At 43.6% G+C, this 72,089-nt stretch overlaps 1 protein-coding gene and 1 pseudogene across 1 annotated transcript; one reads left to right on the top strand and one right to left on the bottom strand.

Moving 5' to 3' along the window:
- Positions 1–35,900: 35,900 nt before the first annotated feature.
- WDR1 (WD repeat domain 1) lies at positions 35,901–63,941 on the top strand. The gene is made up of 15 exons (XM_074992498.1): positions 35,901–36,068; positions 36,489–36,610; positions 40,473–40,563; positions 44,457–44,604; positions 47,286–47,466; positions 49,124–49,201; positions 50,072–50,152; positions 50,270–50,503; positions 51,345–51,434; positions 52,630–52,784; positions 53,595–53,682; positions 56,626–56,736; positions 57,394–57,564; positions 62,537–62,681; positions 63,020–63,941. The coding sequence occupies exons 1-15, from the start codon at positions 36,053–36,055 to the stop codon at positions 63,127–63,129; spliced, it is 1,821 nt and encodes a 606-aa protein (XP_074848599.1). The 5' UTR covers positions 35,901–36,052; the 3' UTR covers positions 63,130–63,941.
- Positions 63,942–69,997: 6,056 nt separating this feature from the next.
- LOC142011981 (large ribosomal subunit protein eL37 pseudogene) lies at positions 69,998–70,291 on the bottom strand (annotated as a pseudogene).
- Between the last annotated feature and the right edge of the window lie 1,798 nt (positions 70,292–72,089).

The following is a 72,089-nucleotide window of genomic DNA, read 5'->3' as shown; positions in this document are numbered from 1 at the left end:
GCTTGGGGAACTTGGCTAAAGCAAGCCGCAGTTCATAATTTTGCTTTTGGGACTTAGACTTAGGAAAGCCAGAAAGTGTTTTATGTTTTATCTGTTCGAGGGCAAGGCACTTCTCTTTGCTGTTCAGTAAATGATGCCCCACTGGGCTCTAAACTCTCCTGCAGGTGCATATATGGTCCCCTGCAGTTGTGCAGTTCTGCTTTATATATGTTCTTCTTCACATAAACAAAGCACTTGAGAATATAGTTTAGGAAACTATCTACTTTCCCTGAGGGTGGATGGATGAAGTGACCTAAAAGGTGCTGTTCTTCTCTGTGATTCTCAAATTTTGGTATCTCTTTGCGCTGGGGCATATTCCTCACACTAGCTCTGCAGGTGCTGAGCTATGCCAGCTAGACCCAATTAGCCAATTATACTGCAAAACAGAGAGATTTCAACAGGAGGAAGCTTATCAAAAAGTGACTCACTTCTGAGGCAAAACACCAACAGAAGGGTTTGAACCCCTGACCATAGAAGCTAAAACCTTGTATTCTACCATATGAGAGAAAGCTCAGCTGACTCTAAACCAAGGCTGTAGAGCAGAGACTTCACTCTCCCTAGTAAGTGGTTTCAGTACCTCTGGGATTACAGAGGGAATTGTGAGGAGGGATTTCTATAAATCCAGGTGGCTAAAAATAGTGTGGAACGCTGCAAGAAAGTTGTCTGCAGTGATTTGCAGTCACTCCCTAGGACAAGAGATGGGGAAACTTTGTCAGGTCGGGGGCCACACAAGTAAGAATCTTAAAAAAAAAATCCCTCACTGATGTGGTACCCAACTACATAGGGGCCTGGGCAGGAGGAAGGGTACAGGAGCAGGCTAGGGACAGATATCTGGGTGGGAGTGGAGTACAGGAACAGGCTGTGGGAGGGGGATCTGGGCAAGAGTGAGGTGTAGGAAAGGGGTACGGGGCTGGCTGGGAGGGGATGTAGTAGATGGCTGGGGAGTGGGGTCTGGGTGGGAGGAACCATGCAAGAGGATTTGGGAGTGCAGGGTCTGGAAGGGAGAGGTCAGGGAGGGGCCAAGCGGTCTAGAAGGAAGGAGACAGGAGCAGGGTGGGGTGGAAGGAAGTGGGCAGGAAGTGGGTGGGAGTGGAGGTCTGGGGGGGAGGGGGAACATGAGTGATCGAGGGGTGCAGGCTCTGGGCAACGAGGGTGCAGCTGACCCGGACAACATCCATGGGTGCATATGGCCCTGTGCCCTTTCCATCTGTTACAGAATTACAGCTAATCAGAGCAGTGGGATGAAGCCTGCAGGTAGTACTGCCAAGGCCACTGCTGCACCTCTCCCCTTAACCCAGTGGATCAGCAGCAGCAGTGCTGCGCCAAGGTGCTTCCTGTTCCTCCACCCACCAGCAGAACCTGCATTCTGAATCTGGCCCCGGCTTGTCTGATCTGGTCTGTGAGTCTTGGGGTTCCACAACCTCAACCCTGCTGTTGTCCAGATGCTGTGGAGGGGAGCAAAACATCCTGGGAGAAGGGGATGAGATCCAGTCTTACAAAAGTTGCTGGCTGTCAACAAGATCGGTTCTCCATTCACCTGCTGGCCGTTGTCATCCTCCTCTCTTCCTCATCCATGTCCTCCTCGCATTGCCAGAGGATTCCTGAGGATTTCTTTGGAAGTATCCACACACTGTTTGGGACAGCGGTTGGGTCACTCCCTAGAATCTCATGCAGCTGATCATAGAACTGGCATGTCTGTGGTCATGACCCAGAACAACCATTTGCTTCCTTTGTTTTATGGTACACCTGCCTGAGCTCCTTTACTTTTATGGACCTCTGCTGGGCATCCCTGGTGTAGCCTTTCTCCTCCATGTCCTGTGAGATCTTCACATATATGTCTGCATTTCTTTTGCTGTTTTGTAGTTCATGTGCGTTTTTCTGCAATGAAGTGGATCCTAAAAGGGAAGTTAAATTGTCTTATGGTACGGAAACGGCTGCTGACAGCACAGTCTTTGATGCCCTCATTGAGGCCCAGATATGCTGGCTTATCGTGACCCTGAGAAGCAGAAAGTACAGCTAGAAGGCTAACAGGCCAGACTGTCAACATGAGGGGCGGGGGGGACCCTCAGAAATCACCCCAGCTGGCATTGATCAATATGATGCACACACACAATCACCCAGAAGGGGACGTGCCCCGCCCGCACAAAAGAATGTCCTGTACTCCTAAATTGCTTATCTCTTGTCTTACAAGTGCAAACTAAGTAAGAAATGCCCTTGTAACAAATTGGTGTCACAAAGACAGACCAGTATGATCTGGCACCATAGATAAGAAAGAGAATACATAACCCAAAAGGGGTATAAAAGATGGGTCCAGCAGAACTCTAACTTTGAGTGCATCTCCACCAACTACCTGCTGGTCGGGTCAGGTGATTGCCTCCCGAGGTCCACAGCTGGGGACGCCCAACCTCGTATTCGTCTTTCCGCGGAATTGAGTGACCAATCCGGCTTGGCTACGCTGGTATCGAGAGACGCAGAGAGGGTAAGATACACCCATGCTAGGTCTCTGACTTTTTTTGTGCACGGCTAAAGAATTAGAGCTCTGTAACTAGTATCAAGATATCATTGTATTAGATGGTAACAGATATCTTTGTATTGGATTGTAACGTAACTTGTTAACACCTGTACTTTGCTAGCATATAAGAAGTAAACAATAGCCTTTTGTAACCGCACGCTTATAACTGTAGCTTAATAAACTTGTAACTAGTTAAGATCCAAGCCTAACTATTTTGTTAACCCTTTTGTCACTGCAACACAGTCGGCACAACAAAAGAACTTTAACCATTTGGTTACAACAGCCTGGCCGTAGGTGAGAGTGCTAGGAGCTGCCTGCTCTAACAGTAAAAAACTGGGTTGCTTAGGACCCAGGGGAATCCGTCAGCCTGTCTTGGCTGCTTGCAGCGACGAGCTCTCTGCTCTTGTAGTTTTAAACTTGGATGATAACAAGGGCATAGTTGGTACCTCACCGCACATTACCCGGCCACCGGCTAACAAACCCCAGGTAGGAGGGTGAGTCTGGATTGCACCTGGGAAGAAAATAGAGACTGCCTGAGCTTATTCTGTTCACAGGAAGGGACTTTGATACGCTGGAAGTGGGGATCTCCAAGTCACCTGGCCAAGTCACTTCTGATTTATAAAGAGGTAGCAATAGTGCCTAGTGAGAAAGGAGCTGAAGACCAAGAAATAGAAACCCAGAGGGAGTGTGAATGTCAATCATGCAAAGATAATCCCCAGAACCCATAGGTGCTGCAACAGGGGAGGTGTTGCTGCACACCCTGACTTGAAAGGGTTTAGATTCTATACAGGGTTTACAGTGTCTTTCAATGGGCCAGATGCCCACCCCCCCACACATAAAAATTATTCAATTACCGCAGCCAAAATGCCAGGAGGCAAAGCGTAATAGAAATCTCAAAGGTCCTTCTACAGCGATCATAAATCAAAGTACATTGTAATATGCATTCTTTAGTGTGTGGAATATGTATGCATAGGTGCCTGTATTACAATCAGCAGAATTGTGTGTAGCAGCATTGAGTATGCACAGCAATTAGTTCTGATACCAGGAAGACACACTGTAATATCAAAAGCTATAGACTTAAATATCTACTACCGTCTCTGATGATTTCCTGCTTTTTCAACTGCTGTGAGCAAGATGTTAAAAACAGTCTGATCGAAAACCATTAGGATGTATTTTGGAATTACTATAAGACATGACAATAGCAAATATGTAAAACAGGAAAACAAAAGAAGAAATAACAAATCTTTGGAAGATGGGAAGACAAAAACCCATTCTTGCATTAACTAATGTCTTTTTTTATGTAGAACTCTTTGCTGCCTGCAACCCAGGAGGTCCTGAGGTGCTCCCTGATTTCCGGGCTCCAGCTCTATATTCCAGAAGATTTTCTTCCCAAAATATATTTGTGTTTTTTTAATTGTATGCCCTTCAGAATTAATGTCACACACATACCTTGGTCTTTCCAAGGCTGCTGCCCACCTGGGCTCCTAATACAGCCAAAGAAATCTTGCCAACATTCCTAACCATCTTTTGATTATTTTTGGAGCCAGTGCAAGCAAATGAGAAGGAAAGTAGGCTATATGTCAGCATGAAACACTGCAAAGCAAGAATAGGGAAAGAGACTTCTAGGGCCCCATCCAAACCCCATCAAAGTCCACTGAAAGACTTGCCATTAATTTAAAGAGCAGGCAGAACAGTCCCTTAGGAGGAAAAAACCAGTTCTTGTGTTGAACACTGACACCAAGAAACCTGGTTCTTGCTTTCAAAGAGCATGTCTACAATGTGCTTGGGAATGAGCTTCCCAGCTGCAGACCACAGATCTGTGCTTGAGGAGCTTGCCATAGTGCACTAAAAATAGCTGTGCAGATGTTGCATCTTAGGATCTGACATCTGGTGGAGGGGTGGGCTTCCTTGTTTTTGCTAAAGCAGACCAACAGCTCTGAAACTCTGAAACTTAACTCTGAAACTTAACCTTTATATAGTTAAGGTTGCAACCAGGTACCATTATAAAGCTCTGCATAATTTTCCTATAATTTTGCTTTGATAAATTAATTTGACCTGAAAATTACAGAATAAAATCTGAATGAGCAAAAGAATATTTTTGCGAAGTTTGCAACAAAAATCTTGTATCATAAGTCACTAAAACATAACCCTGATCTGATATTTTGACCAAATTTCTACATAGTTTATTCTCCTTGAAATATTTTTACATAGATTGTAATCAAGCAAATTAACATTTTTGTTGTGGATCATAAGTGTCTATCCTACTTCCACTATGTTAATTGACTTTGATAGGAATAGAACTGGGGAAAATATATGTAACGTGTGTGTGTGAGTATGTTGTTCTGTATTGACTGGTTACAACATAGGCAGAACCATCCCCTGGTAGCTAACAGTTATGAGATTTTCCTGTAGCTCAAATGATAGAGGCCTACATTTTTTGGATTCACAGGACCAGAATGTCAGTCCTGGCTCTGTAGCTATGGTGTCCGTTGTTTTGTTTGTTTTTATGATTGGTGAAGAGGATATAGCTTCTCTGCAAATAACAATAGCCACACTGAAAGGCTGATCTTGCAAAATCTCTAGTGCTGCAAACAATAAGAAGCAGCAAAATAACATTTTCTATGCATCTTTTCAAAAACTTTCACTTTTGTTAAACCAACAAGTGGGATTCTTAGCTGTCTCAATCAGGGGACTGATTCAAAATCCAATGCAGTCTGCTTCTCACCTATTATGTTCCCGCCACATAAGTCATGTTTGTGACTGGCTGCTCTGTGTCACATGATGAGCGCAAAGCAACTGGTGTGCAGAGGATCTGAATCTATGTCTCATTTTTGTGCAATACACACATTCACTTGTCCCTTGCACTGAATACAGAGGTGGTCCTCATGGGTGTTGTGTGATCCTGTCTGTGTGAGCTGGTTATATGTGGCTTGATAGAGGATAACTACAGGTTAAGTCAGTTGCATGTAGTTAGACATATCTGCAGGAACCAATGTCAATGACTTTAGATAGTCCAATTACAGGTGCTTAACTGATATAAAAATCATCATGGCCATTGAACATTTGTCTGTCAAAGCTGGCCGCAACATTCCCATACGGTGGAAGATGACAAAGGCCCTTCAGATGAGCAACACTAAACAAAGCTCTGTAGAACTGCCAAAAGGGCACTAATGAAGAAAGGCAGGGTCTGCAGAGAAGCCACCTTTCAATCTGGTCCCAAGAAGCTGGGGTACCTACAATAGGAAGTTAGGCCTCACTAAAATGGGTGGTGAGCTTCCACAGCTTTCAGTCCTTCCAGGCTAATGCTGTTGTTTCTGTGAAGCTCTAGTGTTCCATTCCTCTGGATAAGAATCACTGGACTCACTGCTACTTAAACCAACAGGCCTTCAAGGTTAATCCTTTGTTCAAATAAGGAGAGTAGAATTGGCCCCTCATTCCTCTAGACAGTCTTGAAGATTCCACCATGGTCATCACAGTGCTTCTAAAAGCAACAAAACATGCAGCAGTTTCCTGTAGAAGAGGACCTTATGCATTCTCTCCTGCTGTCTCTTATATTTTAGCTAGTAAGTCTCCAAGAAAGCCACCACTTATTTGGTTTTCTATATGCCACCAGTGACAGAACTCTCCAGAATCTTCTTGGCCAGGACCAGCTGGAAGATAACACGTATGCCCAAACAGTTTCCTTAAGCCTCCTAGTAACAGCTCCTTCACTTGACTCTGTTCTGATAGCCCCAGTGGTAGGGTTTCTTACTTCTCCCTTTCCAACTATTATAGTACAGAACTTTCCAGAACCTTCCCTGTCCTGGAACATTATGTTTAATGGGATTTTAATTAACTCAGTATAATTTCAGAAGAAAATAATGGCAAGTGTGGTCATTAAATACTCCAGAGCACAAAGCTACCTTTTTTCTGGAAGGGAAAGTGTTAGATCCATTAGCAGGCAGGAAGGATAATCTTGTGCTTAAAATTCTAATCTAAGTCTTCATTGATCTATTTGAGTTTCCAGTTGTGCTTCAGACTTCCTGTGTATATTGTCGGGGAAGCCAATTAATTTTTTTTGTGCCCCAGTTCTCCGTATTTTTAAAAGATATCATAATTCCCTACCTCACACTGTGTTTTGAAGATAAATCCATTAATACCTGTCAGGCACTCAGACATTACTGTGATTGGGACACATAAGTACCTCGATAGATAAGCCCATGCTTTTTAACCACATAATTTATTGGTTAGAGGAGCCATGAACTAATGTATAAAGCTCAGTTCTTTTCCCCGCTCTCTTATTGACTTGCATTGTGGTCTTGTGTAAAGTTACTTACCCTCTGTATCTGCTTTCCCCATTTGTAAAATGGGGATTGTAGCTTATGACACAAAAGTTGCCATGAGGTTTAGCTAATATTTGTGAATGGAGCTGAGATACCAATATATTGCAATATGCAAGGAATTATACATAAGGTAGCATGTTAGGTTGCAGTAGGTGTCCTTAGCTTCATTAATTCCTGCATGGATGTGACCATGGATACCTTCTCAATAAAAGAGCAGATAATTTTAGACCAAAATAAAGGTCCATTAGCTGACTTTTATATCATTAATTTCTGTATCTGCTAAGTTCCTGATTAAAAGTTTATGAAAGTCAACCATACACTTTCCATTGATTTCAGTAAGGTTTGGATCCTGCCCTAAATGTTGATAAAGAATCATTTTTGTAGCAAGAAATGTTTATGGAGTTTTGTATTTTTGTAACTGAGGAACAGTAGGGAGGAGCAGCTTACAAGCCTTTCTGAGATGATTGGGTGCTACTAGTTACAGCTCTAGTTTAAATTAAGCAAATAATATTCAAGCACTCATGACTATTCTTATACCTGAAATATTAATGTCTACCCATGCTGCCTTTTTGACCACTCAGGGTTTCTAAAAATACAACAGTTGTGTCTGCCTGTTTTCTCTTCAGTTCCTTTACAAATACTTAATTGGGGATGGTATCCCACTTGCCTTTAGCTAGCAATTAAAGGCTAAAAGCAAATTCACTGCAGGAAACTTTTGATTTCTGTCTTTCCCCACGCCTCTGCACAAAAACATTAATAAGTCTCAGGATGTCATCCTTCAGTTAAAGTACAACCTCTTACAAGAGTTATCTTTTGTTTTAAAAGTCTAGGCAGAATTTTAAAAAAAAAATTCTAAAAACATATAAATAAATTATAAACTAAATTATAATATTAATGTAAAAATGCTCTTTTATAGACAAGATGTACCTGTTATGAATTTTGGAGGAAATTAGCAAAAAGACTTTGGCATTAAAATACAAGGTCTATTATGGAATTCCACAATAAATTGTGAACTCATAATTGAAGTAAATTTCAGAGGATTTTCAAAAGAACTCACCATTGAGTTAACTCTCCTAAACTCCCACTGACATTTTAAGATACTGCTGTGCTCTTTTGGAAAGTATCTTTAAGTTTGTTCTGAATTACAATCAGAGTCATCCTGTCCATTAGACAGTTTATGGCAGCTGCCCTGGACCCTGCACTTTTGGGGGGTTGGGAGAGGGGGCGCTGAGCCCAGGGTAACCGAGGTGACTAATAGGGGGCCTGGCACCAGTAACAAGGGTTGTCCCTCTCCTTGCAGACACTGCGGTGGCAACAAGCAAAGCTGCTCTGTACCCCCAAGCAATGTGGCTGGGAGCTGGTTGAGTGGAGCAGGTTGGGTCCAGGTTGTTCCACTTTCCACTGCCATGGTGAATGGGCGGGGCAACCCTCCTGCCAGCACCAGGTAATCTCCTAGGATGGATCACTTGCAGGAGAGGAGCTTGGGGTAAAGGATGCAATGGGGGGTGGAGCAGAGGCAGAAAGAGGTGAGGTGGGGTGGGGTTGGGTGGAGTAGGGCACTGCAGGGATGGGAACGGGCTGGGCCTGGAGCAGAGGAGAGTTTTTCTGGGCCCAGCTCTCCCCCAGGAATAACAATATGTTAAATCAGAATATGGAGCCAGAATTTGGTGTCACACTAGCTATCTGCTAGTCATTTAGTATGGAAGCAGAGGTAAAGGATGGATTACAAACCGCAATTAGTACTTCTGCAATTTCACATTTGAGTTCCTTCAGAATGCCTGGGTGACTATTTTCTGGTCCTGGTGACTTACTACTGTTTTGTAACAGGTCTATACACTCTAACCAACATAAGTTTCATCAGCTAAAGTGCCAGTCATAGGCATGAGACCTAGGAGTGTGTGGGGCTGGTGTGGGGAGGAGGTACTGCAGAACTCGCAGGGCTCTGCTCCTGGTAGGGATGTTTAACAGTTAACAGGTGTGGAAGTATAACATTGTATAAGTATAACGTTGTATAAGGGCACATGCTGGATACATTGTATATGAGAGGGCATGCCAGAACATGTCACAAAGTATCTGAGGGAGCACACGTAGGGACAGTTAGCTTTTGAATGGAGAAGCAATTAAGATAGAGCCAGCACGTCTAAGAAGCAGGCATCAGAATGGAAGGTGTGAAGGGCAATTAGTTAAGTTAACTGGAAGCTGTTAAAGGAGATTGTTAAGGGTGGCAGGTAATTGAAGATACCTGACTGGTCTCAGGGATCTCGAAGGGTGGTGACTAAAATCTTTTTCTTCTTTTGTCTGTAACTTCTCTGTAACTTGTTCTCCAAAAAACTGTATAAATTAAGAGACACAAGCCCCACTCGGGGGGGGGGGGGCTCACTTCTAAATGTATTAGCAGAGCGGCTTTGCTAATAAAACAGAGTGGTCTGATAAATTGTGAGTCTGAGTCAAACTTTGACAATTTGGAGGTCCCACCGAGATGGCAAGCGGCTTCGCTGAGGCTGTGTGATCCCTGACTGCCTTGCAGGACGATCGTGGCAGCCGGCGCCTGGACGCTTAGTCCAAGCGATCCTCCACAAGACAGAAAGGTACACAGCAGCAGCGCAGTCTACGCCATTGAACTTGTTGGTTCCCACTCTGTTCTGGTAGGGGTCTTTGGATCCAGCTTCTGGAATCAGACGTCTCAGGTAATTATTATTTTTGTGCTTTAACCGGTTTGAGGACTGTCTTGTCTTTGTGTCTATCCGTCTTCCCTGTGGTGTGTGTGTGAATCTGGGAGCCATCTCTGTCCGGAGACTGGCTGACCAAGGGGTCCCCGTCCCCACGGTCTGAATAAGTGGAATCTGCACAGCTGCAGCCGCACCACGCCTTGGGTATAACCCCTGGTGTGAAAGCAAGGGCAGTTGAGGCAGTAGCCTGTGGGCTCCTTTCTGTGTGTTGCACCGGGTACCGCTCTGCCGAGCCCGAATTTCCTTCTTGTGTGAGTGCTGTGTGAAGTCCTCCTGGATGGGTAATCAGAAGTCTAAGGTAGAACAGTTCCCTAAGGGAACTCTGGCTTATTTTATGTATTTTAGGAGGGGTCCGGACTCTTGTAGGTTTCTTAAAAAAATGGTCCAAATTAGCTCTAGAGAACCCCAAATTACAGTGGCCACTGTTAGGTTCTTGGGACAAGGATCGAGTGGACGCTTTAAAAAGCAAACTCGTCCTCCCAAAAACCAAATTGGAGAGAGGAGAAGTAGACTGCTTCATGCAGTGGTGGGAAGAGGCAAATCGTAGATGGGCTGAGTCAAAACTCACCTCTCTTAAAAATTCTATCAAAAAAAACTAAAAGTTCAATTGGATGCAGTCTCTCCCACCACTAGTCCGAGCGCTCCCCTTTGCCCAGTCCTGTGCAAATGATCCGGATCAAACCCGACCCCCACCATACTCCTGCGCAAATAAGAAATCAGAAAAAGAAAAATCTTCAGTGACTACAGATAATGAAAGTGAAGAAGATACCCTCATTGGCCTCGCAGCTCTGCAAAATATTATGAAGAAGAAATCCAAAGCAGACTGCAAAGATTCTCTTGACATCTCTTCTTGGAAAAGAGAACCTGATGGGAGGTTAATGAGAGACTCTGATCAAACTGTTGTGGCACCCTTACGAGTCCTTAAGATGGGAGAAAGTGAGTCCATATGGGATTATAAGCCCTGGACTCGTACGGAACTTTTATCTATAGTTAAAGGTTTTCCCAAACCACAGGAAAACTCTGTCAAATTTGCTGAGGAGTTTCTGTTAATCTGTGAAACCTATGAACCCTCTGAGACAGATCTCCTCCAACTGTGTAAATTGTTAGCTCCTGCCAGTTATTATGAAAAATGGTTGGCTGCCGCAGACTGGCCAGCTGAGGCACACCAGTCAACCATAAAAAGTACTGGCCCAGATTCGGCATACAGAGACCGGTGTATGGCTCTTTGGAAGCGCCTGCATTAAGCCATTCCCAAAGTGTGGTCTCCTAAAACAAACTGGACAGCAATACGTTGCTGTAAGCAAGGGCAAGGAGAAAGCCCAGGCGACTATAGGTCCCGGCTAACTGATATTTTCCTACAACATTCAGGAATACAAGAGCCCGATCTAAATGGGCAGGGGGCCTTGGCACATGCATTTGTTGATGGTCTTCTCCCTGCCACAGGCAGCATGTTAAAACGAATAAGTGTGGGATGGGAGACTGAAACCATGGACAAATTGCTGGCAGTAGCAGAGCATTGCCACCGCACTTTAAAAGGAAAGGAGGAACAGTCCTCCCAAAAGTTAATGGCTCTGCAGATACAGCATTATTCAGGACTAAGCAGACCACACTGGGGGCAGGGACGGGGTTGCGGAAGGGGGCGGGGTGCTGGATTAACTGGGGTTTGTAACTACTGTAAACAGCCTGGACACTGGAAAAAAGAGTGTCCAAGACGACCTAATAATTGTATGGGAAATCAAGTGAACCCCCCGCTGGTTCCTCCAGCTGATCCCCAACCCTATTTTTCACCCCAACAATGACGGGATGCTGGGGAACCTCAGAAAGTTTTAGCGCCCTTATTACCTCTGTCCCCTACTGGAGAATGTGTCCTGACTGTAAATTATCTCTCTCTCCCTTTCCTTGTTGATACTGGAGCTTCTCTTTCTACAATCCGCACCACTGAGTTGCCTGTGGTTCCCCGATCTGGAAAATCTGTGTCTGCTGTTGGCATTACAGGGATCACTACCTCTTTTCCCCTCTCAAAACCTTTGTCTGTTCAGGTCGGTCCCCTCTCTGAGGAGCATGCACTCCTCCTCTCTGATTCCACCCCTGCAAACCTTCTGGGACGGGACTTGCTATGCAAACTTGGCTGTTCTATTTACTGCTCCCCAGATGGTGTCTATCTGCAAATCCCTCAGTCTTCCTTATGTGATTCTGTAGCCTCCCTGCTGTATGAAACTTCCCTCTCCACTCCGGTCCCTTGCTGTCCCTTAACTCCGTCCCTAGAGCACCTAATCTCTCAGGTTCCTTCCTCCCTATGGCCATCTCACCCATCTGAAGTGGGCCGATTAAATACTGACCCAGTTCGGATTACTGTAGACAATTCCAAACCTCTGCCTCGCCTGTCTCAGTATCCTTTGAATCCTGAGGCAGAGGCTGGGATTGCTCCAGTTATATCTGCATTAAAACAACAAGGAATTATTGTCCCTTGTTCCAGCCCCTGTAACACCCCTATCCTCCCAGTTCAAAAGGCTGATGGCAAATCGTGGCGATTTGTTCAAGACCTTCGAGCTATTAACCGTATTGTCATACCTTCTTTTCCAGTGGTTCCTAACCCCGCTACAATACTAGCATCTATTCCTCCAAATGCAACCCACTTTACTGTTGTAGATTTGTGCTCCGCTTTCTTCTCTGTCCCAGTTCACTCTGAATCCCAGTATCTCTTTGCCTTCTCCTACAAGGGTCAGCAATATACATGGACTACCCTTCCCCAGGGGTATACAGAGAGTCCATCCTATTTTTCTCAAGCCCTAGCCAGGGATCTCGCTGATCTGGTTTTCCCATCAGGATCCACACTGATCCAATATGTGGACGACTTACTCCTGTGCTCCCCCTCTCTGTCTGCCTCAGAAACTGATTCACTAACACTTCTCACAGCTTTAGCGAACAAGGGTCATAAGGCTTCTCGCACAAAATTGCAGCTCTGCCAAACCTCTGTCACATACCTAGGCTTCCTTCTCTCCCAGGACTCCCGTACACTCTCTCCAGCCCGGGTAGAAGCCATTCTTAGCTTTCCCCAGCCTTGCTCTCCACGCCAGGTCAGAAAATTCTTAGGCATGACAGGGTTCTGTAGGCAATGGATTCCCCAATATGCTTCTCTGGCTAAACCACTCCAAGAACTCACTCGATCCTCTGTACCTAACCCCATGCCATGGCCACTTGAAGCAAATGCTGCTTTCATCTCCCTTAAGCAGAATTTAGCCTCTGCCCCTGCCTTAGGGTTACCTATGACAAACCTTTTACCCTTTTCTGTCACGAACAATCTGCTTGTGCCCTCGGGGTTCTTACTCAGGAGCACGGTGACAGAAATCGCCCGGTGGCTTATTTTTCTGCAACCTTGGACCCTGTAGCCCAGGGTTTACCCCCTTGCCTACGCGCTGTAGCTGCTGCAGCGCGCCTGGTCGAGATGTCTGAGTCCCTTGTCCTCCGCTCTCCTCTCACTCTCATGGTTCCCCATTCTGTGGAAACTCTCCTTCTGCAACGCAACACTGCTCACCTCTCCTCTGCTTGCCTCACTAGGTATGAACTTTTGCTGCTTTCAGCCTCACATATCACTATTAAGCGCTGCTCCCGGTTAAACCCTGCTACCCTCCTTCCTTTACCTAGTGATGGTGAACCCCATGACTGCCTTGCAACTGTCTCTGCTATCACTGTCCCGCGCCCCGACCTTTCAGATGTACCTCTCCCTAACTCTGACTTGGTATTATTCACTGATGGGTCCTGTTATAGAAATGACCAAGGCCACCTTCTTGCAGGGTACGCTGTGGTCTCTCTCTCTGAAACCATAGAAGCTGCGCCTTTACCCTCTGTGACCTCTGCCCAGGTGGCTGAACTGATTGCCCTAACCCGTGCCTGCTTTCTAGCCGAGGGGCTCTCTGCCACTATTTTTACTGATTCTCGGTATGCCTTTGGGGTTGTGCATGACTTTGGCACCCTCTGGCAGGCTCGAGGTTTTCTTACCTCTAGTGGTACCCCTATCAAGAATGGCCCCTACATTGCCGCCCTCCTGTATGCAGTTTTACTACCGTCTGCCTTGGCAATTGTTAAGTGTACTGGCCACTCAGCGGCAGACACCGAGGTGGCAAAAGGTAATGCACTTGCTGATGCTGCTGCAAAACATGCTGCCACTATAAAACCTTCACCAGAAGCGTTTCTTGGTCCCCTCTCTGTCTCTGTAATGCCACCGTCCCTGTCTCATCTCGCTCAGCTCCAGGATTCAGCCCCAGAAACAGAGAAAGACTCCTGGAGTGCTTTGGGTTGCTCTTTGCATTCTGATTCCCTTTGGCGATCGCCCACCGGTACCTTTGTAGCCCCCCTCTCACTCTACCCGTCTCTAGCCGCCCTGCTACATGGTGTTTCGCATGTCGGCAAGGAGGGGATGGTCTCTGCTATGAGTAAGGTGGGGTGGTGGGCTCCCCATTTCAGCTCCTTTGCAACCCGCCACTGTGCCGCTTGTGTTACTTGTCAAAGCCACAATGTAGGCAAATCTGTAAAAGTAACACAAGGGTTCCGGGGTTTGCCTCAAGCACCTTTCCTACACTGGCAACTTGATTTTGTACAAATGCCAAAGTGTCAGAAATATGAATTCATTTTAGTTATAATATGTCTATTTTCGGGTTGGATTGAAGCCTTTCCCTGTCGCAAAGCTGATTCATTGTCTGTTGCAAAATGTCTGTTAAACCACATTATCCCTACCAAGGGAATTCCTGCCACTTTGTCTAGTGACCGGGGAACACATTTTACTGGAAAAATTGTTCAACATCTAAACCAGGTATTACATGTCACCCACCTGTTGCACTGCCCTTACCATCCACAGAGTGCAGGGGCAGTTGAAAGGCGAAATGGTGTGCTTAAAAATAAGCTGGCAAAAATCTGTAGTTCCACAGGGTTAAACTGGCCAGCTGCTTTACCACTGGCCCTTATGGAAATTCGGTCATCCCCATCCCAGAGACACAAATTGAGTCCATTTGAAATCATCATGGGATGCCCTATGCAAACAATGGCTACTATTACCCCAGTCCCAGACCTAAACCTAACTCACAGCACGCTCCTCCAGTACTGCAAAGGGTTAATGCAAGCTGTGAGCTCCTTCCATTCGCAGGTGCGAGCAGCCTGGCCGACGGAACCCACCTCTGCTGCCTGTCACACTCTTGAGCCTGGTGATTGGGTCTACCTGCGGCACCACCTTCGGAAGCACGCCTTGGAACCCCGGTGGAAGGGTCCATACCAGGTACTGCTCACCACCCAGACAGCAGTGAAATTATCCGGCATCGCTGCATGGATCCATGCCTCACAGTGTAAGCCAGCGCCACCTCCAGGGGACCAAGCACCTCTGCAAGACCACGCAGAACCAGCTTCAACCCCAGAAGACAAAGAGGAACAGCCTGCAATACCTTACAATCTGCGCTCTCGTAAGGGTTGCCAGAAGCAGAGGGTAAGCAGACAGCAGGACCCAACAAACAAGAAGCAGTAGTGAGCCTAGCGCCTGCTGCCTGGTGGACGTAAAACCGTGACTGCGGTTCCCTCGAAAGGGGTTGTCGGAACCAGAAAGGGTCCTGCTTCCAACATGTGTCCTTTGAGAAGCTTAATCCTCAGCTACTGTGTCCTGAGGGTCTGGGGAATCCAGAGTGACAGTGACAATTCTTTCATCCAACAACAGGTGCAAATAGCCCAGATCCTGAATATTTCTAATTGCTGGGTCTGCAGCCACATCCCAGCTCACTCACAAGCTAGTATCCCCAACATGGCAATCCCTTTGAATTCCTCAGAGCTTGCTGGAGAACCCTATCCACTTAAAAGGACATGGAAGGAAAATGACACTTGGGGGCTGGGAAAAACATATGTTCCTAAACTTATAAGTGTGGTGAAAGGAAAGGGCCACTGGTGCTGGGTGTGTAATGGGACAGGGCTGAATCTAGGGAGGAGCAGCTGTCTCCAATACATCGTGTCCCATGGTGTATGGGACTATTCAAACAAGGTTGGAGAATGGCGAACCGGGTATGGAAAGATAAACTTCCTCTCAACCTGGGAAACTGGTTGTTTCAAGGAATCCTGACTATCCTATTTGGAATTCTAATAATCTTTGTGTGTTTTCAATTGATTTCTTGTTGTATCCAAAACTGCACAAGACACACCATCCATCAGGTTACCCCTAACCAGAGTGCTAATCTAATGTTGTTAAATGTCACCAGTGAAAGTAATGAAAAAGAACGATTGATGTATGGAATCTAGTAAGTCGTTGGTCATGGGCGTAGCCTTGACCAAAAGGGGGGATTGTGGAAGTATAACATTGTATAAGTATAACGTTGTATAAGGGGACATGCTGGATACATTGTATATGAGAGGGCATGCCAGAACACGTTACAAAGTATCTGAGGGAGCACACGTAGGGACAGTTAGCTTTTGAATGGAGAAGCAATTAAGATAGAGCCAGCACGTCTAAGAAGCAGGCATCAGAATGGAAGGTGTGAAGGGCAATTAGTTAAGTTAACTGGAAGCTGTTAAAGGAGATTGTTAAGGGTGGCAGGTAATTGAAGATACCTGACTGGTCTCAGGGATCTCGAAGGGTGGTGACTAAAATCTTTTTCTTCTTTTGTCTGTAACTTCTCTGTAACTTGTTCTCCAAAAAACTGTATAAATTAAGAGACACAAGCCCCACTCGGGGGGGGGCTCACTTCTAAATGTATTAGCAGAGCGGCTTTGCTAATAAAACAGAGTGGTCTGATAAATTGTGAGTCTGAGTCAAACTTTGACACAGGTATGCTACAATACCCATCTAAGGAAGTGAAGAAACAGATTGACAGAGCCAGATGCCACCTGCTACAAGACAAGTCCAACAAGAAAAACAACAGAATACCACTAGCCATCACCTAGAGCACCCAGCTAAAACCTCTCCAGCGCATCATCAGTGATCTACAACCCATCCTGGACAATGATCCTTCACTCTCACAAACCTTGGGAGGTAGGCCAGTCCTCGCTTCCAGACAGCCTGCCAACCTGAAACAAATTGTCACCAGCAGCTATAGACCACACCACAGTAACTCTAAACCTGAAACCAATCCCTGCAACAAACCTTGGTGCCAACTCTGCTCAAATATGTACACCAGTGACACCATCACAGGACCTAACACATCAACCCCACCATCAGGTGCTCATTCTTCAGCACATCTGTTAATGTAATATATGCCATCATGTGCCAGCAAAGCCCCTCTGCAATATACATTGGCCAGATTGGACAGTCTCTCCATAAGAGAATAAATGGACACAAATCAGGAATCAGGAATGGTAACATACAAAAACCTGTAGGCGAACACTTCAATCTCCCTGGACACTCTAACAGATTTAAAAGCAGCCATCCTGTAACAAAAACACTTCAAAAACAGACTCCAAAGAGAAACTGCAGAGCTGCAATTCATTTGCAAATTTGACACCATCAACCAAGGATTGAACAGAGAATGGGAGTGGCTGGCCAATTACAAAAGCAGTTTCTCCTCTCTTGGTGTTCACACCTCCACATTAGCTGCTGATAATGGGCCACATCCTTCGTGACTGAATTGACCTTGGTAAGTCTGGTCCTCCTCTTGACTGGGACTCCCTTCTTTTCATGAGCCTATAAATTTAGACCCTCCTCTGGAACCCCCACTTATGCATCTGACAAAGCAGGTCTTTGCCCACAAAAGCTTATGCTCCAAAAATATCTATTTGTCTATAAGGTGCCACAGAACTTCTTATTGTTTGAGGTAAGCATGAGTCTTCCTGGTGTGCTTACTGGTTCACCAGTTAACAGGCCATTAATAGTGAACTCCAGTGATAGCCAGCCACACTGGGCCACAGCAGCCCTAGTCATGGAGAGGCTGGTGGGCTGGGCAGTGGGACCTCATGACTACAGCTGGTCATGTGGCAGACCCTAATTTAAAATAGTTAGCCATTTTAACATCCCTAGCTCCTGGCCCTGTGGCTGGGGTCTCGGCCTCAGCCCCCTTACCCCATCCGCTTTCCCCCTCAGACCTCCCCCAGCCATGAGCTGGTCCTTGCCTAGCTCTGGGGTGAAAGGGCACAGACTGTGAGTAAGGGGCTGTGAGGTAAAAAGATGCGGACCGCTGGCTTTCAGCAACCCAACTGCAAAAAGTGTTCTAGTGCCATTGGTGCCAATATGGATAGCACTATGTTGATGGGACACACTCCAGTCATTGGAATGGTTTAATTATGCCAGCAAGAGAGCTGTCCTCCATTTGCATGGAGTGGCTACAAGGAGGAGCTTACAGTGGCACAGCTGCAGTGGTACAACTGTTCCCTGTTCCAGGCCAATGGGAGGAGAGAGGACAGTGTCTGCAAAGAGGGGCAGTGGACACCCCACCACTGCACCATCTACTGCCAGAGCCACTGGAGCACGTTGGTCCCTTCCAAGAAAGGGGTGGAACTGAGGCAGGCAGGTAGTCTGCCTAAGCCTCACTGGGCCACCAACTGGGACCCACCAGAGTGCTGCCTGGAAGTGCTGCCTGGAAGGAGGCCTCACATCATCCTCCAGCCCCCTCCCACAATCAGCACCCTATACCTCCTCCTGCTTTCTGAGCTTCCTCCTACCTCTGAACCCTAAACCCTCTGCCTCTGCCAATGTTCCCCCTCAATCATTTCCATTGAAGCACAGATTTTTTCCATCTGTGTGCGGAACAAAATGTTTATGTGCAGCCGGGCATGTGTGAAGGTGCACCACCAGTAGAAACATAAAACTCTCTGCTAATCACCTTGGCCACATTTGAATCTCACCTGAGTGGCTGCACAAGCACTCAGCTTACAGGAAACACTGACCCTGCACCCTTTTCCAGCATCTGCCTTCCATCCTCCTTCCAGACCTACCACCCCTTCTAAACTCCAAGCTCAAACCCTGACCCATCTCCCAGAGACAGCACTGCATACCACTCCCTCCACCCAAACCTCTTGCCCCAGTATTGAGCACCGTCTCAGACTCCACACACCCTCCTGCGTCCCAACCCCCTGCCCGGACCCTCTCCTGGAGCTTACACCTCTCCTGATTCCCAGCTCTCTGCCCTGACCCTTCTCCCAGAACGAGCAGTCCATAACCCCTCCTGCACCCCAATGCCCTGCCCCAGTCTGGTGAAAGTGAGTGAGGGAGAGCGGAGGGATGCAGCAAGTGGGGCAGGGCCTCAGGGAACAGACAGAGTAGATCTTGGGTTGCCCTCAAATTTATAAAGAGATCCTGAGCATAAAAAGGCAGGAGATGACTGCATTAGAGAGTTGACTACCTGCAGGAGTGCCTTGGGCCTACGTGCTGTCCACGCAGATGCTTATGTCAGTGTCAATTACATTGCTCTGTGGGGTGACTTTTATTAACACCCCTCAGCAACATAAATTATGCTGATCTAAGCTGTAGTGTAGACACAGCCTCTGTATAAATTCGAAAGCTTGTGTCTCTCCCCAGCATAAGTTGGGCCAATAAAAGATATTGCTTCTTTCATCATCTGCAAAACAGCATTTAGTCTTTTGGACCTCTTCTGTCAACAATGGCAAGCTTTAAACAAATGTGACATTTACATTTGAGTGAGCATATGAATATGTTTTGTGCAGATGTGTGAATTTGTGAAGGAAAAAGATTTACTTTCTGAATATGTTGAATTTGTAAGGACACACACACACATACACACTCGCTGGTACACTATGGCCTCTTTCTGTAAATCAGGTTTACCTGATCTTGGGGGATTTATCCACCATGCCATGGAAAATCCTCCCGTGGCTCTGATGTCCCAAAGACACTCCTATGTCACCTCTTTTACTAATGCAAATAAGACAGAGGGGGAAATCTTTGTCTTTGACTGCTCAGGGTTGAAAAAGTGGCCAGCATAAATTACAGCAGCCATCGGCTCTGACTTTCCTATTTCCTTGTTAATTGCATGTACTTTAAAAAGTGTAATAAACATATTTTCAAAAAGAAAAGAGGGAGACAATCTGGAACAGGAACCTGTGTTTGTGTGTTAAAAATAGAATAGAAAGTGAAGCTAGACTGCTTCTCCAAAAATATGGAACTAGAAGCCTTTGTACAGAGTCTCACTCTCCTGTATACAGAACCATCAGACATATCAGTGCACTATGAGGAAAGGGAACGGGCAAATTCAGAAGAAATTGAATGTCACATTTTGCCCCAAGCCTCTTTAAAGCAGTGCCTTTCGAGCAATAGCTGAAGCAAGTCAATAAGAGCCTCCGAATGACATGTCACATCCCATGATCTTTAACAGGATGCCTGTGATCTCTCTTGCATGACAATTTTTCTTGACAGCTTATTCCACGCTATAATTCTTTGCATTTAAGTAGGGTCTTTCATGTGGTGAGCTCACACCTCTCACAAAGGTCTGCGTCTCTAGTCTATTATATAGCAGTGTCATGAAGAGAACCTGTGCTTCCTGGCTGACTGTCTACCGCTTTCATCACTAAACTAAACTACAGTGCATCTTTGCAATAGGTGTGTACTACTTAACTCTTTCGTTAAGTTAGTAAAGCCTAGCTATACTTGAATATCAAGAATCTGCTGTTTCCCCAGTTAGTAGTGGAAGTGGTCAGAATTGCATGTGGTATATTCACAGTTTTAACTTCTGTTCTGGGTGTTAAATAAGATTGAAAGTGTTTGTAAGCCTTTTGCTGACTCTGACTCTCTCTGCACAAGGTGAATTTTACCCATAGGTGGCTCATGAATTTCTGGCACTCCTTCCCCTCATAATGCTGCCCCTTTTACACACCCCACAGACCTTCCATCAAGACCATCAGCCTTGATCCCTGCTGCGTCCCTCCCACCCACAGCACTGGAGCGCGGGGAGGGAGAGTGACCAGCACCGCTATAGTCTCCCTCCTCCCCACACACACGCCAGCCCCATAGCGTCAGTAGGGAGCACACATGGCAACACTGCTGCAATCCTCCTCCTCCAGCCTTGGAGTGCTGTGAGAGAGCTTCCCCAGCCCCAGAAAGGTGGGCAGCCTGACCCCAGCCCCTGCAGCCCAGCAGCACTGCCAAAGCAGAGCCCTGGAGATGGAGTAGGAGTGGGAAGTGGGGGGCCCACTCCTGACATTTTAGGGAGGCTCAGCGTCCCCTACCCACAGCCCACGACTTTACCCTCAGTGATGACTACGATGAGGTATATAGCTCATTTTACAGTATAACTTAACAAGGCATATCAGAGGTACTCATAGGTAGAAAGGCATTACTGGACTAAACAGTGAAGTCCTCCTAAGATATAGCTATAAAGGAAAACAAAAATGGCAGTGACTCTCAGCCTGGGTCAATGGGCACATGCTATAAGTTTAAAAACAGCAGGGGAGCGTTCAGTCTCGGGCTGAAAATTGGGCTCTAGGACTTCCCTGCCCCACCCCCAGTTCCAGATTTCAGAGCCCAAGCTGGAATGTCTATGTGCCTTTTTTTATTTTGCCTATAGCTTGAGTCTTTGGAGCTTGACTCACATGACCTGGGCTCTTGAGAGTCTTTACCATAGATTGGAAGGCAGGGTTGTGTTTGTTTGTTAAGTACTCATGGTCCTTCTCACACTTCATGTGATTCCCCTAATTCTGTTAAAAAACTAACTCCTGAAGCTGGTAGACAAACTCAGTGAAGCTATTTTATTCTTTATTTTTGGCTGAAAATTCATTCTGGCTTTAAGGTAGTTAAATTACAACAAAAGATCCTGTTATGACTCTTTTTTGCAATCTTTTTGTAATGATGAAAGTGAAACCATTACCATCTACCGTATGTGTCACAATTATAATTATTTCTCAAATCTTCCCTCTTTCAGTGAGATAACATCTCACATACTACTTGCCTGCATAACAAACTGGTACACGTGTCAGTGAAGGCTGATATGCCTTTTCTCTAATGCCAAGCCATTCATCCAGATAACATACTATCATTAAGAGATGTACCAAAGCCCTCAGTAACATAATTGGGCTTTCTTTCAGCTACACCATTCAAATGGCATTACTTTCCCCTACGTGTCAACATTTTCTTAGGTTTTGTCTACACTCAGAACATTAAAGCACTTTAATGCAGCAGTGTGGTTACAGTACATGTGCTGGGAGAGAGCTCTACCAGTGCTCTAAGTAAACCTTCCTTCTTGGTGGTCACTCCATAATGAGTAGGACGTCTTCATGTCACCATCCTATTTGTGAGTCCATTGAAGGCTGATCAGCCCAATGCTGGAGCTGCAGATCTTATCCCAGAAGAGGCAGGTGTTAGCTGTTGGGGGGGTGCGGGGCAGTTTTTGACACTCTTTTCTTCTTCTCTGCCTCTCCTCGTCTGTGCTGCAGCAGGACCTCTCAAATTGCACTGCCCCCTCATGGATTACCACCCTCCACTGGGGATGGTCTTGGGCAAGGTTCTACCAAGTGTCGACACCAACGCTGCACTTTTTCATGTGTGCCCTCAGCATGTCCCTATATCGCTTCTGCTGGTCCCCAGTGCTCCTCTGTCCTTCCTCCAATTCAGAAAACAGAATCTGTTTTGGGAGGTGCTGATCAGATGTCCAAACCATATGACCAGTCCAACCAAGTTGTTGATGAATGATAATGGCTTCAATGCTGGTCATGTTCAGCTCCTTCAGGACACTTGTGTTCATGCACTTATCCTCCCAAGAAATATTTAGGATTCTCCTGAGGCACCATTGATGATATTGTTCAAGTGCCTTCAAATGATGCTTGCTTTGTGCCCAGGTTTCACTTGCATACAGTAGCATTGGAACAACCACTGTATGGTATACAAGGAGCTTTGTCTTGGGATACATGTCGCAGTTCTCAAAGACCCTTTGTCTCAGGCAGGCAAAAGCAGAGCTTGCACAGCTCAGACACTGCTGGATTTCTGCATCAATGTCAACTTTAGTGGAAAGATGACTTCCAAGGTATGGGAAATGCTCAACATTTTCCAGCAGTTCTCCATTGATTTCAGTAGAAGGTGCATGAGATTGTCCAGTCATTGAATGCTGGTGGAGCACCTTGGTCTTTTTGATGTTCAGTGTGAGGCAAAGATTCTCATATGCTTCAGCGAAGCTAAACTACCTCCATGAGGGAGTAGTTAACTTTGCTGGGAGCCTGTTTACGGTGGCCCTTTACAACATTGTAACTTGCTGTGCTCAGGTGCATGTGTATGCGGGAGGGTATTTTCACGAGCAAGAAAGTTACAGTGCAGTAACTTGTCTATACCGGCAAGCCCTTAGTTTCAGTAAACAGCATTCACTTGCTATTACTGGAAAAAGAGGGGCATTTGCTATTTTTTCACATGCTATCATATCCCCTCAAAAGCCATTACTCCTCCATCCCTACCTATTGTATACCCCAAAAGAACTTTAAATTGTAGTTGTTTTACTTCCTATATATCCATGATACTTTACATAGCATTCAGTAGATCTTTTGATAAGACAAATGGTAAAGCCAAGTCACTAAATAGCCATGTTAGACCTGTACCACTTCCCGCAGCTCCTATTGGCCTGGGACAGAGAAACAGTGCCCCTGGAAGCTGCAGAGGGCCATACCTGGATAGCTATCATAAACAGAATGTCTCACAGCCCACCAGCAGCTTATCCTGATGGGGTGTTTACTAACGGTTGCCAAAACCTGTGCTAGACTGTAGGCCTCCTGCATTTCCTTTGCACACTTTGTAAAGCCCTGTGCATTTCTAACAATGTTAATTTTATTTAACCTTGAAAATACTGTCTTTTATCAATCATGCTGCGAAGCTAGTCAGCTACAAGTGTTCTAAAAACCTCAGGGAGAGTTTGGATTGCTGACAACCATGTATAGAGCTTATCCTATCTCCCCTTGGAAGTGTTAGGATGTCTTTGATATCCATATTGTTACGGTAAATTCTTAACACAGATTAATGGACCTAACAACTGTGTTAAATTTCACCATTTCATTCATTTCACTTTCATTTTTGTTTTATGCTCCACCTCTACATCTATTTGTGTAACTATAACCGTGAATTAGGGAGCCTGACTCCTCCTTAGCCTGGTAAGTAATGAATGCAGCTTGAGTTCTGCAGGACTGATCCAAAGCCTAAGGCAAAGGGAAGTTTCCAATTGACTATAATGAACTTTGGATCAGAGCCTATAAAATAAACAATATAATGACACTTACAACTAATAATTTGCATGATGGAAGTGAGAACACTGTAGGGGTCGCTGCCCCTCTTACAACCATATTTGCATACCCTACCGCTTCCAACTCAGAGTGCCCTGCTTCTAGCCTATACAATCTGCTCAGTCTAGAATAAGCCAAATATAGGCTTATAAATTATTCTGGTACATGATTTCTGATAGGAGACTAGTTACTAGAATTGGAGAACTATCCTTAGAAATACATCTCTGTGACCCAGGATTTCTTTGGGACAATTGGCAGAATACACAAGGGGTGCATAGAGTTTTACAGGGAGCCCCATGTAGCAAGAGATTTCTTTGCCTTAAATGTTGTGAACAAAGGCTTACAGAAAAATGGGAGTTTAAAGTTTGTAAAATTCTATTTCTCTTAATTGGGCATAAAGGCTACGTCTACACGTGAAGCCTACTTCGAAGTAGCTTATTTCGATGTAGCGACATCGAAATAGCCTATTTCGATGAATAACGTCTACACGTCCTCCAGGGCTGGCAACGTCGATGTTCAACTTCGACGTTGCGCAGCACCACATCGAAATAGGCGCAGCGAGGGAACGTCTACACACCAAAGTAGCACACATCGAAATAAGGGTGCCAGGCACAGCTGCAGACAGGGTCACAGGGCGGACTCAACAGCAAGCCGCTCCCTTAAAGGGCCCCTCCCAGACACAGTTGCACTAAACAACACAAGATCCACAGAGCCGACAACTGGTTGCAGACCCTGTGCATGCAGCATGGATCCCCAGCTGTGGCAGCAGCAGCCAGAAGCCCTGGGCTAAGGGCTGCTGCACACGATGACCATAGAGCCCCGCAAGGGCTGGAGAGAGAGCGTCTCTCAACCCCTCAGCTGATGGCCGCCATGGCGGACCCCGCAATTTCGATGTTGCGGGACGCGCAACGACTACACGGTCCCTACTTCGAGGTTGAACGTCGAAGTAGGGCGCTATTCCCATCCCCTCATGGGGTTAGCGGCTTCGACGTCTCACCGCCTAATGTCGATGTTAACTTCGAAATAGCGACCGACACGTGTAGCCGTGATGGGCGCTGTGTCGAAGTTAGTGCCGCTACTTCGAAGTAGCGTGCACGTGTAGACACGGCTAAAGAGTGGTAATGGTATCAGGACACTTTAATTTGCATAATTTGTTCTGGAAGGGACCTTGAGAGTTCATCAAGTCCAGCCCCCTGCCCTAATGGCAGGACCAAGTACTGTCTAGACCATCCCTGATAGACATTTATCTAACTTGTTCTCAATTATCTCCAGAGATGGAGATTCCACAACCTCCCTAGGCAATTTATTCCAGTGTTTGACCACCCTGACAATTAGGAACTTTTTCCTAATGCCCAACTTAAACTTCCCTTGCTGCAGTTTAAGACCATTGCCTCTTAGAGGCCAAGAAGAACAAGTTTTCTCCCTCCTCCTTATGACACCCTTTTAGATACCTGAAAACCACTATCATGTCTCCCGTTAATCTTCTTTTTTCCCAAACTAAACAAGCCCAATTCTTTCAGCCTTTCTTCATAAGTCATGTTCTCTAGACCTTTAACCATAATTAATTTTAAAATTAAGAGATTAAGTAGAAATTAATAGTTTAAGTTTAGAAAAGCCAATATGGTGAACTAAAATGGTTGTCATAGGGATGATGCAGTAATGGGTAGTAATCTACGATTTTCTAGAACCTGTCGGAAACTCCTAAAATCAAAGATGGTGTCATTGGAGGAGTAGGGAGAGTCACATGTAGGTGCATCTAAGCTAGAAAACTGTCATCTGATTGGCAGAGAGGCTATCACCCCATTGAAAGAGCAAAAAATAAGAGACAAGAGAATGTCAAGCCTCTGAAAGTGACAAATCAGAGATGAGCTAAGTAGGCTGGAAAGTTTACGTAAGAGTAACAGCCAGCAGGATGAACTGGTAGTCGGTTCCAGATCATAAGGAAGAACAGAAGCTTCAAGACAACTCTATGGAACAAAAGAGCCCCACTACAGGGGAAGAATAGGGTTTTAGACAGGTGATGGGTGAAGTATTGTGAAATTGTGAGAGAGGATTGCCTTAGGGTACTGGGAAGCTACTGACTGCAAGAAATATGAAGAAACAACAGTCGCAGCAAGAAGAGACCTTGAGGTTGCCATGGCAAAAGCTGCTCTAGCATCCAACCCAGTGGTCTCTGCCAGCAGCAGCTCTGCAACTACAGCTGGAGGGCTGTGTGCCTGGATCAGCTTTGGCAATGCGCACCACCTGAGAGGGACAATGCCGGGACACTGTTCTTAGCTTCAACAAAGCCAGAGCAGAGGATATTTGAGGGTTCTAGAGATAATTTAGTGTAAGAACAACAGGAGTGTAATTTTTCCATCTTGTATTAAGGAACAGGTGGGTTTTGCCTGTAAATAAAGCTGGATGCCAGTGGTCTGAGTGAGATTACCACCTGCCCATCTAGCAGCCAATTGACCAGTGCATAATGCATGTTAAGGGAATGACTACATGATTATAGGTTATATAGTTCATGTCTGTTATCTGTCATTTTATTTTAATTGTATTTTCTTCATTTCTTCTTGCTTTTTCGTAACTAATTCCTTTCATAAATAATTATTTCGGTTTTTCAAGAATTCCTGCTTCTGCATTAATCCTTAAGTAGAAGGCTGTATCCATGTCCTTTCAATGGCAAGCAAGACTAACTTTCTCTGGGGAACCCTCTATGTGTGTAGCCAGACATGAACCCCCCCATTTGGCCTTTTCTTCCTCTCCCCCGCACTGGGAGAGACAGAGAGAGAAATAAGCAGGGGAGACAGGCGGCCTTTGATGTCCTGGGAATACAGGTGTGCTGTCTCGCCCAGCCTCTCTACTATACACAAAAACCACACAGTGGATGGGCTAGCTAATGGACGCCCTTCTGGCTGATCTCAGTAATTGGCACACCTTGTTCACTTCCCCAGCCTTGATCACTTCCCCAGGAAGATTGGGGAACCCCGCCCATCACCTCCAAAGGTGCCCAATTGTCCACAATTCACAGATGCAAATTGAGCCTTGCATCTTCCCTGGGAAACCTGGGATTCAAAATATTCCTCCCAATTGGCCACTTGAGACCAGGAAGAAGCGTACGTGACAAAAGCAGTATAAAGGGGCTTGGCAGACTACCCCCACCTTTGAGTTTCAATCACCTACACCTGCTGGCCAGGTCTGGAATTAACTCCCGAGGCTGGGGACGCCTGGTTCGTATCTACTTCTTCCCGAGGGATTGAGAGAATCTGGGTCACACTGGATCTAGGAGGCAGGGGTAAGAATTACACCTGTATTAAACTTCTTTCCTATAGAAATTGAGGGAAAGACTCTGGTTCCACCAGGTCTAAGAGGCAGGGGTAAAAATCACACCTGCAACAGGCCTTTCTTGTGTACACATTAATTGTATTAGTTTAAGCTAGCTTGTTTGTCTAAAACTTTTCTTAAGTTAAATTGTGTTGTTTCCCCTTTAAGAACCATGAGTACTAACTTGTACTTTAATCATTTGTCTTAGTTAAATTGTTTCTATCTTTGTATAAATAAAAAGTAACTGTTAAAGCCTCTCTAAGTGTAATTTTCCTCTTGCTGCTGTACCCGAACTAAACACAAACCAAAGAACCCATCCTGCCCTGGCTGCTTAGCGTAGCTGCTGGTGTGGCATCACCCCCCCGCCCCGTTTTGCCCCACCAGACCTTTAGCTGGCACCTGGGCATCGGCTCACAATGTGACAGAAACAAACCCCCTGGAAAAGCCCTAGAAATTCCTTTGGTGCAATCCATAGCCTTGTTTACCCTAAAAATCTTAAAAAGTAATACCTGCATCAAGTATATTCACCAAGGGTGGCACATGAAGTCTCTACTGAGCACCAATTGCCCACAGGTCATCATAACTTCAGTATTATCTGTAAATATGCTTTGAAACAATTGTCAGTATAGATACATAATCATGTTCTTATAAGGCAGGTCACTAGGCAGTCCATTGTCCACTTCACAGTACAGTCTACCTGCATGTGGAGTCAAAATGCTAACCAAGAGATAGGAAATTTACAGGAAGAAATAAAACAGCAGGAGGGGATACTTCGTGTGATATGATTGTGGCTTGGTGGTGTGTATCTGTGGGATGGAGTAGCCCTTGCATCTTTCACGAAGGAAGCAAGCTGTTAGGGTGACATTTCTCATGAATGATGGTCACTGTTGAGCCTGGCCATTAAATGCTACAAGAACTCTGGGGGTGATCATTTGTTCTAAGGTATGAAATAAGTCTACAGCTTAGAACGCAAGTTATGATTTTATTTTATGTGTAATCCCCTATTTCCAATTTATCTGAATTTCTTCTTTGTTAAGTAAACTCTTGCTTGATTTTAACTCAAAGCACATCTTAGAGTTCTGGGTTAAGTAGAGCTGTGATCTGGGCAGTGTTAAGGCCAGGTGACACTATTCCTTGAGGAGAGGCAAATAAGAGTACTGCAAGTGTCCAGTAGGACAGAAGGCAGATGCTCCAGAGAAACGCTTAGAGAGCTCCTTGGTTGCGTGTTCCTATTGCTATACAGGACTGCGGAGCAGGAGCAGGCAGAGGGGAAAGTGCTTCTGTTGCGCTTGGCTGGTGGAGTCAAGGAGCTGTATTCTGGCAGACACAATGTTTCCTCAAAATAAGGGCCTGTGGTAGCAACATGTGTCACCATCCCTCCCCAACCCCCAAAATAAAAATGTGTAAGATATAAATCAACCAAAGAGGGCTTGTGGGACACTTAATATGAAAAGGACAGAAGCAATAATCCATTCAAAAGGCAGATTATAAACAGAATGAATCGAATCTTACTCATGGAGTGTTGCTTTCTTTTGAGTGGCATCATTCTGGAAGACAACTTGATTACTGAGTTTGGATAATAATGGAAAACAATAATTCCTAAATATCCAGGTAGGTACTTCAAAATCAAATCCTCACTAGATGGAAAAGCGATAGCATCCAGGATGTTGTCACTGCAGCATTGGTGTTTCCTCTGTTGAATTTTACCCATGGGTGGCTCATGAACCTCTGGCACCCCTTCCCCTCACAACACTGCCCCTTTTACATAATTCAGAGACCCTCCCCTATGACCACCAGCCTTGCCTCCTGCTGGCTAGTACCTGCATCCACCCCAACCCCATCCCTGGAGTGCTGGGAGGGAAAGTTGGGGCTGCCACCATGAGGGTCTCCAAACACACAGAGCCTGGAGTGGCCACCGCAGTTCATCATGTGGACTGGACACCTCTGCCTGGCATACTTGAAATAAAATGCAGCTTTCTGTTTCAGAGTTCTCATTGAAAATCTCTGCATGAAGCATGGCCTTGCTCACCTATAACTTTCCTACCCCTCTTGAAACATCAGAAGTAACATTCTGCAACACAAGTTTTACCTCACTACATTTGCTGGTGTAGCTTGCTTCTGTCTCCGTTTTGCTAATCAGGTCTCCCCTGTACTCCAGGATTTCAGTGTTGCTGTCATGGGCAGAAAGTATACTATGCCAGGGAGGCTAAGGTTCCCTAAACCAAGCTGTAGCCCTGCATAAGCTCTGCTGGCTTGTCCCAGGCAGGCACCCAAAGCATCAGGAGTTTAGCTCTGCTGCTGGTTGGAACCCAGCAGGCTGGTGCTGGGGGGCAGCCCAGCACTAGAGTCAGCCATCAGCACAGCACAGGGGGATTGACACTGAAACTGGCTGGCAACTGAGCAGACTGGTGCTGGCTAAACCACCCTGGGCACTCAGCCAGGGCTCATCTGGCCAGGCATGGGGAGATGGGTATTCAGCACTTTGGTGAACAGGGGCAGAGTGGGCACTCAGACACGCCCTCAAGGTTCCAACAGAAAGGGAGGCAGTTGGTCTGGGGCCTTCGATGCAAGGCACAGGGTTGCATGGGTAGCCTACTCAGAATGGGGGTTACGCATCACCCATAGGTGTTTTGTAAATTCAGTGGGTATTGCAGGTGATCATTCCTTCTGAAAATCAGGCCACTTTCTTAAGGTGGATTTAAGTGCATAGATCTAGGCTCCCAACTTTAGCTTTGGATTCCAGTTGCATAAATGAAAACAAGAGTGCCAGTGAAAGTACATTGAATTGCAGGGAGAACTTACATCAAGCAGTGGGCACATCACATTGTATTAAAAATTAAGTTTGTTCTTACCAGTGGTATGTTAGTGAGAGCAGAGGATACATCAGACACCAGTACAAAATGTGACACATGCTAACAATGTGTGGCATATTACCAGGCACAAAGCCAACATGCAAAAGAGCAGGATTCAAAATAAAATGCTGGTGTGAAAGTCTACTGTAAAGGCTACTGCCTATCCTACTACTTCTGAACATTTACTATGCAATATTAGGTCTTCCTTGTCTCTATAATATTCGTTTCTTCATACTGTTTGCATTATTCTCAGATAGTGCACCTTTACCCCTCAGGCCATATCAAGAATATCCAGTTAGAATGTGATATGTTTTATTCAGTTTTTGCTTTATCTCATTACGAAAGTGTTTGGGCTAATGCCATTTTTTCACTAGTTCAGGAAGCATTAAGTCACATTCCCAGTTCTTTCAGGCCTTTCACTCAGGGCATGGTTTATTTATTCAATTTTTTTAAAGAATTTAAAATTTTAAAAATCAGATAACACCAAACATAATTATTTCCCCAGAAAACACGGGCACCCAAAGAGTTAGCACTATGTCTCCAGTTTGTCCAGATCATTTTGAATGTCAGTCCTTTCACTTGCAACCCCTCCCCCTTTGATATCATCTGCAAATTATAAGCATCTCTGCCACTATCTAAATCATTGATGAAAAATTTGAGTAGAACTAACCTCACACCCTCTCTCTGTGGCTGCGTCTACACTACAGAGATCCTTCGAAAGAAGCTCTTCTGGAAGAGATCTTCCAAAAAACCTTCTTTCAGATTGAAAGATCGATCTGCTCTTTCGATAGAGAGCAACCACACAGCCCCTTCTCTTTTGAAAGAACAGGCCAGGGATTAAAAATCCAGTGCCATAAGGACTGCTCTTTCAAAAGAAGGACCTGTGGAGTGTCTACATGGTTTTTTTTACTAAAGAATCTTTTGGAAAAAGGCGCTCTTCCTCATCTGGGAGAGGAAGAGGGCCACTGGAAAAAGGGCTGCATTCTTTCGATTTCAGATTGAAAGAGCACGTTTTGTCTGTAGAAGCTCCATGGGTTTTTCAAAAAAAGCCCGACTTCTCCGAAAAAACTTGCTAGTGTACATGCAGCCTGTGGGACTCCTCTCTATTTGCCCTTCCAGATTGAGTGAACCAATGATAGCTGTTTTCTAGGAATAGTTTTCCACACAACTGTGCACCCACCTTTTTGATCACTTTGTTACTTCTGCTCATTGCTTCAGACCCACAGTGAGCCTCAAGAAGACAGAAGTTATGCCTCAGCCTGTTTGGAAAGAGCCCAGCACTTCTGTGATCATGCTGCTGGTACAGTCCATAAGGCTGTTGATAAGTTCTCCTACCTTGGAAGTGCACTGTCCTCTAGCATAAATGTGGATCACGACGTATCTGCTTGGTTAGCAAAAGCCAGAGCTTCCTTTGGAAATTTGACCAAATGCCTACGGAATGACCATGGTACTAAACTCCATACTAAGGTAGCAGTTTATCAGGCAGTTGTCCTGAATATCTTGATGTATGGCCCGGAGTCATGGGCAATATATCACTGACGTGGTGCTGTTTGAGAAAGACTCCCCACGTGAATTGGTGGGACAAAATTCATAACACAGAGGTTCTTAAGCTGTGTGGTGTCATAGGCATAGAAGCAATACTTATGAATAAACAGTCTTGCTGGGTTGGTCACATTATGAGGATGGGTGATACAAGGATACCAAAGATGGTCTTCTAAGACCAGCTTGCTCATGGAAAGTGCTCTATTGGTGGTCAGCATAGGCACTATAAAGACATCTTTCTTGCCAACATGAAGTCATGTGGCATATCTCCCAATGATCTGGAAACTCTAATTCAGCACAGTTTGTCCCTGCGGCAATTGGGCAGGCTCTTAGTTGCTTTGAGAGTCAGTGTATCCAGGCACTACAAGAAAAGCGTAGGATTCCTGAAGAGAACATACAACACGCGCAGTTTGTGGGGTTTTATGTGACATCTGTGATTGGCTGGGCCAATCAAGGATTGGTTTAGTCGCTCACCGACAGCATCATAGAAAATGAGATTTGTCGATTGATGGCTCAGTCCAAGAAGCAGCATCATAGTTTTCCACACAATTGCGGGCCCACCTTATTGTAGCTCCATCTAAGCTATATTTTCCTGGTTTTATGAGATGGTCATGTAAGACAACAATATCAAAAGCCTTACTAAAGTCAAGGTATACCATGTCCTCCACTCTTCCCCCCACCCCACCCAACTCTGCAAGGCTTGTTACACTGGCAAATAAACACCCAAATTCTATGGCGAATGTAAAACATGACCCAAAATGCAACAAAAAGCCCTTTATTGATGGTAGCTAGGAGGAGAGGTTCTATAATTCTCAATATTATTGACAACTGTAACTGTTCTACATAATTCAGAGTAAATCTATATGACCATTTGGACCACCACAGAAATAAGGCCTATTTCATAAGCCAGGGATAACACAGTAAAGGTGAGATTCAAAAGTTACACCACTTTTCACCTAACCATGCTTCTTGAGCCAAGGGCTAGAAGAGCGGTGGCATAGGTTCCAACTTTGTGGCTCTTTGCCACTTGAATATTCTCCTAGTCATGGATAGGGATGTTAACTGGCCCTTGTCAGTGAATTCCAGCAGTGGCCAGCCATGCTGCAGCAGCCCCAGTCACAGAAGGGCTATCGAGCTGGACAGTGGGACCTCACAGTGGCAGCCGGGCCCTGTGGTCACTTCATGGTGGGACTAGGCAACAGGCCAGGCAGTGGGCCCTAGTTCAAAAGAATTAACCAGTTAAACAGTACCACTTAATCAGTTAACTGTTTTAACGTGTCTAGTCAGGGAGAATCCACAATATTTAGATTTGTCACATCTGTTTTCCAATAATATTTATGATACTTTTGTACCAGCTGAGTTGTGCTAAGGAGACACAGCAAGGTTAAAAATCTGGAGTGACACTGTGTTCTACTGAATTCCAATCCAATGGAAATTTTGCTTTTGATATCAGTATATTCAGGAATTCACACTTGATCTTCACTAGAAAATTAGGTCAATTTAGTTTAACTATGTAGGTCAGAGATGTAAAAAAAAATCCACCCCCAAGCTGCCTTGTTAAACCAACCTATGTCCCCACATAAATGTCACTAGGTAACAGAAGAATTCTTCCATCAGTTAGCTCCTCTTAAGATATGTCTCCACTATAGCATGGATTGATTTGCTGTGGTGATCAATCCACCTAGGCCAATTTATGGGCCTATGACCCCCTAATTTGTTGATCACTCTCCTGTACCCAACCCGAATGAGTAAGGGGAAATCAACAACACAGTTTCTTCTGTCAACCCAGCAGTGTGGACTCTGCAATAAATACATCAATTTGAGCTATGCTACTAGTATAACTTAAATTGCATAATGTAGATGGACCTGTTCCCATAGGATAGACCTGCCTTTAGGAATGTGGTTTACTACAGGGGTGTGAGCTCTCATATCTACACAGAGGTGCTACAGCAGTGCAGTTGAATAGACATCTATGTAACTAATTTCATGTTGCAAAACCTTGTGTTTAAAGTTTGCATTATGTAAACAATACATATTGCAAACGTATAATCATTGTGCATGGAGCCACTAGAGGAAACAAGCCATTCTATGTTTCTGTGTTTTAGACTCCAACATCAGGAACATATTTATGATACTAACCACTGGTTTTTTTTAAATGGAACCTAAAATCCACATTCCCATTTTGTCCTCTTAGACATTGATCTAAGAATCTAATCTAATTAATCTAATTAGAATTAATTAGAATTTAATTAATTAAATCTTATTAATTACAAGGAATAATACAATTTTTATGTTGTATTATTTGCATTTAAAGTGCATATCTTTCATTGCATTAGCCATTTTCAGAGATTAGAGTTACCAAGATATGAAAGACACAAGGTAGATGAGGTAGTACCTATTTTGGGACCAACTGGTATTGTAAATTAGCCCCATACATATACAGTAAACTTTATTTCAAGTTTCCTGCACCGTTTTGTTTGCTGGGAGCTGCTTTCCAGATTGTCAGAAAGAGGAAATAAACAGGCCCCACCATCACTCCCCTGAAGCCAAAATGCATGAGAAGCACTGATCACCACTCTACAAAAACTCATTGTTTAAATGTAACATTTTGTTAAGTGGTGTGGAAATGTAAAAAGACAGTGGACTACATTCTAAGGACCTGCTAACTTGTACTCAGTGCCCTATTGCTGACCTGCAACTGTATTACTATTTTTAAGTACTTTTATTATTACAAGAAGAGCTTTTTTACATTAGTGTCAAAGTCACAGTGTTTGTAGGGGGTGGAACATGACTAAATCTGATTCTTTAATTCCCGCTGTATTTTTTTTTTAAAAATTGCAATATAAATTAGACAAACTGTGAAATGATATTTTTATTGTCCCAATTTTGGTTGGGGTGAGAGATAAGCTTTCAGATTTACATAGACCCCTTGTTCAGGTTGGGAAATGCTAGGTAGTTCACATCCTAATCTTAGTAACAGAGAGGTAGCCATGTTAGTCTGTATCCTAACAAAACAAAAAAGAAGTCATGTAGCACTTTAAAAACTAAAAATAATGTATTAGCTGATGAGCTTTCGTAGGGCAGACCTACTTCTTCAGATCTGGAGATAATGTTCATTCTAGACTTAACCTATTCCTAGATTTGTCTTCCATGATCTCCCCCCAAAAAAAATCACCAAATGCTGTAAAGTTTTAGCTAAACCTTCCTCGTGCAGACACAGGCAGGGCTGTTTATCTTTATGCAAGTAGTTCATTAGGCATTACAAGCTTAAAGGTAAGCATATTTGCAGAATTAGGATTTTTATAAGGTAAGCCTTCTCTTACAGTGAAGGTATCATTATCTGTTTAGCAAAGCACCATGCACATTTGTAGTCAGTAAAGGAAATTAATCATTCAGTTAAATCTTTTTAGAGAAGAAAATCTAAAATGATTTCATCACCTAATAAATAATTTTTATAGTCTTGCAACTGCCACGACTGCTGGTTTGGTTTGAAAGATTTAACTGTTAAAATTGTTACTGTATAATCATGCTTTCAAAGCCGAAGAAAATGTTACAGCTGGTCAGAGTAGATTCTTCTTTCCTTCATCTCTGTCTCCATTCTCACATTCCCTCTGATCTGCTTCCCCAACTCTTCCTTCGTCAAGCCATTCTCACCCCACCCCAGTCTGCCCTACTGCTTCCCTGCCACCACCTGAGATCCGTTCTTCTCTCCTTGTACCCATCAGAGATCTGCTCCTATGCTCACCCACCCCGATCCGATCTTTCCACACCCAGGCCAAAGCAGCTCCACCCCCTCTCTACTACCACCTCCCGACCAGTGCCACTGGCTCCCAGCAACCTCTTCTAATCAGCTCAGCCAGCCCGACGTTCACTCTGTGCACTGCCTACCGCACTCTGCCCTATCCCAGTGCTCACGCCTGACCTGCGCTACCTGCCGCCCCCTCCCACACGTGCTCGTCCTCGCCTCCTTTAACTACTCCTCCCCCACGCTCTCCTGTGTGCCCCCCACTCAGCCCACCCGTACGCCCCCGGTCTTACCTCCACCGCTCAGCCCCACTACCCTGCCCCTCCTCCGCCGCCCACTGCTCACCGCCCTTCCCCCCACTACCCGCGCCCTAACCGGCTCGGGTAAGCAGGGGGAGGGCGGGGCTACCGAAGGGCAAACATCCCCGCCCGTATGACCTCACCTGACTTTCGCGCATGCGCCGGAGGAGCGCTAGACGAGACCGAGCATGCGTAGAAGCTGAGCGCGTTCCCGAGCCCGTAGCCGAGCCCGAGCGAAGTCCCCCTCCCGCTGTCCTCTGCGTGTCTCTCGCGCGCGCCCAGGCTGGGGCGGGGCAGCCGCGGCTGGCGAGCCGGCTACGGCACTTCCGGGGCGGGGCGTGGGGCGCGGGCTCGCGGCGGAGGGGAGCTGCTGGTGCTGCTGGGCGAGCGTGGAGTTGACTATATATGGTCAAAGCAGGGGAGTAGTGGCGAGCTCGGCGGGCGCTTCCTGCTTTGCAGCTTGGGACTGAGGTTGGGCTGCCGCTACTGCCCGGGCACCGCGCGTGTCGCCTTCCCTGTGGCAGCGAGTGGGCGAAGATGCCGTTCGAGAGCAGTGAGTCCGCAGGGCGCCCGCCGCTTCCTGGGAGCCGCCTTAGGGCGGCTGCCTGCCTAGAGCCCGCCCGGGAGGGGTCTTGCGGCCGGGGCAGAGAGCGCTGCCTCTAACCTGGGGCAGCCCGGCGGGGAGCGGCACGGCCGGAGCAGCGCCAGAGGCTCTGGCCGGGGCTGCCCCAGGCGGTGGCGGGTTCGCTCGCCGGGGACCCCAGGTAGCCCCGCAAGGCTGCGGGCGCAGGGCAGCGCCGGGTGGGTCGGCGCGGCGCAGCCAGGCGGGGCGCGGAGCGGTCCGCGTCCCGGCTCTGGGGACAGCAACAAGTGGCTGTTGAGCCGCAGACACCAGGGCGGGTTGTCTGGCTTGGGAAAGGCACAGACCAGCGCTGCCCCGCACAAACACCCGGGCCTCTCTTTCTCTTTGTAGAAAAGGTGTTTGCCAGCCTGCCCCAGGTGGAAAGAGGTGTCGCCAAAATAATTGGCGGGGATCCCAAGGGCAACAACTTTCTGTACACCAATGGAAAATGTGTCGTCATCCGAAACATTGATGTAATGTATCCTGTGGGTTTGTTCCTTTTATTGTGTAGTTTTTTTTCCTTAGTGATTTGTGGTGGCTTTCTGTCCTCCACTTGCTCTCCCATACTGGCTTGTTCCTGATCCTTTGGAAAGTCTGTTGAGGTCAGCTATAGCTGTGAAAAAGGAAAGTGAATGACTCAAGTCATAAAATTGTGGGCAGGGACTATAGAAATCTGTAGAAAAATCTCTGCAAAACCTGCGTAGTCTTCTGCCGTCAAACTTTTCTGTAGAATTTAGGGTTGGATTGGTATATGTCTGGTTAGGCTGTGTGAACATAATCATACAGATGTCAACATTACAGGGCCTAGGGCTCTGTTAAAATGGATTAAGCTAATATATACCCCTACTTACTGGGCTAAGAAAACAGTCTTAGAAATTGAATCCAATGCTGTGTCTTGCATTCTAGAAACCAAAAGAGCTTTCTGATATTTGTTTGAAGGTTTATCTATCTAATATCTGCATAAGGAAAGCTCTCAGGCTTATTCTTAGGGAATTTCACTATGTGTGAATGAAGTGTCAGGATTAAACAGGTATGTTCAGTAGGTTGTTTCTGATGTAGTGAACAGCAGTTAACTGTTAACAATGTGCCATTGAAATGGTAAAAGTAATAATTAGGCTGCAAAGAGTGCATTCTATTGAAACGCTTGGGAAAGTTGACTTGTTGGGAAGAGCTGTTTCATTTTAATAGGCTCTACCTTCAACATAGTCTTTAAAATGGTAACTTTTTCACTACTGGAAAATGAGAAAATCCCCATCTTACTCTCCTTCCTCCTTATCCCTCTCCCATGTAAATTTTGGTTCTGTGTGGGACGAGTGTGTGATACGAAGTTGGAAAGGCCATCTGTCCATGACAATGTTTGTCTCTGGTAGTGCTTCTTCAGGATTTGCACTTCGCCTTTGGAAATGTCTTCCATGACATGGAATCAAATATTGAATGTGTTTGCAATTTTTCTTGTTTTAAAAACGTTCTTGGATTTCTTGCAAGGGAAAGGGGTTGTTCAACTCCTTTTGGTGCTAGTTTTAATGTTTCAGCATGTTTGTGGTCCTACATCTTGGCTAAATGAGACATTTTTGCTATTGTAGTCAGTCTCTGAAATCCCTGTCAAAAAATAAAGACGCCTAGACAAATAACTCTCATTTTTGTACAAAGGACATTCCCTTGGCAAATAGTACATGTGATCTTCCTGTACAATATAACAATAACTCCCCCAATACTACATGTGACTGCTTCATCCTAGTCAACAAAGTAAATATCATTGATGTTTACGAATTCTTTGTTCTGAGCGAAGCACTTGGCGTTAATGAGGATGGTCTGTTTGCAATAACAGAAGGCCAAAACTTGCTGTACTGAGTTGGAAAAGTGCTACTGATGCAGGAGGGATCATTGATACGTGGAAGACTTGATATCTCATGAATATTTTACTGCCACCATGAGTCCCTCGTCCTGCAATGTTGGAAGCAGTTTGAGATCCAAACTATTGCAAGCAGCTCTGATTTCAGTGTGAGGAGCAACATATACTCAAGAAATTACCTGAGTTCTGTTTTTATCTTGCCGAATGTGTTTCCTCCCTCCTTATCCAGCTAGCTGGTCTCTCCAAAAAGAGCTAACAGTAGTGTTACTGTATTTGTCCCTGAATTGCCACTCCTCTTTTTTTGGGTCTTCTAATGTGTTTTGTCTCCTTGGCGGGGTGAAAAATCCATGCAAATGAGGGAACTGGCTGTAATTTGGAAAAGTAGTGCTATTAAAAATTCAGAGAAAACAAACAAGATAAAGTAAGCTTTAGAAACAAACAAAAGCTTGTCTGTCTTAAATTCAGTGCTCTGGAAGTACAATTTTTAATCCCCTTGGCTGCAGTGGGCTCTTGCAACTCAGCTACAAAAGAGGAACCACTCATGGTGTTGGCAATAGAATGCAGTTTAGAGAGAGCAGCCTGAGATGAAACTACAACAGAGAGGAAATATTAACTTACTTATGGATATGGCATGCTTTGTGTACTTAAAATTCAATTACCCAGCAAAATGGACAGTGGCAGGGAATTGGATGACTAAGGTGTGATGATTTCTGACTTGCAAAGCTAAAAGTGCATTCAACCGGTATAAATATACTCTAGACCAGAAATAGAAAAGCATACTCTTGCTTGAGTAAGCTACATTACATCTCTAAGAGACTGACAGCACTGGCAAGAGCAAGACCTTTCCGAGCTAAAAGGCCTGCAAGTCTCCTAATACGGAATAGATACTCTGGAACAGCCCAGTTTCTCCTGAGCATGACTGAATCATACCATATTAGTGGTTTTATCATACTGTTGAACAAGTGTTGACAATGTTTCAATGCCATAATTCATAAGTTATCCCTGACTTTCCATTTGACAAAACAACAAGCCTTTCTGGAGATGGAGGGTGTACGTATGAATTGCAGTTAGTCCACAAAAGGGATTTAGCTCATATGCTGTTTGAACAGTCATAATATAAATTTGTGCTACAGATTTGACATCCAATAAAAGGTACTAGTCTGTATTTGCTATCTCTTACGTTTTGGTGGTACTCTCCTTGCTGTGTTATAGTTGATGGAGCTCGTCAATAACATTCATTCAGAGTCAGTTTTGTGAGTTAAACTTGAGGTATTTGAGCACATTTTTTAATGGCCTAAATGTCTTCAAACTCCACAACAGAAGAGAGATCTACGAAGAGAAGCACAAAAGCTATAATTGTAATGTTTTGACAGTCAGTGATGCAACTTCTTCTGGGCCCCAATTCTCCTATGATCATAGGAATAACTTTTTCTATACTAACCCTTATTTTGAAGTCTGGGGAAAGCTGCTTGTCAGCTAGCTTCCCCAAAGAACAAAGGGATTTCAATCCATGTTGATGAAAGTCAGATTTACATTACTGGTGAAAGTTTTTTGACCTAATGTATACAACTCCAGTTACAAGATTAGCATAGCTGGAGTCAAAATAGCTTGGATCAAATTTCTGCAGTTTCCTTGCTGTGGGAGAACTTCCTTTTCTCCTTGTGACCCTGTGGACTACTAGGGTCCGGAGTGGTGACATCAGTGGACGACTTAGCAGATTCTTAGACCCATTATATGGAAACCTGGTAAGTCAATCTTCAGGAAGGTGAAGACAAATCCTCTGAAGTAATTTTTGTGTCTGCTAAGGCAATTGTTGTACTGTGTTGCTAGTTCTACCAGAGAAGACTTGATGTTAATACGTTAGAAATTATAGGTTCAAATGTTCTGCTAAGCAAGGGTTTGGGTTGGGTTGTGTGGTGGGGGGGGTGGTTTTTTTTTTTCCTAGACAGGTTGTACTGAAGTAACTTTTATAGGCTTACCAATCTACAAAGTAGAACTGCTTTAATTTCTGCTCTCACCTCCATCTTTCTAAAACAAGTGTGTGTATATACTGACATGCTTCTATCTTTATTTCTTTCTGGAACCCTTTTTTTCTATGTTCCAGTTCAACATAGTCTTTATCAATCAGAGAGTTCCATCTACCAGTATTTTGGACAGGTATTTTGTGAATTACAGTAATGTGTGGTTGGCCATTGTGGACATTATTTCTCGCTATGGTAGTCAAGTTAGACTATATTGTCTGTCATGCTTAATAGTAAGTTCCCACTGACCAGCAGTATGTTGAAACTTTTTGTCCGTTCTCTTTTCCCCCTGCCCCCCTTATTGTAGGTGGGACTTAAATATCCCCAGTGCCCCAGCTTTAAAATAGTTTTGATTCTGTTTTGGGAGCCCTGGTTCTCTTTTCTCTGAAACTCACAAATGTAATATTGTAACTGTTTAATTCTGTGGGTTTTTTTTTTTTTTTTTTTTTTTTGAATCTGCAGAATCCAGCAATCGCTGATATCTATACAGAGCATGCCCATCAAGTTGTGGTTGCCAAATATGCTCCCAGTGGGTTCTACATAGCGTCTGGAGGTAAAGTATCAGTACACATTCTGGTATATGGATGCGGTTGTTGAAATGTTTAGATAAAAGTGACAGACTTCACTTATACCAGTTGAATATACATGACGCACAATTTCAGATTGCACTTTAAGTGCAAATTAAAACTGCTCCTGACTTGCCCAGCTGGGGAGCCCAGCACGCAGAAAGCTGCCTGCAGTGCAGTTTCTCCTAACTTGGAGAAACCATGGTGCAAGCAGCTGTGTGCCCCTCATCTGGAAGAAGCTGGGAACCACGTGGCTGCTCCCCCTACTTCCCCCAACCAGGGGAATTCCAGAGATCTCCCCAACCTCCCCTCACAATTTACGGGAGATTCAATTTATGCGGAGGATGCCCAGGACACAACCACGTAAATCGAGGGATTGCTGTATGTAAATTATATAACCTGTTTAACAAAAGTGGATTTTTGTTTTCCCCTGTGTGCTGTTTAATGATAAACTTGTCACCTCATGAATGAGTGAACATAGAGTAGCATTACTTTTTGAAGTAGTAGAGGTTTGACCTCTGACATCCATCCATGCCCCATACTCAGTCAGTACTGTCATTGACTGAGCAGGGATTGGAGGGTGTAGGAGGCACTCAGGGAACATGCAGTGTGTGGCTGCAGGGCCAGGAGTGCAGCCCAACTGTCACAGAGCTCATTGTGGTTACGGCATTCGACAGCCACCCTGCCTCTTCCCCAGAGCGCACACTGCCCAAACCCAGCTTGGCCCCTGTATTGCTCCCAAAGCAGAGCCCAGCAGCCAGTGGCAGCAGAGGGACTGGCATAGATTTTCCCTGTCTGGCAAATTCCATGGCTCCGGTCCTGAGGGCAGTACAACTTGTACTTTAAGTTTTGGATTTAAACTAGATTTCACTTCTCAGCCATTTAAGGACTAAGATGAACTATAGACTATTCTTAATTTGTGTGTACGTAACAGAAGTAAAATTAATTTATTATAAACTGTCCTTTAGCTCTACTTGAATGTTATCATCATTAGGGGCGAACTTTGGAGTTTTTATTAAGTTTTGTTTTTTGCCCTTTTATAGGCTTTCTAAGCTGTAAATGTGGTGTCATATTCTCTATTTCAAATGAGTCTGCTGTTGGTGCTATACATCTTACATTCACGTACACAGTGTTTCCTCATTGCTGGCATCTTCTCACTTTGGGCTGTAGAATAAACTGCAGCCTTCGCTGTAGCGACTTAGCAGGGAAAGGGTACTGATTCTGGTACATTTGTGTTAAGATTCTGTGAAAACAGTGTGTATACAAATGTTAAGAAATCTACATTAAACAAGGTCTGTCCTTCCTCATCTGGCTTGTTGATAGCGTCAAAACCAAACTTTAATTTCTGTTATGTAAAAAGAAATCGGCATGCCTTAATCCCATGCTCCATTAGAGAACTGATCTTTGTCAGGTAAAAGGACAATCAATAAGGGAAACTTTAAAGATAGCATTTGAAGAATAAATATTAAACTAAGTACTTTAATCCTTTTAAAGAAAATTAGGAAGTAGCAAATTTCTTCTTAAAGTCAATTCAAACCCCCTAACTTGTCATATTCATTTTTAAATAAGCTCCCAACCATTATAGTTGAGAATAAAAACTTCCACATGTGAACCCCTGCCATATTGAATTCCTGAGCCTCAGGATGAAGTCTGTTCCAGGTTAGAATTCTGGTTCCAGCAGAGTCCCTAGGTAGCTACATAGCACTGCTAAGAACTCATAAGCCAGGCTGTGGGGTGTAAAACCTGTTCTCTAGGTTAGGATCTAGTCTCAGATTTCCTGTTTTTGATCCTCTTCCAAGGAGGTTTTGTAAGCTTCTTTTTCTTCCCCTTTCTCAAAGCTGAGTTGTGCATAGGAGGTTCAATGAAGTCAGGTTTCACAGCACCATTGGGAGCATGCGTATGTCCTTTGTGCATCCTTATTCCTAAATAGAGCTAGTGTGGACCTGCTTTGAGAGCATTGTCTACAGCCATGTTGAATGGAGCACAACTCTGCAGTAATTTTGGAGTAGGGCCATCTAAATCATCTCTTTCCATTTTGTCTTTCAGAATGGTCACCCTGAATTTGTGAGCTATTCTAGTGATTTCCCCCCCCCCCCACCCCAACACCTCCTTTTGGGTACCTCTTCATGAATATCCTAAACTTTGCACACATCTTTTGAGCACATATTGGGAAGATGTGGGTGTAAAAGGTCTTTATAGTAGAGTCTTGTAAAATGGCCTGGTTTTTCTGGTTTCTACTCCATGTATTTGTCAAACTGATTGTTTTTTAAATTCTGTGTGGTGTCACCTCTCCCTGCCCTAAACCAGCATGGTTGGGTCTATTCTGTGCTGATACTTCACTTTGCAAAGTGCTGTCTATTTGTTATTTTAATAGGCAGTTCATTGGAAATATAAAATTCTGAGAGATTCTGAACAGTAGTAAGATAAGTCCCCCACAATTGTAAAATTAGTGCAGCTTTTTTTTCCTCCCTTGTGGTCTGACTGAGGAAGCCCCTGCTGAGTGGAGATCATTATTAAGTGAGTCATCTATCAGGGGCATATGAGCCATCCTACTACATGTTCAGTATTCACCACTTGGGTATCAGGAATCTTCCCCTAAAATCCTTTTTTGCATAACCTATAAGTAATTTTCCACACCACGGAGCACAGCTCAAAAGCATCCATTTAACCTTTAGGTATGTCAGATACGTATATTTTGTTTAGGTACAAAATGTTTAAATTTTTAACCAATTGTACATTAAGTCCTAAGTGTCATTGAGAAGCCTCTGTAGCAGTTTTTCTCTCCCCCCTTCCCTGGTAAACCCAGGAGCAAAGAGGCTATTTAAGTTAGTGTTCCCACCACTTCTGTCACAGCAGCAGTGAGATGTCAGGGAGATAACAGAGCTTTTACTGTATTAGTATTTTGTTATCCAGCACATTGTTATTCAGTTGCCTCTGGCTGTGGCATGCTGGTTATCTAGCATATTTGATTTTCCTGCAACTCCAGTTCCCCAGGTTGCCAGATAATAGAACTTTTACACTATAGATGTTGTCTTCAAATGATACTTGATTGGGCTTTGGAATAACTGCTTTGAATCCAGGTTTAATAGATGTCTAGACTTTTTTTAGAAAAAAAAAAAAGTTAATCCTCCTGGAGCCCCTTTCCCAATTATGAAATAGGGATACTAAATCCCTACCTCACATCCTGGGTGTTGTGAAGTGCCCAGATCCTATACTAAAGAAGAGCATACAAATACCCACCAGTTTGTGTAATCAACATTATCTGACTTTAACGCACAACCTTTTTTCAAAATCTGCCTTTTTTAAATACAAATCTACTCTTTTATGAGTCTTTTTTTGTATGCATCTTTTATGCTATAAAAGACCAAACTTCTCTCAGTTGCATAAATTGCATAGTTCCTCTGACTAGCAACAACAATACTGCCTCTGAATAGAAGTGTTTCAGGTATCTCTCCATATTCTGAAGAAATGGCAATTGATTCAATGTATGTTGAGAATATTAGCATAAATGAGACCTGTAGTGTTCTGTAAGTGTGGAGCAGGCCAGGTATTTGTTTGACCTATTAGATCTCCAGGCAGAAAGCACATGTTGGTTCAAATATCTGACACTCCTACACACAGTAGATCTGTGCCTACCTCAGACATATCTGCAATCGTAAATCTTTGAATATAATTTTCTTTTAAACAGCTACAATTTCTAATGCTTATAGGATTCAATTTTATTTAGGAATCTTAAGTCTGCATAAGGCATATGATGGTAGGTTTTTAGCACTAGCAATCAGAATGGCTGAAAAATTTTACTGTGACAGATTGCTGAGACATGTGACTATTTGATACTTGCTGAAACAGTGGTAGTTATGTATTACTGTGTTTATGGCAGACGTCTCTGGAAAGCTTAGAATTTGGGATACCACGCAGAAGGAACACCTATTGAAGTATGAATATCAGCCATTTGCAGGAAAAATAAAGGATGTTGCCTGGACTGAAGACAGCAAGAGGCTTGCCGTTGTGGGGGAAGGCAGGGAGAAGTGAGTAATTCTCTAAAGTATTGTGTCCTCGCAAAACAAAGTCAGTGATGCAGAAAGCTCTAAGCTCCTCTAAGAGAAATACGTATGTCGCACTCCTTCTGTAGGCTTCTAGATTCACTGTTTAGTAGCAAAATTCTTTACATGGCATTTAACAGCTGTAGAACAGAGACTAGCCTGTTCACTGGGGATGCACAGTGCCTTTAAAGTGGTGCTACATTTTTTCTCAAATGGAGTCAGTTCACGATTAGGGAGGCCACGTGGGTGAGATGGAATTTTTTTATTGGACCATCTTGGCCACCTGGGCTCTCTACTTCTGTGGCTGTTGATTACACCACCACGTGCAATCAAGTTGGACTTTTGTATAGAGGGTGTAGTGAGTGGTTTTGGTTTTTGTTGTATAGCAGTGAGAACTGCAGGGGTCTTAAATTTTTGTGTTATAAAATGCATGCTTAGAGAATCGTGTGTATACTCGTATATTCCACTTGAGTACAACTTGATTTTTAGCTTAATTTCCATAACGCAATTCACCACCAGTTATAATATTGTCTGATAGGTTAGGAAATGTCCATTATACACTTGTACCAACTGAAGCTGTACATTTGCCAGTACAAAAGTTTGGCAGACCTGTGAAGATGGAGACCAGTCCAGCAAGAGTGGCATCCAGGCACAGAACAAATCCTGTATCTTAAGACTAATTACTCTTTTGTACAAGTCGGTGGTACGGCAGAACTTCAGTTAAGGATAATTTGGGAATAGAGGTTGTGACTCTGTGAAAAGTTCCATAATTCTGAGCAAGGCATTGTGGCTTTGAGCCAGGGGAGGGCAGGGGATGGGAGTGTGGGGTTTGGGGCCACAGTTTCCAAGTGAATTGATCATGGCTTCAGGCAAGATTATGTGGGGTAGTTAAGGAATTTGTAAATCTCTGGGCACAAGGGTTCTGGGTGGCAGGTTTAGGGCTTCCACTCTGTAGGAGCACCAGGGTTTGTGGCATTATACCCAGTGTGGATGCTGGGGCTTCAATCATGTGGCTCCACTCCTAATTTCTGTACCGTGGTACTGGAGTTTGGGCTCCCCACAGTTCCACTCCCAGTCTCAGTGGAGTGAAGCAGGGAGTACGTCAGGGTTTTATGGCAGGGGCATTAGGACTGAAATGGGGAGTAGAGCCACAGGACTGAAATGGGGAGTAGAGCCACAGGGCTGAAACAGGGAATAGAGCCGCAGGGCTGAGGCCCTCTGCCATGTCTTTCTTCTCCTGTTCCTCCCTCCCCCCCCACCCTCAAAGCTGACCTCCTGAACCCAAAGGCAGTATGGTATTTGCTGTGGTTTTGTTTTTGTCTCCACTGCTGCCTGATGGGTGTCTATTTGACTGGTAAGTCTGTAATGCCAGTGTTCATAGCTCTGGGATTCAACAGTATATTAACTCCTAACTCATTATTTTGAGGAGATACATTAGTAAACAAAGCAGGTATCAAGGATTGGCACTGAAGAAAGGCTGACATGCAAGACACCATGCACATCTATTTTTGTATCTTTTTAAAATGCCCAAAAGTAGATAACTTAAAAATAATAGAATTAAGTTAAGGTTTTTTTCTAACGAATCATATTGCAAATACAGCTTCATTTTAGAATCTTGCTGAAATGGTTATCTAGAGCTTGTTTGACTATTTAACAGTGCGGTTTTTATTACTGTTTTAAGAACTCAGAGCTGATGAAGGATCTTCTGTGCTAACGGTACTTGTTTTAATAACGTGTTTGTGGTTGCAAACTAGCTCTTTGGGATTTCTTCAAATGCCCCTGAAATAGTAACGCTTTGGTGTGCTAAGCTTTGTCTAGTCACTCGGGCTGTGTCTATGCTAGCATTCCTTTTGCAAAAGAGGCATGCGGATGAGGCACAGATTTACATATCTGGCATATTATCCTTTCAAAAGAACCCTTATTTGTAAGGAAAATTAAGAATAAGGGTTCATCCGAAGATGGGGGTTTACTTTCGAAAGAGCTGTGTCTACACTACTTTTCTTTCGAAAGAAAGTCTTTTGAAGAATATGTGAATGAGGTGCCAGGTATGTAAATTTGTGCCTTGTTTGCATTTTTTATTTCCTTTGCTAGCATGCCCCTTTCAAAAGAGGAATGCAAGTGTAGGCACAGCCTCAGTGTTTCTTGCCCCTTCAAACCATGTCACTCTAAGACATTACAGTAGGGTACTTTTTTTGGAGATCTGTAGGTGGTGGTCAGCATAGGTGAAATACTAATGATTTCACTAAAATCTTGCACATGTATTCCAAATGATTTAAAAGGAATAATCGGGTGTTTCTGCCTAAATCACGTGATCGACTGAGGCTGTTTTAGTCTGGCCTTCCTTACTATCCATTATCCATATGTAGCAACTATCCACCTGAGACAACAATTTGCATTATGTAATTGATCCCCAAAAATGAGATCCAAGGGATATTTTTAACTTATAAAGCCTTGTATATTTTTACATGAGTCAGATGGCTTCCTCTTCTGAGGTTTTTTACGGTCTCCTAGACAAAATACTTCAGAGAACAACATTGCACTTGCATGGGATTAACTAGATGACCTAATTTCTATTGTCTGCATGCACTCATTATACTGATGTTCGAGGAGTTAGCCTTAATGTAACTTTTATTTTATGAACTGCTTGTGTTGTCCTCTTTAAATAGATTTGGAGCTGTGTTCCTGTGGGATACTGGCTCTTCAGTAGGAGAGATCTCTGGGCACAACAAGGTGGTTAACAGTGTGGATATAAAACAGACAAGGCCCTATCGTATAGTGACTGGCAGTGATGACAACTGTGGTGCTTACTTTGAGGGACCACCATTCAAATTCAAGTTTACAATATGCGTGAGTCTAATATACTTTTCTTCTCCACACAAGTTCAGTTGTGGCTGTCCATTAAGCTGTGTGGTGTACACTAAAGGTCTTAATAGTTCTCCAGCACACTCTTAATGTGGTTTGAGACAACTCTTTGGCTGAAAATAATATTGGTTTCCATTTTAAAATCTACTTAGCATTGATTAGCTTTTAAAAACACATGTTTGAGGATGATTGACAGACTAGTTTAAGCTCAAAATAAATGATGGGTTAGGAAAGAAACTCTAGACCGGTTCTTCAAAACAGTATAATTTTAAGTCTTGTGTCATCTTGGGTCTATTTGTGTCCTGGCTTTCATTAGTCTTGTGGATTCATGGGAAGTAACTGGAAACACTTTTCAGTGTCCCTTGTTGAAGAGCAGGGTTTTTTTAACTTCATTTAGTGCAATCTCAGTATTCTGCCGTGCTTCTTAACAATAGTTTCGACAGTGCCTACTTGGATGGAGAGTTTGGAACATTAAGCTCTAAAAGTATTTGATTTCTTAGTTCTAAACAGGAATTGGGCATCCAAATCCCTTCAGCCAACTTTGAAAATGTCAGCCTAGATTTTTGAATAATCCTTACTGGTTATTAAATATGAAATTACCCTACGCTATACAGACTTCACAGGGGAGACGAGTGCTTTTCAAATTGGGGGTTCTCACCCAAAAGATTTGCAACCAAATCACAAAGTTGTTTTAGGAGAGCCATAACACTAAGATATTGCCACTGTTGCTTCAGCATTGCTGCCTTCAGAGCTGGGCAACTGGGGAGTGGGTAGTTGTAGTATTGGCTGGATTCTTAATGCTGAAGGCAGCACTCCACCAGCAGCAGTGCAGAAGTAGGGGAGGTCATACCATACCCATGTTACCCTTATTTCTGCACTGCTGCTTACAGAGCTAGGCCCTTAGTCAGCACCTGCTACTCTCTGGCCACCCAGCACTGAAAGCAGCAGTACAGAAGAAAGGGTGGCACACCATGCCATTCTTACATCTATGTTACTGCTGGTGGTAGCTCTGCCCTTAGAGCTGGATTCCTGACCAGCAGCCACCACTCTCTCACTGCCCAGCTCTGAAGGCAATGCTGCTGCCAGCTGCTTGCAGAAATAGGGGGAGCAATACCACAACCTCCTTACAATATCCTTACGACTCCACCCCCAACTCCTGCCTGTGTCAGGGCTTCTACAATTACAGTATTGAGAAATTTCAGATTTAAATATCTGAAATCCTGAAATTTACCATTTTAAAAAATCCAATGACTCTAAAATTGATCAAAGTGAATCATGGCATTGGTAGGTCCCTATTCATAGTGTTGGCATGAGTACTGGGGTTGAGACCTCTTATGGCTTCCGCTAAGGTACAGTGATTACTGCTGATCTAATTTGCATCGAGTATTAAAACTATTTGAACTGCAGAACCTTGGGTCCTGTTGCTGTTCTTGACCCACCTCTGTCATAGTTACCTGTGTTAGACTGGTGCAGAGGCTTCATCTTTAGGCCTTTCCTTCAGAGCCAGTCTGTAGCCTAAAGAGGGGAGGAGAGCCTCTCCTTGGAAAATTTCACTGTAAGTGAATGGATCTCATGGGTATCATCTGAGGTGTCAAAAGCTTGCTTTGTTTTTTGTTTGGTTGCTAATTGCTTTCTCCTGCAGGACCACAGCCGTTTTGTTAACTGTGTGAGGTTCTCTCCTGATGGCAGTAGATTCGCTACGTGTAGTGCAGATGGCCAGGTAAAAATGAGCTCCAATTTGTCTACTTGTGGGAAAGGGGAATAATTGTGGTACACACCCCTTTTGATGGAGGTGAGTTTGGGGGAGCAGTTCTGCAGCCTACACACCGATTTCTGTTTTCAATGAGGAAACAGGCTTAAGAACAGTCATTATTTTCCTGTGATACCGCTGCAACAGCAGCTGTTCTACAAAAACCTGATGCAGTTCCTATCAGGCTGCCCTGTTTCTCTTCCTGCACCATCTCCCCAGCGCAGACCAACTGTGTGCTAGGCAAATGACAGCCCTGCCTGCAGCGTTTTGCAGCAAGGCTTTCTTCAGACTCAAAGGAAAATTGTCCAAGAATTCTCAAATTCCCCACAGCAGGGCTTGATCTTGTGCCACCATGTAGCCATGCTGGTGCTCCACTGCTGGACTCCTGGCACTGCCTGAGAAGGTGAGTGCAGTGTAACTGGCTTGGTGTAAGAGCCTATCTCTGTGCATTTTTACCAGCTTAGTAGGGTGAGAATGACAAACAGCACTGTTGCCATGGATAGCTCCCTGCATCTAGGCAGATTCCAATATCTGGCAGGGAGCTGCTGATGTTGCAGGAAGAGCCATAAGCATAATACTTTCTGGTATTTCAGATCTCAGAATTCCTGTCTGGAATACCTTGCTGCTTTTATATGGAATGCCATAAAATCCTCTGATACCTTAAATATTTAATACACCAGCATGCATTTGTCTTGAAGACTTGAAATTTAGGAAGTTACTTTTATGCCTTCAGCAAAGAACTGTATAATGCACATGCATAAGCTGCAAAATGTAACCTTTCCTCTAATAGTCACTTTGTATAATATGCTTATGTGATGAATTTTGTGGGTTTTCTTAAAGATTTTTGTCTATGATGGAAAGACTGGAGAGAGAATTTGTGCTCTGGGAGGAAATAAGGCTCATGATGGGGGCATTTATGCTGTAAGTATTTCTTTGTTTCATAACTTCAGCGCAATAAATATCTAATCTGATAACCGTATATGATCTTGCAACAGTAAGTGTACTCCATGTACTAAGGCAGGTACTCTGTTTTTACAGATTAGCTGGAGCCCTGATAGCAGTCAATTGCTTTCTGCGTCTGGAGACAAAACTGCTAAAATCTGGGATGTTGGTGTGAACTCTGTTGTCAGTACATTTAACATGGGATCAAATGTTCTGGATCAGCAGTTGGGTTGCTTGTGGCAGAAGAACCATTTACTAAGCCTCTCTCTTTCTGGTTACATTAACTATTTGGATAAGAATAACCCTGATAAGCCTCTACGGGTCATAAAGGTATGTTGATCTTGATCACGTTGCAGCAGACCTTCTGCTACACAGTTTGGTTTTGGGCAGTAATCTATTCTGGAATAGTAACCATTCCATTAAAATGTGGCTTAAAGAATCTTTGAACGGTTAAGCTTGGGTATTGCTGAGCAGCCCTGAGTCATATCAGTCAAATGTAGAGTGCAAAGTTGTAGGTGAGTAATGGTCTTAGCTATGCTAATAAAATAGCTTAGCCATCTTCACTAGTTTTTTTTTTTTTTTTTTTTTTTTAACACTCTTAAGATGATACTAAAAGACTCTCAATTTAAAATAGCAAACATGGGGATCTTATTTCATCTTACAACTTCTAAATGTTATGAACCAGGAGGTACAGTACACTATGCAGCCAACCTCTAATATTAGCAGTTATGTGGCAGAGTGACACAGCAATCCTCTGGGAGTTTACATTTTTGCATGAACTAGAAATCTGTCCTAGATTTCTACTATTGTTACTGTAATTATGGCAATCAGTACAGATAGTTAAACATGGTCACCCATCTCCTTACCTCTGCACTTGTTTATGATGGAACATAATGCTTACACATGGAAAGGGTGCTGAAAAGGATCCAAAAATAAGTGGGTGCCTATTCATACTACAGAATATTTAATTCTTCAAATTTTGTTTGGAAATATTAGTGCTGTAACACTTAATGAATTGATTTCTTGAAACAAACCCAAACAACTAGTCATTTGGAAATTCAGTGAGATGTAACTTCTTAAATCTCATCAGTAAAGCCGCATGAACAGATTGGCTTTGTTTTAGTTTAAATAACTTAGTAGGTAATTCATTTCTCATTATATTCACTCACAGGGTCATAGTAAATCAATTCAGTGTCTGACAGTGCATAAAAATGGTGGCAAATCCTACATTTACTCTGGAAGCCATGATGGACATATTAATATCCTTTCTTGTGCTCAGATGGCATTATTCTAGTCCCACTACTCCTTTTTAAGATGCATATTCTACTTTATGGGAACTCATAAAAATCACTTTATTAAAGACAAGGTAACTTGTTTTTACACTTCTGAATAAATTTGTATTGCTGACCCTAATTCTTTCTAACATGTACTGTACGTTGCACTTATCTGTAAGATTTAACATTCTCTAGTAATTTGCTTTCCTGACACCATAATACAGTCATACCTGAATGCCTGTTAATGTGTGTAAGAACAGCCATTCTGAGTCAGACTAAAGATCCAGCCAGCCCAGTATTGTATGTTTGACGGGTCCAGTGCCAGGTGCTTCAGAGGTATGGAACAGATAATCATCATTCCTAAACTGAAAGGACTGTGGACTCCATGTTGCTCTGCCTCTAAGTTTATATGCTAACAAGCATCTCTTTCTGCATTGCTCTAAGCTGCAAGTTATGTACCACTTCATAATGGCCTTAATTTCATTGCTATCCTCAGGAACGGGTGACAGTTGTACTATAACTGTTCCTCGTTTAGTCAGTGTCTCAAGAATAATCAGGCCCCCAACTCCAGAGAACATTCAGATCTAATTATATAATGACCCCACTTCCCACTGGCTTGTGGACCAATAAATGTGACGTGCGCTCTAGACACCCCCTGGGGTGTTTGCAGAGGTTCAGCCTGTGAAGGTTTTTTAGTTGAACACTACTAGCTTTCTGTAATGAGCAAATGTGAGTTTATACTACCTCTTCATACATTCCCATAAGTAATAATACGCATGCTTATTGTGAGCATCATGTACACTCTAACTGCAGTATCTTTTTGGCAAATAAGCAAAACAAACTTGAAGGCTTGCTGAGGAGGAAGCTTTTAAGGTAACAGGTTACATTGATTAGTCCTTTGTTAGGAAAAGTAATATATATTGTTCCAGCTCATATCCCTGTTGGGAGGGGCTTCTTAGGCATTGAAACCATCACCAAATGATTTCTTGTTTGCCGATACTCTCCTACTGTTCTTAGCTGGTTATATTCAAGTAATATTTTATTCCTTTATGCAATAGTTAAGTCAGACTGTTTTTCATTTTCTGGAATTTCTGGGAGGGACCTTTTTTTTTTCCTGAAATCCTTTCCTCTACTTCACCACCACTCCTGAGAAGAAAGATTCCTTAATTCTACTTTGCACATTATTGGGATTCTGAAACAGGGGAGAATGATGGCTTCTCTGGAAAGGGGCATACAAACCAGGTTTCTAGAATGGCTGTGGATGAGTTGGATCAACTGGTCAGTTGCAGTATGGATGACACAGTGCGTTTTACTAGCCTAACCAAGAAGGACTACAGGTTAGTGAAGCTATCGTATTTGGTTGTATTTCTTTTTTAATTGCATCAAGGGAATTTCACTGTAGTGTGGGTTGCTGAATAGCTTCCTCACCCAACTTGTGCAAAATTTTCAAGTTACCATGGAAATCATAGAAGTGCTTGCAGTACCAAACTTGCATTATCTATGAAACAATAGGAAATTGGTTCTTCGGTGTATTAAGGCAGCTAATTATTTTCCACGTACATGAGACTAATTTCTTACAGTTTGTTTTTTTTTTTTATACTACTTATGCATACAGATGGATCTGTTTTGTATTGTCAGACTTCTGTGTAGACTTCTTGTCTTCACTCTGTAGTACACCATATAAGAAAATAAGATCTAAGGATTTTTGGACATTATTTTTGCCCCCTATGATTAGGACAGTCCTGCCTCTTCAGGGCATGAGTCCTTTTAGGATTGTCTAGTTGTATTCTCACTTTTTCTGAAGTTGAATTAAGGTCACTTTAATTTTGAGACAGAGCCTCCACATGAGAATTTGATGTGGGAAAAGTAATCCATTTTAAATTTTTTCTTTCCCCTTAATTTTCCTGAGTGTCCCAATTGTAGATAAGCCCTAATTTCTAAGACTAGAATCCAGCTATAGATTGTTTTTATTACATTATACATTTAAGTGGTATTCAGCAGCTAGGAAAGGGAGCTATCTGCATATTGCAGACCTGAAGATGTCTTTCATGATTATTTTTCAGTCAGTGTCTGACTGTTGAAATTGAGACATGTATGTAAATAAAATTTAAGTCCATAGAAAAGCAATTTGCGTTTTTTCTTTCCAGTGGCCAGGATATTGTAAAAATGGACGTTCAACCAAAATGTTTAGCTGTTGGTCCTGGTGGATATACGGTAGTTATATGCATTGGACAAGTAAGTATCAGAATAATATCTGGCTATGTCTACATAGCAACGGGACCTTGGCAGCCAGCTCAGGCCAGCAGACTCGGCCTTGTGCGCCTCAGGCTCCAGGGCTGAATCCCCACTTTGTAAACTTGTGAACCCAAATCGGCTGGTACAGGGCACCTGCAAGCATCTGGTGATTTGTGTTGATGTGCTGTGTAACGTATACGGTATTTTATGCTCTGTGTTATATCATTGATACACTTAAAAATTTCTTGGAAACTTAGTTGAAGAGGAGCCTTTTGGTACAGGCAGCTGTCAGTGTGGATAAGTGCTTAATGTTAGACCATGGTAACACTTAGCATTTATATAGCACCTTACTATTTTTAAACTCTGTACAAACATAACTATATTAAAGAATCTGCCAATGTAAGACTTTTCTAAATGTGGGTTTGGCTCTTTTTAAATATGCTTATTTTAAATTGGTGCATGCATTACACCAGTATAAAGGTATACCTGCATCCATTGTACGGGTCTGCATCAAACTTTAAAATTGGTGTTTTTTAAAAAAAAAAAATCTTGTTATATCAGTGTCTGAATTGTATGTAGACATACTCCTCTAATACCAGTGGACTTACTGACCTAAAGAAACTGTCGTCCTAAAAAGCTAACTGAAATTTTGAATCCAGTGCTGATTTTACAGTAGTGTTTGGATTCTTCTTTGATTTCCTGCTTTTTGGGGTGCAGGTGTGAAAATTTTAAATATACAAGGCAGTCTTTTCTGTCAGTGAGCAGGAGCAAATACATATTTAACTTTATAGCTCATACACTGATTTATATAGACGTTTTTATGTAAGGACATCTCATTAAATACCAATTGGAATTTTGGTTCTAAAATGTCTAAATTTTTTTGATGGTAGAAACTTAGCAATATAGAACACAACCATTACTAGCTGATCACTACATTGGATATGGTCAGTATGAAAGTTGTAGGACCTTGATCATTAGTAAAACCATTGAGACAGGGACCAGATTGCCTTTGTCCCTTGCTTGAACTTTCATTACTTTGGCTGGCTAGTCCGCTTACAGTGTCGTATCTGTTTTTGGTGTACAGCTTGGTTGTCTTCTGATACCATAGAATGGATCTCTTGGCTGTTGCTGGAGCATGCTTGCAGTAGTTCAAGGATTTCTCTTCATGAGTCAAATGAAGCAGAAACAGGGATCTTTGGTTCTTCACGAATGTACTTGCATGGGTGATGGGCTTTGTTCCTTCTGTCTTCCATCCATGGCCATAATAAATTTTATGTGCACCAAGGCATTTGTGGGTGTGCACCACCAATAGAAGCACCTCCTGCCAGCTCTGAGTGACTGTGGGCGCTCTAACTAGCTGGGTGGCACCTGAATCTCTCCTAGGCAGCCGTCCAAGCACTTAGGTTACAGGGATCACTGGCAATGGATATTGAAGATTGCAGAAAGCTGAGCCTTCCCAAAAAGACTGGCTTGGCCCTGCCCAATCCTCACCCACTAAATCCCTCCCTGTTTTCCTTATGACCAGGGCACCTGGCTGGGGCTAAAGGGACCAGGCTGTTCCAGGAGTATGGGAGCTGCACCCCCCCTACTCACCCTTCTGGGGTTGTGGGGATGGGAGAACTGGGCTTCTGGGCTCTAGCAAGAGGGGTCGGGCCTTGGTAAGAAAGGACAGCCCATGCTTACATTCCTCTGTAATTCTTTTGACTAGTAAGGATGTAGATTGAACTTCTATGATCTCATTGTATCAGCCAAACAGATTTTTAGTTGTATGCCTCTACTGGGAATCTGCAGCTGGTCAGGGAAACAACCCATTGCCCAGGAGATTAACAGCACATAAAGGGTGCATCTACACTAGCCAACTACTTCAAAGTAGCTGGCACAACATCAAAATAGCACGCGTCACGTCTAGACGCACTGTGTGCTATTTCGACATTGAAATAGGTGTTAGGCGGTGAGATGTCAAAATCGCTATTCCCATCCAAAGATGGGAATAGCGCCCTACTTCGACGTTCAGCGTCGAAGTAGGGCATGTATAGATGATCCGCGTCCCACTAACCTCGAAATAGCGGGGTCCTCCATGGCGGCCATCAGCAGAGGGGTCGAGAGATGCTCTGCCCAGCCCCTGTGGGGCTCTATGGTCACCGCATGCAGCAGCCCTTAGCCCAGGGCTTCTGGCGGCGGCGGCTGCTGCTGCTGAAGCTGGGGGCCCATGCTGTGTGCACAGGGTCTGCAGCTGGTTGTCGGCTCTGTGGATCCCCTGCTGTGCAGGGCACGTGTCTGGGAGGGGCCCTTTAAGGGAGTGGCTTGGGGCTTTGCTGGCCCCTTATTTCGACAGGGAGCTCTGTGGGGGGGTGGACACTCGACATTTCCCTCCAGGGCAGCTCCTTTCAACGTTCCCCGTCGCTACTTCGACATGGAATGTCAACGGCACCAGCCCTGGAGGACATGTAGACAATACACGTCGAAGTAGCCTATTTCCATGTCCTTACTTCGAAATAGGCTACTTTGACGTAGTGTACTAGTGTAGACATAGCCATAGACTTTAACTTTCTTCCTAACAGAAGATAGTACTGTGAAGGAGAATAAGCACTGCTTGAAATACTAGATGGCTTCATGCACCTCTTCTGTTGGAACTGAATTTCAACTAACAGTATGCACAGGCATGTCCTGACTGCTTGCAGTTAGTAGGTGGAAGGCAGCCTGCACCTCACCTGCATCGCTTTTGAGTGCTCATGGGAGAAAAAGCTTAATCACCAGCCATAGGTGCCTCTCTCACTTCTAATCTTTTGTAGATTAGAATGAATCTCATTGTTCCCTTTGAACCAAGGAAGCAGTATTTTATGGTGGCTGACCATCATAGTGCATTAGTGTGTATGATGAAGACCATATGGCCTCTCATGCATTTTGAATCTGTGGTCTTTAGGGTATGTTCTGCATTTATAGATCATCTTGATGAAGAATAAGAAGAAGTGTTTTGCAATTGATGACCCTGGCTATGAACCAGAAGTGGTGGCCATTCACCCGGGAGGTAGCACTGTTGCAGTGGGAGGACTGGTAAGGATACACTCTAGTGAACTCTGGAACAGCATTTTATGGCGGTGGGCTTTTTGTTATGGTTGTTCTTTAAACAACTCTAAGCTATTGCTGCACCAAGACATCACAGGTTGGCAGTGTGTAAATGGAAAGCAAAAATACATTTAAATTGTGCTGCTGTGTTTTTTGTTAAACTGCTACCTTCTGACCTCCTTCAGCACAGCAGGAATGGACAAAATGGGGCCCATGGGCCACATCCAGCCTATCATAGCTTTTAATTCATCCCTGAGCCTCCATTACTTTATTCTAGAGGGGGAGTAAGATCGGAGTCTGGAGTACTGGGTGATGGAGTGGCCACTGTACAACTTCCTTACCTAGATGTGGCCCACAGGACAAATAGTGTGCCCACCTCTCCATTAGATTCTCCACTCTAGTGGTTAGTATATACTCCAGCATCTTCTCCCTAGTTATCAAGTAAGCTTATCAAAATTCTCTGCCAGTGTTAAAGCAATAGCGTGTTTTAACTTGAGGGCATATGGGCAATATACCCCTAAAAATACTTCTTTGGTGTATTTCTCAAAGGGAAAAGTATCTAATTGCATATGATCCTCTGCTTAATCTTTCTTGATTTTTTTTTTTATTCATTATAAAGCTATGATTTTCATTATTAACTTGCAGGATGGGAAGGTCCATCTATATTCAATCCAAGGAACCTCTCTGAAAAATGATAAGACCTTAGAAGCTAAAGGTCCTGTGACGGACCTGGCATATTCTCTCAATGGTGCCTTTCTTGCAGTTTGTGATGCAAACAAAGTTGTGACTGTCTTTAGTGTTGCTGATGGATATGCGGTAAGAACTGCTGTTTCTGACTTATCAAATACTTTTGTTGGAATCGCTAGCTGTATAAACGAGAAGTCCTGTGGTACCTTTGTAGGCTGACAGATTTATTGGAGCATAAGTGTTCGTGGGCAAAGACCCACTTCGTCAGATGCTTCCTCACATGTGTCTGACAAAGTGGGTCTTTGCCCACGAAAGCTTATGCTCCAATAAATCTGTTAGCCTATAAGGTGCCACAGGACTTCTTGTTTTTGTGGATACAGACTAATACAGCTACCTCTCTGATACTAGTCTTAAAACCCACGTATAGAAATAAATGTACCGCTAGGTGTGAATTAGCCTGTATTGGGGGTGAAATGTCAGATTCCGCTAATGCCTACACAGTGCCTTCTGTTGAGAGAATGATTTCACAGCTGCCAGTTTTGAAGTCTCAAAAATTACGACCTTAGGTGAGGGAAGAGAGAGAACAGCAGAGACTGGCTACTAGGAAAACCAAGATGCTATTTGCATCCAAATCTTGGAATAAAGAACAAGAAAAATACTTTTCCAAACAGTGCCTTTTTAAATATGACTTGGCAGGTTGTGAACTTCAAGGAGGGAATGGGAAGTCAAGTTAAACTTAATGCTGTTGAATGCAAATTGTCTAGGGTTTCAGAAGTTCATTATTTGGTTTGCATGGTAGTCTCTCTCTAATGGAAACCTCAGTCACACCCAGTGCATGCTGAACTTGAACATACCTTTCCCTATCCATCAGTGTGCATATCTGCAAAGATTCCCATAGCTTCTGGAAACCTGGTTAGCCTGAGGGAGCAGTCTAGTCTGACTGCAACCTGTGCAGAACTGTAAACTGGGCTTTCCAATAACTTATTAGCCACAATGCTTAACACTGTGTGAAGGCAATGCACTGAAATGGCTAGGGGAGGAGTTGGGAATCTAGCTGTATGTCATAATCCATATGCTGTTCTTATTTTAATTTAAAAAAAAAAAAAGACTGAGAATGAAGCCTTTAAAGTAGCTGTATTGGAATTCCATTGAAATGAATGTCCAGGAACGGTGTTGGAATGTGTGGGTGGGAAGGCAAGGAGAAAGTACCTTCTCTTCTCTCTCCCTCTCCTCTCTCCATGTTTTCTTGGGTGTGAGCAAAACTATAAAGTTTTTGCAAAAGACTAGGTGGGTGAGGTAGGTGTGTGTGTGTGTGTGTGTGTGTTGTTAAATCAGACTGGCTTATGTTGGTGAAAAGAGAACCTTTCATTAGAATTTCTCTCTATTTAGCTACTGCCTTTTGGGAAGGTGGATTCTCCTACACACACAGGATGTCTCATTGGTATAAGCAGTGCCTACACTGAAGCATTACAGTGATGTAGTTGTGCTGCTGTAGAATTTGAAATGTAGACATGCAGTACCCTTTGTCACAGTGCCTTATCTCTTCAATTTATGTATTAATGCACATTGAAGAGATACTTTAAGGCAGGGGTAGGCAAGATACTGCCTGTGTGTCTGATCTGACCTGCCAAGCCTTTTTAATCTTTTACATGGCCTGCCTCTGTGGCATGGAGCAGTGCTGCTCAAAGCAGCTGGATACTCCCTGTGACTCTGTGTCGCTGGATGCGGGAGGACTTCAAGCACTCTCCCCATCCCCAGCCAAATCTTTCAGCTTCGTCAGAAGGACCTGAGACTCCTGCTGGAGGTGGGGACAGCATGCAGAGCCCTCCCCCTGCAGCATGGAAGGCCACCTCCATCCAAGACCCTGCACCTCTGCCATAGAAGTGTGCACCCCTTAACCACTTACCAAAAATTTTGGCGTGGTCTCTCACCAAAAATTATTGGTTACTCCTGGATTAAGGTGACCGTGGGCAGTTATCATAGCATTGGATGAGACCTCAAGAGATCACGAAAGCAGGACCAGTCCCAAATAAATCATCCCAGTCATGGCTTTGTCTGGCCAGGACTTAACCTCTAGGGATGGAGATTCCACCACCTTTCTAGGTAACCTATTCCAGTGCATCACCACCTCTTGATCCAACCTAGACATCTGCCACTGCAATTTGAGACCATTGCTCCTTGTTCTGTCGTCTGTCACCACTAAAACCAAACTCTCCATTCTCTTTGTTATCCCCCTTCATGTATTTGAAGACTGCTGTCAAATTCCCCCTCACTCTTCTCTTCTGTAGACCAAATAAGTCTAAATCCCTCACCCAGTCATCATGCTCCCACTGCCTGATCGCTTTTTGTTGCCCTCTGCTGGACACTAATGCATCTACATCATGTTTCTAATGGGGTGGCTCAAAATTGGATGCACTATCCCAGATGTGCCCTCACCATTATCAGATAAAGGAGACTGACTTCCCTAAATGTGCTGGCAGTGCTCCTATTAATGTTGCCCAGTACGCCATTAACCTTCATGGCTACAAGGGTACATTAATGACTCATGCAGCTTTTCATCCACTGTAATGCCCTGGTCCTTGTCTGCAGAACTGCTACCTAATCAGTCAGTCCAACTTGTAGCAGTGTTTTGGATTCTTATGTTGTAAGTGCAAGTCCCTGCACTTCTTGTTAAACCTCATCAGATTTTTCTTGGCCCAATCTTCTAATTTGTCTAGGTCACTCTGGACATTATCCCTATCCTCCAATATATCTACCTTCCCTTGACTTAGTGTCATCTGCAAAGTTACCAAGGGTGCAGTCCATCCCCTCGTCCAGGCTATTAATGAATATGTTGAACAAAACTGACTCCAGGACTGACCTTCAGGGAGCTCCGCTCTACACCAGTTACCAATCAGCCATCAAGCCATTGATCGCAACCTGTTGAACCCAATAATGTAACCAGCTTTCTATCTACCTTACAATCCATTTATCCAATCTGTACTACTTTAACTTGCTGGCCAGAATACCATGAGACACCATATCGAAAGCTTTGCCAGGTATATCATAGCCACCACCTTCCCCATATACACAAAGCCATTTACCTCATCATAGAAGGCAGTCAGGTTAGTCAGACATGATTTTGACTCTGGTGAATCCGTGTTGATTATTCCTGATCGCTTTCCCTTGAGGATCCACTCCATGATTTTTCCAAGGACTGAGGTGAGGCTAACAGGTAAGTTTCTCCTTCTTGTAAGCTTCTTTTCTGTGTTTGAGATCACCAAAGATTTCTCTAAGCCAAGCTGGTTCTTTACCATATTTGCTTTTCTTACTGACTTTGGAATGGTATAGTTCCTGTGCCTTCTGTAGGGCTTCTTTAAAATACAGCCAGCTCTCCTGGACTCTTTTTCAGTCCTCGTGTTTAAGTTGCCAAGGGATCCTGCCCATCAGCTCCCTAAGGGAGTCAAAAGCTGCTTTTCTGAAGTCCAGGGTATATATTCTGCTGCCTCCTTTCTCGGTCAGGATCCTGAACTCTACCATTTTATCACTGCTGCCCAGGGTGCCACCTACCTTTACTTCCCATACCAATTCCTCCCTGTTGGTGAACAGGAGGTCAAGCTGAGCATGGCCCTGGTTGGTTCCTTCAGCAGTGGCACTATGAAGTTGTGCCCAGCATTCTCCAAAAACGTCTGGATTGTCTGTGTACTGCTGTATTAGTCTCCCAGCAGATGTCAGGGTGACTAAAGTCATCTATGAGTACCAGGGCCTGTGATCTGGAGCTTCCATTTAATTGTCCAAAGAGAACCTCATCCACCTGATCAGTGATATATAGTGTATACCCACCACAACATCACCATTGTTGTTTCCACCTCTAAACTTAGCCCAAAGACTTTCAACAGGCATTTCTCCTGTTTTTGTACTGGAGCTCTGAGTAATCGTACTGCTCCCTAACATACAGTGCAACCTTTCTTCCCTTGCCCCTGAACAGTTTATAACCATCCATGACAGTGCTCCATTCATATGAGTTGTCCCACCAACTCCATTATTTCAATCACATCATAGTTCCTCGATTGTGCCCGAACTTCCAATTCTTCCTGCTTGTTTCCCAGGCCTCTTGTATAACCACCCAGTTGCCTTGCTTTGAGTACAATTGAAGGGTCCTCCTCTTTTGCACTTTCCTCCTTGTGTTTCTTCTTGGTATGCCCTTTCTCTGCTTACTTCAGGGCTTAAGTCCCCGGCAAACCTAGTTTAGAGTCCTCCGTGCTAGATTTGCAAGCCTGTCTGTACATTGCCATTGTGCAGGTTCCTTTTGAGGGCAAGGGCTGAGAGTTAAGATATGGAGTGATGATTTTTGTGAGCAGTGCTTGCGTGTGGGTTGGATCTTTGTTCCTCCTTTATACTTTTTCTCAGCTCTTCTGCGAGCATAGTGTCGTCTCCTTTTCATCCACTGTTATCAAAGCTCTTAGCATACCAGATGATGTATGCAACATCTGTAGGGCCTGTGGATCTAGAAAGTTGTGGCAATAATGTCTGCAGGTTTTGCAGCTGTTGTGTGGCTGGTGCCATTTTGATTGTGTCACCCTGGTCTGTGAGGAACTTGTGGCCTGGGGATTTGCAGGACAGAAAATGTGGTTTGGGACAGATTTCATTCAGGATGTGATACCCACCAAGGATGGGTTTTTACTTTTCAAAACCCTACCATACAGCTACTTTCAAAGGCTTCATATAACCCGCCTGTGCCACAGTTGGGGATGAGCAGGACACTGTAGAGTCTTAGGATCTCCAGTTCGCATTTGCTGAAAACTTTAACGTTCAGTCCTGTCAAGTTTGGTTTGAATTCTGCTGTCTCCTCTCAGTTGTTTATGTAAATAGCATAAAATGGATGGTTTTTATGACTCATGCAACATTTGTGTATTAACCATGCTTTTCAAATGTAAAGGCACTTAGCTTAGAATGTTACTCTGTAGCTGGTGTATACAGTTGTATTAAGTGTTCTAGTAATAGGTTCAAATTGTTGCCTAATAATGAGGGATCATAACAAAGGTAGCAGAACAGCTACCTGCAGTCCATGTAAAATAGTCGTCTGTACAATAACACCCTTTTCCTAATAACTCCCAAACAGGAACATAACGTCTTCTATGGACACCATGCAAAAATTGTTTGCATTGCCTGGTCTCCAGACAATGAGCACTTTGCTTCTGGGGGCATGGACATGATGGTTTATGTTTGGACCCTAAGTGACCCGGAGACCACAGTCAAGATACCAGGTATGTTGCATGTTTTGTTGGCTATAAAGAGCTTTTTGAGAATTTCTGCCCTTTTAAAATGGGAGCAGTGCTTACTCTGTCAGAACTACACTATTCATTGTCTCCCCTTCTAGGAAGGGGCAGAGACATTTCTAGCCTATTCTGTCATATAATTTTAACCTTCTAACACTTACAAATAAAGACTACCATTCACTAAGTGTGTTTTGCAGACAACAGCATATTATGCACTGCAGTTCAAATTCTGTTCAAAATATTGGCTTAAGATAACTATAGGAAGCTATCAATTCTTAATTTAGTATTTTTAAATGACTCAAACTTATCTCCTTCCCTCTACACAGATGCTCATAGACTACATCATGTAAGCAGCCTGGCATGGCTGGATGAACATACCCTGGTAACCACATCTCATGATGCTTCTGTCAAAGAATGGTCTATCTCCTATAAATGACCAGTCCTCCGACTTGAAAGGGCCTCATCAGGGACTAGAACTACTACAGTGGAACATAGCATTTCTCTCTCTAAAAATTCTAATGGCCTCTGGGTCTTCTATCATATCCTCATATCTTTACAGGATGTTCATATCTGTAATTAAATGTACTTTGAAAGCTTTAGCTGGTAACAGTTTGCACATGAAAAGCACTTAAATTATGTTTGGAACTTAACCTTTGTGCTGAACATTCCAGAGGCAACAGATTAACGAGTTGGCATGAAAAATTCAAACACGATCAGTTCTTTAACAGTCTGTGAGGTTGTACAGCATGAGAGAAATATCTCATTTTTGCTAATTACAGAACATTTCTGTACCAATGGTCATAAGACTATTTAGTTGTCATCCAAAACAAATCAAGCTGTGTGCAGCTACTGTATATGACTTTGCTTGTCTGTACTGCACCAAACTGTTGCCTCAGATTTCCTCCTTCACATAATGAAATGGGGTACACACATAATAAACGCTTTATGTATTTCATGTCAAAGTTTTGTGGTTATTTGAGGATGGAAACGTGGGATTTTAATGTACTTAACTGTTGTCAGTTTAATGTTTACAAATAACTTTCATGGCATTTTTCTCACTCCAGAAACCATTTTTGTTACCTTACAAACAACTGAGAATGTCTGGTCATTTCAGTGTTGGGCAGTCACCTTGGCCTCTGTTTTAAAGATAAATTTGTTTCCTAAGGAGAAGAATTAAGTTTATGTAAACAGATTTGCAGTAATTATAATACCTGTTTCAGTACAGGAATTAAACTAAGTGAATCATTATGACTTGAGGTGATTTTTACAAACCAATTTAAATGTGGCTTTTTTTTTTTTGTTTCTGATTGCTACTTACACACTTTCCAGAAACACAAACTGTTACAGCAGAGCAATGAACCAACTGTTCAGATTACATATCACTCATTTCCCACCCCCCACTTCCAATTCACCATCAGGTTTGCCTTACAAAGCGATTTGGCGTTTCTAAGGGTGGGCAGGGCAGAGGAAAAGTTTTCCATTTAGCGAGTGTTGGCCTGAGGTGGGAGGGAGATGACAAATTCTAGTGGCCAAAAAAGAACTCTGTTTCAAAGTGTTTAAATAACAAGATTTTATGTCCCAGTCATATGGTAATCAATCTGTTTTTCCAAACCTGGATGCTCTCTTGCTTGTGGAAATTTTCCAGTTTATCTGGTTTTAACACTGTTAATGGCTCTTGTGTAGGCAGCCAGACTGCATTTCTCATTTCAGTTCCTGAAACCCATTCTTTTGCCTTGACTGATCAGCTACCTTCTTGGAAACTTCAGTGTCAAATATTCTACTGCAATGCTTCCTAAAGAAAAGCTATTGAGATTCTGGAAGATACAGTTTTTAAAAAAAAAAAAAAAAAAAAAATGGTATTCTGACTTGTAGCCACCTTGTAGACTTCAACAGCTGAGATCTTTCGCTGGAAAATGTGGACTGTTTCATTGAGCACCTTCCCCTATCTTTCAGTATTTTTTTGTACACTGTACTTAAGATGAGAAATTGCACGGCAAAGGGCATAACAAGTGAACATGGCACTTGTTCATGTCTAACAATTTTTATGTAGTTGGCCAACATGAGTTGCAGGGATTGCTATAGTGCTGAAGCTTATCTGCATATTCTGTGGTATTCAAGTATTTCATCTCAGCAAACAAGTAAACATGACATCAATTAAATAACTTGTTATAATGAAACCACTTGGCACTAGAGGGGATTCTACCATGTGATGTGTTAATTTTTTATGGAAATATTACCAGTGATTGAGTTACCCTGCCATTCAATAAATAAGGCACTACTGGAAATGGGCTAGGAATAGCATATCTGTCTTGGAGAATACTACCAACAGGAAGGGGAAGGGAAATAAGTACAGAATGCTTTGCTGATTGGCGGAAGGCAGCTCTTTCCTAATCTAGCCCAAAGCAACTTTACTGTTAAAAATTAGTCCTAACGGAGTCTGGTAGTACGACTTAGTGCATGTTTGTCAGACCTACTTGTGTTCGTTATGACCAGTCCTTGTATAGCAGGCTGTAGGCTTCATCTTCCAGCAGGATTCCTTATTGACATTATGTGGTTTGGAGTTAAACTGCAATGGCTTCTGATTATTGGGAGTTGCTACATATACAACTAGAAATGTTGGATTATATGCTTCACTGAATGTTAGAGGATTTTGCTACTCCAGCTACTGATAAGTTCCTGGCCGTACAGCATGCTGTCAGGGTGGTTAAGCACTGGAATAAATTGTCTAGCGAGGTTGTGGAATCGCCATCACTGGAGATTTTTTTAGTACAGATTAGATGAACATCTTCAGGGATGAATTAGATATAGGTTGGCCTTGCTTAGAGTGCAGGGGACTGGACTTGATGACCTCTTTCAGTTCTAGTATTCTAACTGTTTGTACTGACTAATAACAGTTGTAATCATGTTGCAGCCAGTTAGAACCTAATCAATAAAATATGAAGGGATCTATCTCTAATATACTTTACTGAATTTTAAGATGTACTATCTGACATTTCTAGTTGTATGCGTAGCAACTCCCAATAATCAGAGAAGCCATCTCAGTCTGGTGTGGGCTCTTTTTTTTTTTTCCTTTAACCATTTTAAGATCTGTTGGTGGTTCTTCCCCCCCCCCCCCCCCCCCAAAATCAGATGATACTGGATGCCATTAAGACAGGATCTCCTTAACAGCCTAATATCACACCACTTTAACGTAATTTTAGATGGAATGGGGGGGAGAGCACATGACCTGCTTCTCAGCTAATGGCTGCTGCTCTTTTGGCCTTGTTGCAAACAAAGGTCATAGGCTTTAGGCCTTACAATATAGCTCCAGGAAAAAAGCCTTATCCTTACACTTACATGCTCACTGTACCACCCTGAAGAGTACTACATGGCTATTCATGCAACAGGAGTGAGGAAAATAAATATACAGGGACCTATTCCTACAGAAAATGCTTGCTCAGGATGAAGTAGAGACAGCCTAGAATCATGTTTCTTAAACTATGTTCCATGGAACACTGGTGTTCTGTGAACAACTTTGAAGGAGAGCTACGAGCATGTGGAAAAAAACACTGGTATGTATTTTCTGTTAGTAAAACCAGATACAATGTTACTACTTCATTGCTATGATAGCTGGTGAAGTAATTTAATTTCGTTCTTGCTGTGTGTGTTGCTGTTTGGGTTTATTTTTTGGTCTGATCACTTTTTTTTCTTAGAAAATTTTCTTGGATGTTCGGGGGTTTCACAAAGTTAAACACAGATCTAGAGACGCTCTGAGGAGTGTGATGGATTGGATGCAAAAATGTTTGCATCTTTTCATGGGACAAATATCTTCTCTGAAATAACTAGTATCTTAATTAGCAGGAGTCCTATAGCCTAACAAAAAGCAAAATTAGAGTTAAAAGTAGACCACAAAAGCCAGTTCTTAGTTTGGCCTGTGGTCTGTTGGGGGATGTGAATACCCTGTTTCCAGCATGTGAAACTTCTAGGTCCGAAGCCTTTAGTAGCGTGTGGCGCTTCATGTGAGAGATCCAGCTCTACTTTAAAGTCTACCTGTGCTGCAACCACCTCTTCTCACATACTAGGCTCTCCAAATACGAAGAACTCGAGGTTGACCTGTGTTACCTTGTACAAAACACTTGCTCACTATCTGCCTTTAAACAGAAACATTAGATTTTTAAAGTGTGTATTTAGGGCCAGCCACCTTGAAAAAGATTTCTGCACTTTTAGCATCCTTTCAAATGGCTATAAGAAGGGGCCATATGATTCTCAATAGCACCTGAACATTCCTGAAAAACCAAGTGTCATGAAACCACTGGGCTCTTTCAGAAATCCAGACCCAGTTGTGGATGCTGAACACTTGCAAAAAATCTGGCCCTTTTGCCTGTTTTGGACACTACAAAGTCACCAGTATGCAGTGTCCTGAATTGCTTAAAATACATGTACAGAGCATGCAGACCAAGCAAGGAAAGGTAATCAGTAACAGAATGAGACTAGTCACTTAAATGGTTACTCTTTTAGAAAAAGATGGTAGAAGGGAGACCTTGAGGAGTTAAACAGGCATGGGATAAAGTGATAGCTAATGGGCTGAGGACAGTAACTATCATATGCTGGGGCATATAGGGAGAAGGGTGTTTATTGCCAAAAGGTGCCAATTTAAAAGTATAAGATATGTGTTTCCTACAATCTGCAAGAAACCAGGGAAGAGTGTAAATTGCCAGATTTAGTATGGGGAGCCATAATATGCTTTTTGCTGTTAGATTTAGCTTCCAGGATTCCCCATCACAAATTAATGTTATGCCAGAATGACACACAATGAGGCACAATGGTGTGGGTCTAGCACTAGATGGCATAGTGGTAACATTTGGGGGTGAGGGGGGTGTGCATGCATCTTTCATCTTCCAGCAGTCTCAACTGATGGCTCCTTGCATCTAGAATGACAGTTTTCCTTTGTGTGTTAGTAATTCTATCGCAGAATAGATTTATTTGTTCATGCATGATTTCAGGCTATGGGGCACTGGTACTTTTGCAGGAGTGAAATGAATGAGAAGAATATAAATGTTGTTAACCCCTCAACTATGCCAGCTATGGTAATACCTAGTCTGATCTGTATAATGTAGGCAATGGAATTTATTCCTAAACTTCCGTGGTACTTCTTTCAGAGAAACACCAATTATATATTTAAAAATGGTCAGTCATGGAGAATTAACCGTGATCCTTACTAAAGTGGTCCAATCATTAAGTACTCCTGCCTGTTAAAAATTCTAGTCTGAATGTCTGTCTGTGCTAAAGTGATCTGTCAACAGTCAGAGAGGTAGCTGAGTTAGTCGGTATCTTAAAACAAGAAGACCTGTGGCACTTTGTAGACTTCCAGATATTTTGGAGCATAAGCTTTTGTGGGCCAAGACCCGCTTCATCAGACGAAGTAGGTCTTGGCCCACGAAAGCTTATGCTCCAAAATACCTGTTAGTGTGTAAGGTGCCACAGCACTGTTTGTTTCTGTCAACAGCAGTTACGGTCACAAGATATCGTCTGACAAAACTTCGTCAACAGATCGTGGCCAGGCTGTAAAGCGGATTTAAAAAAGCAATCCACTCTGTCGACAGAGTGGCTGGGCAGTCCGGCCACGCTCTCGATTAAATGGCCAAACGGACGTACAGCAGACAGGGCTGCCCAGTGTCCCGGACCAAAGGCCCCCCTTAAAGGTCCATACTTGCTTTCTGTTAACAGATCTTTTGACAGAGATGTTCTGCCTCATGGAGTAACAGCAGAACACTGTCAACAAAAGTGATCCACTCTGTCAATTTACTGGTGACAGAATACCTTGGGAATCTGGATATTCCATGGGTTTTGTCAACAAAGCTCCCTAGTATAAACATAGCCCATTTGTTTAGCTTCAACTTCCAGCCATTGGATCACATTAATCTTTCTGCTACATGAAAGAGCCCATTATTCAGTGTTCATTTCCCATGTAGTTACTTATAGACTGTGGTCAAGTTACCCCTTACCCTTCTCTTAGCCAAGCTAAATAGATTGAGCTCCTTAAGTCTCTCCCTCTAGGGTATGATCTCTGGTCCTGTCACACATGCATGTGACAAAGTGAGTCTTTGCCCACAAAAGCTAATGCTCCAGTAGACCTTTCTGTAAGGTGCTACAGGACTTCTCATTTTTTCTGATCCTTTAATCATTCTTGTGGCTCTTCTCTGAGCCCTCTCCAATTTATCAGCATTCTTTTTGAATTGTGGGCACCAAAATGGACATACCATTCCAGCAGCAGTTGCTCCAATACCAGGTACAGAACTAACAATCATAACTGTAACTGCATTAGCTCCATTGTCCACAGCGTGACACAGCTAGCTCCTATTAAGCTGATTATCTGCCAGCCCTCCCAAATCTCTTTCAGAGACATTTCCAGGAGAGTTTCCAAGCCTGTAAGTATGGCTTCATTCATTGTTCCCACATGTATACATTTACACCTAACCTGATGAGAACAGAGTGTTTACTTGACTCCACTTGATCAGTAAATATTCTCTTCATTTGTATCGTTCCCCCAACTCTTGTGTCATCTGCAAGTCTTATCAGTGGTGGTTTTGTTTTCTTTCAGCTTGTTAATAAAAATGTTAAACAGCATAGAGCTAAGAGCTAGTCCCTGGCAGGGCCCCACTAGAAACACAGTCATTCAATGGGACACATCAGCTAACCAATTTTTAATCCTGAGAGTGACAACACAGAGGAGGGTTCTGCATCACTTTAAGGGGCAAACCAGGATTAGTAAATCAATAAGGTGGCAAATCACTTAGCAGTTGTCACTGGCAACCCAACAGTGAGTATGGCAATGATGTCGAAAGTAGTGGATCGAATTAACGAAAAGGACTGTTCAGCAATGAGTGTTATGCAGCAAACTGATGAATTAATTAGCTATTGCAATTAATACATTACTTATTAATAGATACAGTTCAATAGAGCATTAAGGGTAAATCAAATGTGCAATAAATAATAATTATGCAATGAAAGAGGTTGTGACTTCACACAGATGACTATAAAAATGAAGAGAATGTGAGGGCAGAAGTGTACAGCATCCAGCCATTAGATAAGGCTAGCAGAGGAGTGATGTCAGCAAAGGACTTTCAAAGTAGTAGGAGCATATTCTGTGATGCTACCTAGAGAGCCTGTTACTTTTATGTCTGTATGGTACTTCTGGAAATGGCAGCAGGTTGGCAGCCAGAGCCATCTCTCCTTTTGGGGAAAGATTGGCTCACTCACTGACTCCTGTATAGGTGACCATATTGATGCTAACAAGAGGAAAATAACAATAGGAAGAGGAGTCCTTAAGATGAGCTGGTTGCTGCAACAGTAGCTCTCTTGGGCTTAGGTGTTGCTCCTTCATGGAATCCATTCCTGAATCGATGGTAGCCATTTTTCAGGTTTCTCATATGACCAGTACCTGTGGTGTTGTGTCTTTTAGCCTTGGCACTCCAGTCATACTTTCTCTTGTGCTTAGCAGGGTACCCATATTTCCTACTGATAGACTTCTGGAGATTATATGCCTTGGATCCACAATGATGGCACAAAGTGTGGGTCTTATGGCGGTGCTTGCTGAATGACGTTGTTCCCTTTGTCATCTTCCTCAGGCTGCCATCTTCCCACAATCTACATGTGTGCTGTTTCTTGTTCTCTTCCTTTGTGAATGTTTGTCCTCTTAACAATGTACAGAGGAAGGGCAACTGAGTAGCCTCAGGAAATTACTTATGGAGATTTCTTGAGTTTACACTTCTGAGATGATTGTGTGTTGACACACTGCCATCTAGCTGCTCTTCCATTCACAACATCAACTCTAACAGCTTCCAATGTTCTAAAACATGGCTTCCTAAACTGGGGGGCATGAAGAAATTCCAGGGGGGGCACGAGGTGACCCCCTCCCATCATTCACACCACCCCAAGAAAGAGCTGGGCTTTGCTTCTGGCTCTCAGCCCCTGCCATTTTATCTGGGTGACCTGGTGCACCTGCTATAAAAAGCAGGCATCTGGCAAAGGTCCACATGGAGAGGAGAGAGAGGAGGATGGGGTTAGATGGGGGCCTGGGGGTGCCTGGCTTTGTGAAAAGGGAGGGGCTCGGGGGGCCAGCCAGTTTGCAGGATTCACGGGGCTTGGGCAGCTGGCCCTGGCATCGCAAGGCTCAAGCAGCTTGGGCTGCCAGCTGGCTCCCGCAGTGTGGGGCTCGGCCAGCTGATCCCAGCAGCACAGGGCTCAGGCAGGTGGCTGGCCCTGGCAATGTAGGGCTTGGGTGGCTGGCCCTGGCAGCACAGAGCTTGGGTGGGTGGCTCCAGCAGGGCAGGTCTCAGGTGGGTGGGCAGCTGGTGTGGGCAGCTCTGGTGGCTGGTATGGGGCTCTGGCAGCTGGCCAGCTGCATCTGAACCAGACACACGCAAGGGGCCAAGAAAAACTATTTGTGCTTATTTTTAATTTTAAATAATATTTTTATATCTAATTTTTGTGTTTATTTTAAATTGCAAATTGAATTTTTTGTTAAAAGGGGGGTTGGATGATGGTAAAGAAGAGGTGGGGGGGCATGAGGGTTTCTCAAAAATTAAGACAGGGTGAGATGCTGAAAAGCTTCGGAACCAGTGTTCTAAGAAGTTGTTGGATTCAATGATCATTTTATTGCTCAACTCGAGAGGGCTGTTGCTGCTTTCTTGTTCCAACATAGCATAGAGTTGTATTATGGCATGACTAAACAATGTAATATTTTTCTGTTTGCTAACATTTGGCATGATCACATGACTATCAGTCTAATAATTCCCTCTCTCCTTGAACAATCTTTCAGCATCATGCATGTGATATGCATTATGTTATTCGCTCCAATACCTGCAATATGCCCTTTGGGTGGCAGAGAGAATAGTTCTGAATATTGTACTGCTGTTAGCTTAGTTGTCACAGCATGGGGCTAGTAGTCCTACTCTTATGAATCTGTACATTTTTTTCCTAGATGGGGATATCGCTCTGTCACTCCTCCTGCATACCTGACTCTAAGTGTGTAGTGATTTGTGAAGCTGAACAAATTACAAAGGAACTATGAAAACAAAACTATGAAACCTGTCAGCATGATTTGTGGCCTAAGGGCTGCCCTCAAATGACCTGTGTAGACAGAACTTTCAGTGTGGTACTTTAAAGTGGATTATGCTATCGCTGATTTGCCAAATAATTTTGACATAGGACTTCCGCCTTAATTATTTAGCAACAGAGGACTTGCCCTATTGGACCAGAGCCCAGATCTTTGTAATTTGATATCCTGCCTCTGTCAGTGGCTAGCACCAGATGATTCAGATTCAGAGGAAAGTGTAAGAAAGTCCACAGTAGGCAGATGTGAGATAACCTGTCCTCCACATAAGATCTGACCCTAGTTTTTAAGTTAGAGATTAG

Source organism: Carettochelys insculpta, chromosome 4 (assembly GCF_033958435.1).
Source record: "Carettochelys insculpta isolate YL-2023 chromosome 4, ASM3395843v1, whole genome shotgun sequence".
Taxonomy (NCBI): domain Eukaryota; kingdom Metazoa; phylum Chordata; order Testudines; family Carettochelyidae; genus Carettochelys; species Carettochelys insculpta.
The sequence above is the reverse complement of the archived record's forward strand: the minus strand, read 5'-3'. Positions and strand labels throughout refer to the sequence as shown.

Coding starts and splice junctions, on each gene's coding strand:
- WDR1 (XM_074992498.1), top strand. Junction 50,153..50,269: donor ATGATGGGGGCATTTATGCT/GTAAGTATTTCT, acceptor CTGTTTTTACAG/ATTAGCTGGAGCCCTGATAG. Junction 62,682..63,019: donor GACCACAGTCAAGATACCAG/GTATGTTGCATG, acceptor CCCTCTACACAG/ATGCTCATAGACTACATCAT.